This window comes from Glycine soja, chromosome 1 (genome assembly GCF_004193775.1).
Source record: "Glycine soja cultivar W05 chromosome 1, ASM419377v2, whole genome shotgun sequence".
NCBI lineage: Eukaryota > Viridiplantae > Streptophyta > Magnoliopsida > Fabales > Fabaceae > Glycine > Glycine soja.
The window spans coordinates 53,814,525-53,885,472 of NC_041002.1; the positions used below are offsets into that span (position 1 = coordinate 53,814,525).

General features: G+C 32.5%; 7 protein-coding genes, 2 long non-coding RNA genes and 1 pseudogene across 12 annotated transcripts in view; 6 read left to right on the plus strand and 4 right to left on the minus strand.

The window, feature by feature from the left end:
- Positions 1–5,489: 5,489 nt before the first annotated feature.
- On the plus strand, positions 5,490–14,682 carry LOC114422821 (AP-2 complex subunit mu-like). Of its 2 annotated transcripts, none has more exons than XM_028389368.1 (14): positions 5,490–5,828; positions 6,332–6,509; positions 6,768–6,858; positions 7,481–7,575; positions 7,952–8,041; positions 8,122–8,170; positions 8,241–8,379; positions 8,619–8,735; positions 9,229–9,319; positions 9,407–9,549; positions 10,118–10,174; positions 13,363–13,420; positions 14,151–14,195; positions 14,306–14,682. In XM_028389368.1, exons 1-14 carry the CDS (start codon positions 5,746–5,748, stop codon positions 14,384–14,386), a joined length of 1,317 nt encoding a protein of 438 aa, XP_028245169.1. In that variant the 5' UTR covers positions 5,490–5,745; the 3' UTR covers positions 14,387–14,682. The 2 variants fall into 2 exon arrangements, with proteins under 2 accessions (XP_028245169.1, XP_028245163.1); XM_028389362.1 differs by having other exon boundaries at positions 5,493–5,828; positions 10,118–10,164; positions 13,353–13,420.
- A 1,006-nt stretch (positions 14,683–15,688) lies between these two features.
- On the plus strand, positions 15,689–18,293 carry LOC114422836. Its single transcript, XM_028389379.1, has 2 exons — positions 15,689–16,055; positions 17,620–18,293. The coding sequence occupies exons 1-2, from the start codon at positions 15,858–15,860 to the stop codon at positions 17,851–17,853; spliced, it is 432 nt and encodes a 143-aa protein (XP_028245180.1). The 5' UTR covers positions 15,689–15,857; the 3' UTR covers positions 17,854–18,293.
- Positions 18,294–21,133: 2,840 nt separating this feature from the next.
- LOC114422845 (protein LOL1-like) lies at positions 21,134–23,765 on the minus strand. 3 transcript variants are annotated; one of them, XM_028389399.1, is made up of 6 exons: positions 23,449–23,765; positions 23,194–23,343; positions 22,547–22,660; positions 22,312–22,425; positions 22,074–22,183; positions 21,134–21,488 (listed from the first exon to the last, which is right to left on the minus strand). In XM_028389399.1, the coding sequence occupies exons 2-6, from the start codon at positions 23,258–23,260 to the stop codon at positions 21,450–21,452; spliced, it is 444 nt and encodes a 147-aa protein (XP_028245200.1). In that variant the 5' UTR covers positions 23,261–23,343; positions 23,449–23,765; the 3' UTR covers positions 21,134–21,449. The 3 variants fall into 3 exon arrangements, with proteins under 3 accessions (XP_028245200.1, XP_028245207.1, XP_028245193.1); XM_028389406.1 differs by having other exon boundaries at positions 23,194–23,333; positions 23,427–23,765; XM_028389392.1 differs by having other exon boundaries at positions 23,194–23,333; positions 23,449–23,762.
- A 1,216-nt stretch (positions 23,766–24,981) lies between these two features.
- Positions 24,982–27,516, plus strand: LOC114422866. Its single transcript, XR_003668755.1, has 3 exons — positions 24,982–25,266; positions 25,405–26,244; positions 26,426–27,516. It is a non-coding gene; the product is annotated as an uncharacterized LOC114422866 (long non-coding RNA).
- Positions 27,517–35,376: 7,860 nt separating this feature from the next.
- LOC114422872 (aluminum-activated malate transporter 12-like) lies at positions 35,377–39,252 on the plus strand. Its single transcript, XM_028389425.1, has 6 exons — positions 35,377–35,910; positions 36,065–36,205; positions 36,502–36,774; positions 37,252–37,373; positions 37,479–37,622; positions 38,339–39,252. The coding sequence occupies exons 1-6, from the start codon at positions 35,601–35,603 to the stop codon at positions 38,960–38,962; spliced, it is 1,614 nt and encodes a 537-aa protein (XP_028245226.1). The 5' UTR covers positions 35,377–35,600; the 3' UTR covers positions 38,963–39,252.
- A 1,282-nt stretch (positions 39,253–40,534) lies between these two features.
- On the plus strand, positions 40,535–42,372 carry LOC114396742 (annotated as a pseudogene).
- A 1,931-nt stretch (positions 42,373–44,303) lies between these two features.
- LOC114422879 (protein phosphatase 2C 29-like) lies at positions 44,304–49,627 on the minus strand. The gene is made up of 4 exons (XM_028389438.1): positions 47,650–49,627; positions 46,732–46,845; positions 45,917–46,181; positions 44,304–45,020 (listed from the first exon to the last, which is right to left on the minus strand). Exons 1-4 carry the CDS (start codon positions 49,405–49,407, stop codon positions 44,896–44,898), a joined length of 2,262 nt encoding a protein of 753 aa, XP_028245239.1. The 5' UTR covers positions 49,408–49,627; the 3' UTR covers positions 44,304–44,895.
- Positions 49,628–61,414: 11,787 nt separating this feature from the next.
- On the plus strand, positions 61,415–63,177 carry LOC114422888 (glycine cleavage system H protein, mitochondrial-like). Its single transcript, XM_028389450.1, has 4 exons — positions 61,415–61,666; positions 61,838–61,926; positions 62,350–62,520; positions 62,917–63,177. The coding sequence occupies exons 1-4, from the start codon at positions 61,456–61,458 to the stop codon at positions 63,043–63,045; spliced, it is 600 nt and encodes a 199-aa protein (XP_028245251.1). The 5' UTR covers positions 61,415–61,455; the 3' UTR covers positions 63,046–63,177.
- Positions 63,178–64,043: 866 nt separating this feature from the next.
- Positions 64,044–67,490, minus strand: LOC114422894 (beta-amyrin 11-oxidase-like). Its single transcript, XM_028389458.1, has 8 exons — positions 67,195–67,490; positions 66,463–66,946; positions 66,059–66,328; positions 65,846–65,935; positions 65,586–65,664; positions 65,360–65,466; positions 64,941–65,062; positions 64,044–64,342 (listed from the first exon to the last, which is right to left on the minus strand). Exons 1-8 carry the CDS (start codon positions 67,428–67,430, stop codon positions 64,249–64,251), a joined length of 1,482 nt encoding a protein of 493 aa, XP_028245259.1. The 5' UTR covers positions 67,431–67,490; the 3' UTR covers positions 64,044–64,248.
- A 2,549-nt stretch (positions 67,491–70,039) lies between these two features.
- LOC114422904 overlaps positions 70,040–70,948 on the minus strand; it is a 2,762-nt gene continuing 1,853 nt past the window's right edge. Inside the window, exon 2 of the long non-coding RNA XR_003668762.1 lies at positions 70,040–70,523. This is a non-coding gene — a long non-coding RNA (uncharacterized LOC114422904). The remainder of the gene's footprint in view (positions 70,524–70,948) is intronic.

Sequence of the window (70,948 nt, forward strand, 5' to 3'; positions counted from 1 at the left end):
TGGAGCTACATCAAATAGATGTGAAAACCGCCTTTCTGAAAGGAGATTTAGAGGAGAATGTTTGTATGGACCAACTAATGGGGTTCTCAGTTGAAGGAAATGAACATATGGTGTGCATACTAAAGAAATCAATATACAGTCTTAAAGCAAGTTTCCCGCCAATGGTATTTGAGGTTTAATGATACCATTATTTCCTTTAGATTTAAGGAAAATACTGTTTATAAGTGTATGTATCTGAAGGTCAGTGAGAATAAGGTTATTTTCTAATTCTGTATATTGATGATATCTTGCTTGCAGCAAACGATCTTGGTCTTCTTCACGAGACTAAGAAATTTCTCTCTAGAAACTTTGAAGTAAAAGATATGGGTGAGGTAAGTTATGTGATAGGGATAGAAATATTCCATAATAGATCACAAGGATTGTTAGGCTTATCTCGGAAAGTATATATATCGATAAAGTGCTAGAGAGATTCAAGATGGAAAGGTGTTTAACATCGCCTATTCTAATTTAGAAATGAGACAGAGTTAGTCTCACACAATGTCCTAGAAATGATATGGAACGAAAACAAATGAAAGTAATTTTGTATGCATCAGTTGTTGTTGCATCTGAGAGCTGAATTTGTAGTATGTTTTGAGGCTACAATTCAGGCTAATTGGCTGCGGAACTTTATTTCAGGGCTTGGAATTGTCGACAGTATTGCTAGGCCGCTGAAAATATATTGTGATAACTTCGCAGCAATATTTTTTGTAAGAACGACAAGTACTCTAAGGGTGCTAAGCATATGAAATTGAGGTACTTTGTCGTGAAGGAAGAAGTTCAGAAACCAAGAGTGTCAATAGAACATATTAGCACAAACCTTATGATAGTTGACCCTTTGAATAAGGGATTATCGCCCAAGACATTATAGAACATGTTGAAAGTATGGGCATTATTGTTATTGATGATCATTAAGTGTAATTTATCTTATGCATTTTAGTGACACTCTGAGCTCAATTATGATATGTTTCTGATTACCTGCTCTCTATGTTTGCATGCATGTTTGTGTTAGAGTAATGTTAACAGGTTTTGTCTTGAAAGAAGACATTATGTTGGACCAATTATGTACTCCTAACTTATGGTCATATTAAGGAGAAGGCTAATTTGTAGTACATGGGAGGGACTATGTCGATTAGATGATGTACAACCGCCATGACTCGAATTGGTTCCTATTCTTAATCATGAAATTATGATGTACCCAGTGTATAGAACAATTTAGTCAATTTTTAATGCGCATTATGTTAGTTAATCTATTTATTTATTTAGTCCATAATGTTTATTAATGTCACATGAGCCAAGTGGGAGAATGTAAGAATTAATGTCTTATGTGAGAGGCATGTGACTTATGTAGGGACTAATAAGTAAATAATTAACGATTAAGGGCTAAATTGTAATTGGGCTTAATAGGAGAAGTTTCTAGAGCTAACTGCTACTTGATAGGAGTAGTGGTTATAAAAGGGGGTTAATACCCACTAACGTGAAAAAAGGTCCCCTTCCTGACCAGAAAGTGTTTTCTCTCACCCATAGCCATCACGAACGGAGAGAGACAGAAAAGAAAGGCCTAAGGAAGTGAAATCTTATTTCTCTCATCTTTCAAGGAAATCAAAGTGCACCAGAGAGAAGTTCCTATGGAGAAAGACACAAGTCTTCCTATGGAAGAAGGTACACATCATTATCTATTGTTGTTTATTGATTGTTTGTGAGAACCATAGGTTTCAAGATCCTGTTGTTTCCTATCATTGATAGTCTAGGAAACCCCTTAAAAAAATTTTACAATAACCACTTTGTAGAATTGAAAACTTTGATCTTCACAAGTCTAGTTTAGTAAGGAAACATCCCGGATCATATGAAAATGGGATGCTATTCCAAAATAAATGTAAAAGATATGAAGTTCTTTGGAAATGAAGGAAAGAAAAACAAGTAATTTCATAAGGTTAAAGTTTGGAGGAAATATGCTACTGATAGACTCTTTTAAATATATGTTTGTTGGTTGAAAATTGTTAAAGGTTACAAAATTATGTGTCTCACTTTTTATTTAATACATATTTAATTATGTATCTACCATATTATGATATGTGTCTACTTTAAAGATACTTTTAATAATTTGTTGTCTTTCTAAGATTTGACATGGAAAATAAAATATAAGCATATTAAAAATGTTTATTTAAATGCAAGTTTATTAAGTCTTCATTGATAAATTTATGATTTTTGATAAATTTTAACTCATAATAGATAATATATTAAAAAAGGTATATCAAAAAATGTTTATTGTTGACATTTCTCGTTTGAAGATTATAACGCATATATTCTATTTTCTAAGACAATAATTTTACAAATATATCTATAATAATAACTACATCTTATGCTGAACCTATATCTATATATAACTAAAAGTAAACCTTATATAGTCACAATTATAGTCAATATAAAAGTATATACGTATGATTGTTAAAAAAAAAAGTAAATACGTTTCTATAACAAATGTCTAAATCTAAAGATAAGCGAATAACAAATGACTGGTAAAAGTAAACATTTCCACATACTAAATATATAGATATAGATTTGTTTTATCTCTATTAGATCTCAGAAAATAATATATTAATTTAGTATTTAATGTTATAACGTAATATTTACATAAATATTTGAATAAATATTTTTTTTCCATGACACACTTTTTTTGTTTAATTCAGAATGTATAAAAAAGGTTTATAGAACATGTTTAAAAAAATATATTCAAAGGTATATTGATATAATATATAAAAAAATATTTATATATTAAATAAATTAGACTTGAAAAAATATATTAACATAGAAATTTTATACAAATATATAAACAAATTAATTTTCATATATAGTATAACACATTCCTAATAGAAAAAAATGAATATTAAATATCATAAATATGTAGACATTAAAGAAATAAAAAATAATTTAATATTTCATTATAATAATAATAATGATAATAATAATAATAATAATAGTCTAAAAGTAATTCCCCTGATCAATTTTCTTTCATTTTAAACTTTCATGTTTTTTAATTCAAAATCTTCTCAAATTAAATTCATTCATTTATTTTAGATCTTCTTTCCTTAAGATTCGTACATCAAAATGTTAAATTTCAATATATATATATATATATATATATATATATATATTTGGAGTAAGGTTTTTAAAATTAATGGAAGGTTTTATCTTTTTAAGAAATTATGTGTCTATACTATGTTCATATATAATGTGAATTTGAATGAATGTGACTCTTCATCAAGATACATGAGATATAATTATAATTCATCACTAAGAGTTATGAGATGCAGATTCCTAAAAAAGAGTCATGTTAGGAGACTTTTCACCAAGAGTCAAGTGAGATATGTATATTTTAAAGATTAAATCTTTGTATTAAGAGACATACGATTTATCTATAAATATAACCAATTTACATACAAAATAATACATAATTATAAGAACAAGATAATATAAATAGAGAAATTACCATATCCTTTTTATCCAAATATTTTACTTTCCTCCCTTGCATGCAAAGAGTGTTAAGGAATAATAAAATGTTTTTCGTCATTATATTTTCTGCCAAACTTTATTTTAGTCTTTGTAAATTTAAATTGATTAATTTGATTTCTATACTTAAAAAAAAACAGGTAGATTTAGTCCTTTGCCTCTTGGTTATCAAATACGTAGAAACTAAATACACCTATTTTTAAAGTATAGATACTCAAATTGATCAATTTAAAAGTGCATAAATAAAATTAAGTTTGACTAAAAACACAAGGGTCAAAAACATATTTTACCCATTAGGAAAATTATTATTCCGTATTACCTCTTAAGAAAACTATAAGTCATTATATTTTCGATCAAATTTGGTTTTAGTCTCAGCAAATTTAAATTGATAATTTTGGTATCTATATTTTAAAAAATAGGTAAATTTAGTCCCTCATTTGCTGGTCGTCAATATGCAAAAACTAAATACATCCATTTTTTAAAGTATAAATATCAAAATTGATCAATTGAAACAAAGACTAAAATCAAGTTTGACTAAAAATATATAGTGTTCAAACCATGTCAAAGAATTCCATTGTATATTGAAGGGGATTTGTCAGTACATTCTATTGCATTCAATTTTTATATAGATTGGTGGAAACGAATTGAACCTAAAAATTACTATTTTACACATGCCTTGAAAGATTACACTTTCCTTTATTATTTCTTTGTTCTTGTCGGACCACCATCCTTGGTGATTTATTCTTTGGTGTTTTTTATTTGTTGTGAAGCCATCATCACACCTTGAACCAATAGACTCCTTAAGAAAAAATGGGTTTCAGCTTAATGAAAGAAAAAAAAAAGAAGCAAGGATGGTAATAACAATCCCATTAGAGGCTATAAGGTAGGTTTCATGATAAAAATTAGTCATAAAACAAAATTAATAGGTATTTCACACTTATAACATGTTAATCTTTCCTAGTCAAGGAAGACCACGAAGGATAATAAAATTGTTTCTTAGAATATTTAACTTAGTTGTATACCCAAACTTCAAATTTAACCCTCTAATTAAGGTAAAATAATCTTTGCTAATTAATTCATGTGTTGAATGATGCTTAGGTGTTTTTTCCTAACACATTATGAGGGTTATTGGATAATTGGTAAAAGTAAAACAATTTAATTTGATATAGTGTTAGTGTAAAAATCTTAAACCATCAACCAAATAGAAATTACTTTAGATATATAACTTTTAAAATAGAGGCTACTTTTCATGCACGGTAAAAATTCGTATATTGTCAATCTCAACCAAATAATTTTTTAAGTATAAATTTTTAAGTAATTATTATAAAAATTAATAATAATTGAATAATAATAAACTTTTCACTACATTATTTGTTCATTTAAATTAAGTAAATCTTTTAATTGAATTTATTGTTATAAAATTTTAGAAATCTTAACAGACATTTTTTATGCCAACTACATGTATTTCACAAGAAAATAATAGTATTAGAATTGAGTAGGACTTCAATGACTAACAAAATTCTTCTTTAAATATTTAAAACATGATAAATTATAATTAGATAAAAATATATAAATTTTTTTATACTATAGTGTATTTTATTTCTAAATAAGTTCAAAAAGATTTAAAAATGATTTTAGTCTGTTAAATTTAGGTCACTTTTATTTTTAATTTTAAAAATTTAACTTTTATTTTTTTAATCCTTCAATTTCAAAAAATATTATTTTTAGTCTTTCTGTATAAAAAAATCTCAAATTGATTTTGGGTAGTGATATATTTTATTTTTTTAAAATACTATAAAAATTAATTTATAAAATTTAAGGAATAAAAAAATCAAATTTAAATTTGAAAAAAAAACAAAAGTGGAGGGACGAAAATATATATTTAAAGTTTAACCCCCCCAAAAGCCATCAGTTCACTAAAAAAAACTCACGGGAGACGCACGTGTCGTCAAAGTGCATTGCTGAACGGGGTGTTGCCCTGCTGGCTGCTGGTGTGCCAAATACGCTGACTCGTCACGCTCCAACATTTTCTTATTTTCTTGCGCTTCTTCTTCTCTTCACCGTCGGCGACGTTTGTTTGCTCGGTCCTCCTCCTCCTCCCAGCCACTGATCTGCGGCGGAGCCTCCGTATCTGGTTGTCCTTCTTCTTCTGGAAGCCTCTTCGTCGGAGAATTTGGAAGTCGATACACTGGATCGGAGATGCCGGTGGCTGCTTCAGCTATATACTTCTTGAACCTCCGCGGAGACGTTCTCATCAATCGCCTCTACCGGGACGATGTCGGGTAACATCTTTTCCTTTTCACTCTCTTTCTCCTACTAATCTCTACGTTGCCACTTATTGAAGACCTTCAGCGACGAAAATGAAATGAAAACGAACCGTTTCTGTTGTTTTTTACTTTGCACTCTCAAAACGTTCTATGACCTACTTTTTCATCATTTTTATTTTTGTGTTTAGCGAACTCGTACCCGGAAAGTAAACTCTGTACTTGTTCGTGTTTTACGTGCTAGGCTCGTCCTGATTGCTTGTTGGGAAACAATAGCATGTTTGAATCGAAGCCTATGTGTAGTAACATAGCTTTCAATTTCATACATTTTTTTTTGCTATGCGCCGAACATTTCCTTGTAACGCAGCTAGGACTAGTGAATAGTGATAAGGATCAAGGAGCCTTTGCATTTGGAATGCCCTTCTTGAAGCCCTGGAAGTTGTTGATTGAGCTTGTATGAAGTTTATTTATGATATCATGGGGAGCAATATTGTAGTATCTTATAATTCGTAGCTTTACAGGGGAAATATGGTCGATGCTTTTCGGACACATATAATGCAAACAAAAGAACTTGGTACTTGTCCTGTGAGGCAGATTGGTGGCTGCTCTTTCTTTTACATGAGGATCAGCAATGTTTACATTGTGATTGTTGTCAGTAGCAATGCTAATGTTGCTTGTGCTTTCAAGTTTGTTGTTGAGGTATTCAACCTCTTGCTTTCACTGCCACTTATCTGATGATGTCTAGCTTGGTCGGTTAAATTATGTTTCATCATGCAGGCTTTAGTTTTAGTTTTATTTTATTCTATTCCATCCTTGCTCAACTCTGACATGAAGGCTTTTCCGTCTTTGTTGCTTGTGCACTGCTTTCTGGCTTCCAATTCTTGATACTTGATTATAGTTAACATTTAAATTTGGTTATATAAATGATCATGATTGATAACATGTCCTCTTTTTCAGGCTGTTGCTCTATTCAAATCATATTTTGGTGGTGCCTTTGACGAGGATGCAATTCGCAATAATTTTGTACTCATTTATGAACTCCTAGATGGTATGTAATTGTGTCTGTCTGTGATGCATGCTAATGCTGAAAGTCAGTGCAAGGGTTTTGGTTTCCTATAATTTTAAAAACTTTCATTAGTTAGAAGAACATTTTCTGGATAAGTTCATGCTTCTGTCCAAAGTTTAAGTGAGGAGTTACCTGTGAAAGTGGGTACGTAAACTGAAGAGGAAGATGCAAGAGCATTACTATGTAATATATTTTTATGGTGAAAAAACCTTCACACTAGCCAGGGGAAGGATACGGTTTCTTTGTTGCAATTTTTGTCCGTTGCAAACTCTATATTATATGGGTAAAAGTAGCTCGCCAAATAGTTAATTCCATTTGCCCTTCAGAATTTAAGGAACTACCGTAGTTATAATAGGAAGTAAACTAGGGGTTTGCTAGTCAAATGTAACAGAAGTGGCTGGTTTTTTATGCATTCACATGTGAAACTGCAATAGTGCATTTGCTTCATAACTGTTGTGCATCTATCTATTTTGCCAACAGGCTGAAACAAATATGTTTTGCCTATTCAAACTTTGCATAATAATAAAAGACCCAATAGTGTTCTCATGATAGAAAAATATTTATCATTTGAATTTGAATGTGTTTATGATAAATATATTTACAGAAATCATGGACTTTGGTTATCCTCAAAATCTTTCACCGGAAATCTTAAAGCTTTATATCACTCAGGAAGGAGTGCGTTCCCCATTTTCATCCAAGGTTAGTTTGCATATGCTATTGTAAATACATTGAAGTACATGGGTGCGGACTTGATAGAACTCAAACATGGATCACATTCACATGAAAAAAATTAGAAAAATGAATCTTGGAGAATATAATATATAATTCCATATATGAAAATATCAAATATCATTTTTTGGGTGGGAGTAGAGGGTAAACAGCTCATCACAGATTGAGCTGTTCAAAATGTGACTTCACAAGTTTGTGGCTGTGTGTGCATGTGTTATCTGTCTGTCCATTTGTTTCTTGTTTTGAGTTTACATTTTTTAATATGCTGTGTGTTTTTTTTTTTTTAAATATTTCACCAATCCTTCTTTATTCATCTTGTTTTGTGTGCAATGCTTGGGGGGAACAGCCCTCAGATAGACCTGTTCCAAATGCGACTTTACAAGTTACCGGTGCTGTTGGTTGGCGGAGAGAAGGCCTTGTATACAAAAAGAATGAAGTGAGTTGTGTACTATCTTGCTTCCATTATTTATCATTATTTCCTTACTATTGAGGGTTTACAACATTGATCCATTGCAGGTCTTCTTGGATATTGTGGAGAGTGTGAATCTTCTTATGTCTTCAAAAGGTAGGTCATGATTTTTCATTGTCTCCACATTGATGTTTGCTTGATTGCCTGCTAATTGTTATGATTTTAGGTGTTGTTCTACGCTGTGATGTTACGGGGAAGATTCTTATGAAGTGCTTTCTTTCTGGAATGCCGAATTTGAAGTTGGGTTTGAATGACAAGATTGGCCTTGAGAAAGAGTCACAACTTAAATCACGTCCTACAAAAAGGTAGTTTTCATTTGGACATGCCTCCTCACATTTTCCTTCAAATGCCTTTGATATTCATTGTCATTTGAAACTTGTGTTTGTCCTGTTACATTATCATAGAGAATTATGTGTTTACTTTATTTTTCTTCTACAATTTACTCTGTTTGCTTTCTTGTACGAGGATAGTTCATCCTTATGTTTTATTTGCTCTGCTATAATAGTAACATTGTTTTCTATTGTCTACAAAATCTATTTTGCAGTGGTAAAACTATTGAGCTTGATGATGTCACTTTCCATCAATGTGTAAATTTGACTAGGTTTAACTCAGAGAAAACAGTTAGTTTTGTGCCACCTGATGGAGAATTTGAACTGATGAAATAAGCTCTTGCCTTGTCATTGTATCTCTTGCTATAAAAGTTTGTGAACCTACAATCAACGTATTACATTCATGCTTTGGTGGGAAAAAGGGGCAGATGGGTAGATGGGTTTGCAATTCCTTCCCTGTGCCCTTATCGTTCATGATTAACTATTTCAAAACCACTCTTTGTTGGTTTTTCTACCAGGCGTATGATAATCTATTTCTTGGTATATCTTCATCATCAATCTTTGATTGGTACAATGGATTATTGGCATCTCTATGTTATGATTTAAGTTTTATTTCTTCTTTGACACCCCATATAGGCCACCAAAATCTTAGGTTCATATTGCTTACAACTTCCCAATTTTCATAAATCCAGTTCTGTTTATTATCATTTTGCATCACTTGGTATTATAAAATGACTAGTGATATAGGATCAGGTGAATTCTTGATGGTGCAAGAAAGGCCATTGGTGTTGTCTAATATCTGCTAACATTATTTTATATTGGTAGATATCGTATCACTGAGGGTGTTAATCTTCCCTTCAAAGTATTGCCAACCATCAAGGAACTTGGTCGAACACGGATGGAAGTAAATGTTAAGGTTTGAACACTTTCATGTTAAAGGTTAAATCTATTGAAGGTTATCCCCCATTCATTTTGTTTATTTATTTATTAACATGTTTTTCAGGTAAAGAGTGTCTTTGGTGCAAAGATGTTTGCACTAGGGGTTGTTGTTAAAATTCCTGTGCCAAAACACACTGCAAAAACGAGTTTCACAGTTACATCTGGCCGAGCAAAATATAATGCATCTATTGATTGTTTGGTTTGGAAGTAAGAGTCTCACTTGATCATAATGACTATGTGAAATAAAGCTTATTGAAAGTGGTTTTTTCAGACCATAACTCAGCATCTTGAGTTACATATAAAGTGTCCCAAGTGAAAACATAAATCTGCATGTTCTGTTTACTTTGTACTTTTATATTTTAATAAGGCTTAAATATCTTTTTAGTTCTCAAAATTTAGTGTATTTTTGTTTTTAGTTCTTGTAAAATTATTTTTTGGTTTTTAGTTCTTACAAATTATGTTTGTTTTGTTTTTCATCTTTATGACGCTTTAGATAACACTTTTTTCACTGTTCAAAGCGTTATCTAAAGTACTTTAAGGACTAAAAACAAAACAAACATAATTTGCAAGGACTAAAAGCAAAAACATGCTAAATTGTAAGGACCAAAAATGTATTAAACCTTTTAATAATCATGTGTGAAATATGTTGTTTTATGTTGTTATTGCACGATGATACTCATGAAAGGATTCCCAGTTGTTGTTTTTTTAATTAAATTTAGGGTACCATTTAATGTGGTTTTCAGTACTAACATGCAACTCTGGTCTTAATTTGCAGAATAAGAAAATTTCCTGGGCAAACTGAGCCAACCTTGAGTGCAGAAGTTGAACTTATTTCCACAACAACAACAATGCCTTATCCCACTAGGTGGGGTCGGCTACATGGATCAACTTCCGCCATAATGTTCTATCAAGTACCATACTTCTATCCAAACCATTAATTTCGAGATCCTTTTTGATAACCTCTCTTATAGTCTTTTTGGGTCTTCCTCTGCCTCGAATTGTTTGTCTTCTCTCCATCTGGTCTACTCTCCTTACTACAGAGTCTACCGGTCTTCTCTCTACATGCCCAAACCACCTAAGTCTATTTTCCACCATCTTCTCTGCAATAGGCGCTACTCCAACCCTCTCTCTAATAGCTTCGTTTCTAATTTTATCCTGTCGAGTCTTACCACACATCCACCGCAACATCCTCATCTCCGCTACACCTACTTTATTCTCATGTTGGCTCTTGACCGCCCAACATTCTGTTCCGTACAAAATCGCCGGTCTTACCGCAGTCCGATAAAACTTTCCCTTTAGCTTGATCGGTACCTTTGCATCACATAACACCCCCGATGCTTTTCTCCATTTCATCCATCCTGCTTGAATGCGATGATTCACATCCCCTTCAATTTCCCCATCATCCTGTATTACAGACCCAAGATATTTAAACCGTGTGACTTGAGGGATAATATGGTCTCCTATTTTCACCTCTGAGTTAGAAACCCTCATTCTTTTGTTGAACTTACATTCCATATACTCCGATTTGCTTCTGCTTAGGCGAAAGCCATGTGTTTCTAGAGCTCGTCTCCAAGTTTCCAACCTCTCATTCAACTCCTCCCTCGACTCTCCAAGGAGGACTATGTCATCTGCAAAAAGCATGCATCTCGGCGCTATCTCTTGGATTTGTTCTGTGAGGACATCCAGAATTAAGGTAAAAAGGTAGGGGCTAAGGGTTGACCCTTGATGTAAACCAATTGTGATGGGAAAATCGTCTGACTCTCCACCCTGTGTCCTAACACTAGTCGATACCCTATCATACATATCTTGGATAGCTCGAATATATGCAACCCTAACCCCTTTCTTCTCTAGAGCTTTCCACAAAATCTCTCTAGGCACTCTATCATACGCTTTCTCCAAGTCAATAAAAATCAAGTGCAAGTCTTGTTAGGCCATGCGATATTGTTCCATCACCCGCCGTAATAAATAAATCGCTTCCATGGTCGACCTTCCCGGCATGAAACCAAATTGATTCTCAGTAACTTGAGTCTCCTTTCTTAATCTCCGTTCGATCACTCTTTCCCATAATTTCATGGTATGACTCATGAGCTTGATTCCCCTATAATTTGCACAATTTTGTATATTCCCCTTGTTCTTATAGATTGGCACTAACGTGCTTCTCCTTCATTCCTCCGGCATGCGTTTTGACCTCATAATTTCGTTAAAGAGTTCGGTGAGCCACTCAAGACCTCTATCTTCAAGAGTTTTCCACACTTCAATAGGTATGTTGTCTGGCCCCACCGCCTTACCATTACTCATTCTTTTCAACGCTTCCTTTACTTCCTGTTTCTGAATCCGACGATAGTACTTATAGTTCCGGTTCTCTTCTCTTGTGTCTAGACTGCTAGAGTCATATCCATATTCATCATTAAATAAGTTGTGGAAATACGCCTTCCACCTTTCCTTGATATCTTTTTCATGCACTAAGACTTTGTCTTCTTCATCCTTAACACACTTTACTTGATCCAAATCTCTAGTCTTCCTCTCTCTACCCTTAGCAAGCCTATATATAGATCTTTCTCTGTCCCTGGTTCCTAGAGCTTGGTATAGTCCGTCAAAAGCTTGGGCTCTTGCCTCACTCACCGCCTTTTTGGTTTCATTTCTAGCTATCTTATACTTATCCCAATTTTCAAAATTTCTACACCTAGACCACTCCTTGAAACACTCATTTTTTACTCTAACTTTGCTCTGAACATTTTCATTCCATCACCACGATTCTTTATCCCTAGGTCCAAAACCTCTAGATTCACCCAACGTCTCTTTAGCCACTTTAATAATCTCTTGGGACATCTTGTTCCACATATCATTTGCACTTCCTTGTGATTGTCCACACCAACCCTCCCATATCTTTTGTTGGAAGATTCCTTGTTTCTTACCCTTCAAGTGCCACCATTTGATCCTTGGTGCTACCAGAGGACTTCTTCTCTTTGCCCTATCTCTAATTCTTACATCCATAACCAAAACTCTATGTTGGGTAGTCAAGCTCTCTCCCGGGATAACTTTACAGTTCAAGCAATACTTCCTATCAGACTTCCTGATAAGGAAGAAATCTATCTGAGAACATGTCCCTCCACTTTTGTAAGTGATAAGATGTTCCTCTCTTTTCTTAAACCATGTATTGGCTATAGAAAGATCCAAAGCCTCCGAAAACTCCAAGATGGATTTACCCTCCCCATTCATCTCCCCTAGGCCAAAACCCCCATGCACCCCCTCAAAACCTTTAGCCACGCTACCTACATGTCCATTGAGATCCCCTCCTAGGAAAACTTTCTCTCCTTGGGGTATATCCTGAAGTACCCCTTCTAGATCCTCCCAAAATTTTACCTTAAAGTGTTCTGCTAACCCAACCTGAGGTGCGTACCCACTAATAACATTAAAGGTGTCCTGTCCCACTACCAATTTTAAGACTATGATACGATCTCCTACTCTTCTTACATCCACGACATCCTTCTTCCACTCCTTGTCCACAATAATCCCTACCCCATTTCTTGATCTGATTTTTCTCGTATACCACAGCTTAAATCCCGAGTTGTCTAATTCTTTCGCTTTTTCACCTGTCCACTTAGTTTCTTGTAGGCACATAAAATTGATCTTCCTCCTCATCATAACATCCACTATTTCCATAGATTTTCCAGTAAGTGTGCCTATATTCCATGTACCAAAGCGAATCCTCCTGTCATGAACTAGCTTCTTTACCCACACCCGTTCACGAAAATGTGGGAACCCTTGCTTACTTTTCACTACATCCGGGCGGCGATGCAGCGGCCCTTGCTCTTTTGACACTGTACTCGAGCCATACAGCGCGTTGCTTCCGAGCAACGACCTAACATTCACATTATTACGTAATTGATCCATGTCATAGAGATTCGACAAAGTTTAACGTTGGCTGTCGAAAGCCTAACACAACCCTCTCCTTTTATCTGGGCTTGGGACCGGCTAAGAATAGCAAAGCTACCCTAGGCAGGATTAAGTTGAACTTATTTCCACGATGACAGAAAAGAAATCTTGGACTAGACCACCAATTCAGATGGAGTTTCAGGTTTGTTATCAGTTGCTTTAACAAATTCCATGAAAATGGTTGGAACATTCTGATTGCCTTAAAAGTATAAGTGAAAGCTTATTCATGGGCATATAATTATGAGTAAATTACATTGATATTCTTGAAGTTATGTAAGATTGCACAAAATCCGCACAGAACCCTCCTATTATTTCTACTCCTATACTAACTCTCTTAATTGCTTAAAAAATATTACTTTGACATCCCCTTATACTTTACACTAACCTCTCCTCTGATGATGTGAATCAAGGAAATTAGGATTTAGGACCTGTATTTTCATTATTATATTAAATATATTAATATGTAATTCAGTTCAGTTGTGGGTCTAGGGCAATGAAATGGCCTTTTCTTTTTTGTCTCTCTTTATAAAATGTTTTTTTTTTTAACTTCCCTTTTTTCTTTTTGGGTAAGTTTTGTGGATATTGGCCCTCTGCTGCGAGCAAAACTTCTAATGTAATCACATTCTCCTGTCGAGATTCTCTCTCCAAACTGTGGCTTCCTATGTAGTATGTAGTAGCTTGATGTACTAGGTATGGTTTGGTTGACTGGAGTGAAATGAAATGGAATGGAATAGAGAATTTTTTTCTTTTTAATTAAAGTAGTGAAAAAGGTGTTGGACCCAGACCCACACTAAGTAGTGGATTTTTCTCTTCAATTTCTCTCCCCTTCTTAGCAACCAAACTCAACCCCAGTCTTATATTTCTTAACGCAGGTTCCCATGTTTACGGCATCTGGTTTACGTGTCCGTTTTCTAAAGGTATCCATCCTGACTTACTGGGCTTTTGTTTTGTTTGTTTTAAACATTGATACGTGGATACCTTAACGTTGCTTAGAACTCAGTAAATTTATCTAATTTACTCTCTGAAGGTGTGGGAAAAGAGTGGATACAACACTGTTGAGTGGGTTCGTTATATTACAAAAGTGGGATCATACGAGATAAGGTGCTAGGCAACACATGTGGAAACGTCAGGATTAACTGGTGGAGATTGAAACAGTCCCAAATAATTAAAGGCGCTGTTCCATGTAGTTGTCCAGTTATAGCTGAGTTTCTTGCCAAGGTTGAGGCGTCCATCTTCATATAGTGTGCTGTCAAAATGATTGTGGACGTGAAAAATCAGATGAGTATTTCTTTTTTATTTTCTTTCAAGGCCAGCTTGTTAATGGAAACTTTTAATTGATTTCTATCTCCCTTGTACACATTGTATTTTACTTTAATGATATTTTTTTATTTATTGAGTAGTGCATTCTGTAATTTTTTTTTTCATTTCATGTTGGCGTTGATCTATACTGAAGCTCCTCCCTGAAAAGATAAATATGGGAGACTACTGTTTATATAATTATATATGGTTACTCATTAAACACTAGTCTTCGCTGATGGATTCGTTGCATAAGATTAAAACAAAGCCATGATATATATAGATTTTTTCTTACGGAATATTGGTCCTGAATTCTGATAGTTAGGCTAGAGCTTTTTGCTCCCTAAAATAACCTTGCGTAACATATTAACAATATTAAAAATCTTTCGCCTTCAATATTAATGTAACAGAACCAAACATGCTTTCATACGTATGGAAGTTTGAAATATTGTCGTCACACATTTTCCTATGATACTAATGCAACTATACAAGGACGTGAATTGTCACACTACTATTTTCATTCATATCAGGATTAGATTTTTTAAATATTCCCACGTTATCAACCATATTTCTTTGAAATGTTTTCTCCTAAATCCGAAAGTTCCATTCCATTAATCAATAAAAAATCCCCTGTTATATTATTATTATTAGATTTAAGGAATAAGATCATATATTTACTCAAATAATATTCCAATATAATAAATAGTCAAATAATATTATTACAAGTAAAATTAAATATTATATTATTTATATTAATATAAGAATAAAAATAAAAACAAACTATAAAACATCAGTGTAAGAATAACATAATATTTTTTTGTTATAACAACAACATAATGTTTAAACACTAAAATTCTTTTAAGAGGCAGAAATTACCGAAGTAAGTTTATAATAATAATAATTATAATTATAAATAAGTCTTATAAATAGAGAATAAAACTAAAAGGGGAGTATTAGAAACACGTTATTTTGAATGTAACTTTTTTATTGAATAGACTTTATTAAAAATTATAAAACTAAAAACGTTAAATAAGCGAGACTTACAAAATTTAACAGAAAATATATACTAGTACTACACTATAAAAGACTGTTAGAAAAAGTGTTATTCTAATAAAAATAAAAATAGAAAATGGAGGGATGCAGCGGAAGTGGAACGTGGAATGGAGTATGATGTATGAGAGTGGATTAGTTGATTATAGTGTTATATATAGCGTCCCTCCTTTGCTTTCCGAGTTTCCGTGCAGAGGGATCCTTCTCAGTGCTGCGACGAACACGACGTCGTGATGGGATTTTTCAAAAGGATAGCCGGATATCTAGGGTTTGGAAACCACGAACACGATTCCAAGGATGAGGCCCGCGATGGTCAACCTCGTACCACACAACCTCGTAAAGGCTTCAGTGTCCCTGCCCAGGTCGTCGTCGATCGCCCCCACCTCGCTCCCGTTCTCACTCCTTCTACTTCCGGCGACGGTGGAATTCAGGTCCTTCCTTTCTCGTTATTTGCAATTCCCCACATTCACTTTCTAAACTTTTTAATCTAATTTTGGAAACCTAACTATTCTCTACCCTAATTGCTTTGATGTTTTCTAGTCCAATCCTTCGAAATATTCTCTTTCCTTTGCCATATGACATTGACACTCTTTTTTTAATATATCCGTAGTTTAACTTTACAGAAAATGGACTGAATCTAGCATGAATGCACGGATATGATAAAAGAAGGAAAAGGAAAACATATGTCCTTACTTTTGGGACATCAAGGCCCTTTCTAGTTTCTAATTCTATTATTAGGATTGTAATCGTATATAACATGACTCTATAGTTCCTGTCTTAAGATATTTTCTATGCTCGTACACTACACAGTTGTAAACATCTTGGAACTCCAAACATCCTTACAAAAAAGTACTTCATCTTATAATGTTAGTGTTTGTGAATATCATGCAGCTCTTCCATTGTTTTCTCTTGCAGTTCCTACCTCTAGAGCTGAAAACATGCTCTTGAATTCTATGCGTTTATCATATATTTTTCAGTTATCTTTCATCAGAAAAATAGTAGATAGGTATGACATCTAATGTTGCAATGCCATTGTTTATAACATTTAGTCTTTATTTTCCTCATTTTACACAAGTAATTGAACTGGTAAGTCTTTTGTTTCTAGCTTTCTGGGGGTGCTTTGGTGAAATTTTTTGTAAGCACATGAATGAAATATGAAACATTTGGCTTTATTTGTACTGACTTTAACATTGCAAAATCAGGTTGGAGGTCTCATAGCATTGGGGAGGAGGGTGTTCATGCATGTTTATCGTATTCTATTGGAATTAGTTCATCTAGTATAGTGTTAAAATTTAATCTGCTGTCTATTTCCCTCCCTTAGAGTACATGAATGGGTGAACAGAACATTCCTCAACCCAAAATGCAATGAGGAGTATGTTAAGTGGATTATGTAAAACTTGAATTGGCAATGGCAAACTTTTAGATGGCTTGCTCTAAATCTCTAAATCATTTATTGTTTCAAAAATAGTTTTCAAGTCTGCTCTGCTCTTAATCAGTGTCCTTGTTTCATGATCAAGAATTCTCCTTATAGCTTTTTTGGTGCCTAACTCTTTGGTGGATAGCTTTTGTTTGTACATTCTTGACCTTTGGTATTATGTATGTATTGAGTTAGGAAAATTAAACATTTTCAAGTTAAGGCAACAAGGCTCCATGGCTTTTACATTAATCAATGATAGATGAAAGAGGAGAGGGTAGACATTGTTGCTAACTAGGGTATGGGGCATTCATGACCTTACAGTTATGCCTTTTACATTTTTTTTGTCTCAATGGCTAACTTTTTTGTATTGCAGCGGATGACAATAACCCTTTCTTGTTCATACAATTTGCAATAATATTTTTGCACACTGTTACCTCTGAATCTGATGTATACTGTATACATTTATTTAGTTATATTAAGTTTGGGAGTTGCATGGTCAGATAAATTTTCCTTTGTTAAAGTTATTTACTGCCAGCAGGGGTTTCATATTTCTGGGTTTTTATGTTTCTCTTCATCAGGGTCTGGATTGGTATGTAAAGCGTCTTAAGATGGATGAAGATGGTGATTTAGCAGATGAATTCCTTGATGAGGTTTCATCAGAGAAGCCAGAAGGACATGCAGTAGATCATCATAAAACACAGGCAAGGTTTAAACCAAACAATGCGACCAAGTCAGTCAGAGTGAAGAAACAGATCCTATTAGATGGGAAAATTATTCCACAGATTGTGGAATCCCACCAGGGCAGATTGTAGAAAAATTTGATTTGGCTATTGATTCGTTGGGCTTTATCTGTTTAGTTGTGCATACAGTGGAACCTGCAGTTATATTTTAACTGAGCTTTACTTGACGGTTCCTTTTTGCTCTTTGGCTTTGTCTTTCCTTGGCTATGAATATGTTTGGGAATTGCTACATTTGATGAAAGTGTGTGGGAGTTAAACTACCCAACAAGTTAAGCTATATTAGAGGCTGTCAGGTTTTTAGGTCTAGCTGTTGAAGTTTTTTGCTACAGGCGTTGAATAATGTAGATGGGTATCTGGGTAAGAGGCCTACATGTGAGATCTACAAAGAAGCTCTGAACTTTAACAAGTAGACGCATTTGAAGTGTATCCTTGTGAATTATGGTAGTCTCCTATAAGTATTGAAATGTTGGGCGTATGATTCTGCTAATTAATTGTGACTGTTTGTACTTGCTTCTCCTTTCTTGATAGCTAATGCTTAAACTGTTTGCTATGCTTATTAAATTAATAAAGTAAATTTTGGATTTTAAAAAAATGGGTAATCAATAATGATGGCGCGTTGTAGCATCTGAACCATTCGAGATTACTGAATTATCAGTTCCTCAGCTTAAGGCGAGAAACTTATTAAAAGGCAAGGTTCTCGAAGCAGCTTCAATGGGAAGCTAGCTAGATAAATTTCAACATGTACTAACCTTCTAGATTTGTGTATATGCTACGGTGGCTGGCCTAGTTAGAACTTAGAACGATTGACTTGGTTAGTTGAACTTGAACTTGAACATCCTAGATGCGCCAAAAAAAGTATAGGAAATGTTGATTTTTTTGTGTGTATGGATTTTTTTTTTGGATTGTTGAATACTAGAATATATCAATTATTGGCCAAAAAGAACGATAAATTTTATTTTTGTTTATCATAAGGGAGATATCTGAAAACATAGTAAAGGAATGGGAAATGATATGAATGATGTGAACTTAGCCTAATGGGGAAGAAGGAGATATCAATGTTACTTATACGCTACACGAATATAATCTACTTGGTGGAGAATAAGAAAAGGCCGTTTAAGGAGTTATTTCATATGGAGTTGAATTGCAATAAATAGTATAAAATAGGAGATTATACAGAAATTACGTGAAAATGAATTGTGCTTGCTACCAAGAACCAAGGTGAAGTTTTGAATAATAACCTTCAATTCTTGGGAGGTCATACTCTTTAATAGCCATCTCTCAGTTCTCTATTGACATGAAGGCTGAAGCCGGTGAGATAATTAGCATATCCATATTGTAGTGGTATTAACACGGGCTGGACCGATTAGTCTAATATTAATTTTTGGTAAAACCGATGATGAGTCTAATATAAAATATGGGTTTCAGAATTATTCAAAAAACCACGGGCTTATCAATTTCATGTACCCTTTAATCTAGACATTGCTGCCATTTTATTTTAATAATTTTTGGACAAAAAAGACCCTTCATGAAAATTAGTTTATGTAACATAAAACATTAAAACTATACAAACATTAGTATTTTGGCAAACATTAGTTTTTTTTTATTTATATATATAACTTGCACGAAGATTGAAGTATATATGAAAACTAATTTTTGTAATATAATTGTGACGAAATACGTTACAGAAACAACATAAATTTATTTATTATGTGTTTAACTCTTATCCTAATATTTCATTTCTTAGTGCGACTAAAGGATACCTTTTAATAGATGGTAAAAAGATTAATTTCTTCTGAGATATAAATTTAGGTGAATTTTGTCCTCTCCAAGTGTTTGGGTGAAGCAATGATATGTAGGAGCTGATATTAAACAGATTAATGGAGTGGAATTTTTACCGCTGAGTTTGAAAAAAGCTGAGCAAACTCTGAAATCAAATCTTATCTAATTCAGAAGATACTGGTTTGCAGCCACTTGTTATATGGCTTGCTTTTCCCTGCAATATTAGTTTGTACTTTGTATGTAGCAAGACACGAATGGGGAATAGTCAAGAGAAAACGACTGCCAAGTATCTTAAGTCTTAACCTAAAATGATGCACGCCTTATACTTACGAAAGAGTGATTTTCAATAGAACGCGACATTTTAAAATGAGTGGAACACAAATGTTCGGCGGAGTGCTCATAACCATATGTGAGCTGTTGGAGAACACGGGGCAATATCAAAGAAACGATTAACGTAAGAAGAGATGTCCAGATCAGTATTCACATTGATGGGTTTTTGCTACCTCATCATGCTTATGTTGTGCTTAGGTTGAGCACCCAAAAGGACCAGTGGCGGACCTACGTGTGAGGATGTGTACTTGCACCCTCTCATTTTTTAAAATTTATCAAATTTATAAACAAAATCTTATATTTTTATATTTTATTTTATTTATATTTATATAAGTGAACTTACTAATTTTATTTTTTATAATTTATATCCACTGATTTAGGGTCTTCGATCCGTCACTAAAAAGTATGTTTGTTATCAAAAGGTGCTTATGTTGTGATTCAGAGAATATATATATATATATATATATATATATATATATATATTGGCCCAACAAACCTGTCTGCAAGATGTTACATGTTGATGTTGCTGGCAGATATAAGTCCACAGCACATACCAAAATTTTACCATTCTTTTCTTTTCTTTTAAACATTCTCTTTATGTAGAAATTTATAGACATCTTGCTATTCTTTCAACCCAATCTTTTTTTTTTTGCCATGCTGATAAAGGATAATTTTCATCAGAGAAAAAAACAGTTACATAAAAATGTTAATAATTTATTTTTTTTATATTGGCTAAAATTTGTTAGAGATAAAAAATTGTACAAATCCTACTTCTCAAATGTGTTGAAAGAAGTGTGATAAAAATTAGAAAATGTGTTACTAACACTCCTCAAAGCTATAACACATTTGTTTTAAGGTTTGCGCCAAGGTAGTGTGAAGTCAGATTTTTGTAATAGCCACAATTTCTAATTGTTGATTAACAACGGGCAAGTTATGTCTACCCCAGGGGAGCTAGTCTTGCAAGTCAGAATCAGGAATTAGTTACCACAGAATAATGGACAACCTCTTCAGAACCATCCTATCTTGCATCAATTTCATTTCTAAAATATCTATCGGGACTTCATATTCGGATGTTATCTTGTTGAATTTATCAACCCATTTAATGTTCAATTTGAAATCCTAGACTCGGTAGCCGTACTTGGACCTTTGGTTGATTGAACAGGCAGAAACTTATCTGAAAGAAATGAATGTTGTGTTTGGTTCTGATTCAAGCTTCACAAACAAAATTATCTAAAGATGCCAATTTTCAAAAGCACTCAGAATCAATAATCTTATCATAAATAGTTATTCCAAATAGCTTTTTGGCACACTGCAATTGAAATTGGAGAACTATAAACTCCACTACTCATTCCTTTAGAGGCTTACACTGCTTACAAATAAAGCATTACATGGTACACCAATAATACAAAATTTATTTAATTATTTCACTCAAGGGAAAAATAGCTCTATACATGTTAAGAAAATTTCCTCAGCTATCTCATATGCACTCGTTATTCCTCAAGGGCGATATTTGATTAAAACCAAGGTCGTGGTGTCTGTCACCAATTTTACAGTAAGATTTAGGTGCTGAATTTCTGCTCAGTGGTGCTTGTCGAGGCCTGCATCATTCAGTTGCACCAGTGTAAATAATGTGCATCTAAGAATACAGTTCAAAACTTCAAATTATTCTAACCCCCATGTAAGGACCTTTTCCCATTCAGGTATGAGATTTATTTAGTACAAGAAAACTTCGTACTAAGTTAGTTAAGAAAAGGAAGAATGTATAACAATACATAGTTGCTCCAATAAAAATTACTTTTGAAAGTATCACACAACTACTCAATCAATCATACTAGTTTGCACAACTTAAGAATAATGTTTATATTCTTCTACTCTTACTAATCCTCCCAATACTTTATAAAATATTAACTAAAAAATATTTTAATAATATAAAAACATTTAGTACTTTTTCATACTCTCGTTTCATTCCTTCTATTTAGTATCACTAGAAAATATCATATTTGCCAAGGATTAAAAGTTAATTTCTCTTTCACCAAATATATCCTTATCCTTCCAAACGTACGGAAAGAGGAAAAATTATGTGTTCCTTCTGAAATAAACATTTATAAGGATTCTTTCACTATCAAGTTGGGACTCATGTTAACAGAAATCTTCATAGTACGTGAACAAGAGATTGTACTGACCCCAACTGACGTTACAAAACTGCAAACGGCACATTTCACGGATCTTGCTCCATATTGGTACCTGAGTAGCATCTTACAGTTCCCACAGTTGACATGCGCCACCAGATTTGCTGTTACAATGTTCATACATACAAAGTAGTGACTCAAATAATAACGATTTAGCTAACTAAAGAAACTCTGTCCTTATCTCCACGAATATGTATACACAACACACACAACTTCCATAGTGGTTCGATACCTTCCAAAGCTAGATTGACCGTGTGACAGCAAGAGCATTGCACACTTGTGGCTCCACGGATGTACATGAGGAAAGTGTGACAGCCTCCACAAACTAACTGGGCCATTTCTGTGCCTATGCACACAAAATTTTACGATTTCATTTTCCTTATATTTGGTTGATTGAAAAACAATGGGAAAGGTAACAAGTTGAACTTCCTAAATAACAAGAATTAGAGACAGAAATTGCACCGTACCAGGAGGTGGCACTGTTGTGACTGCATTGCAAACAGCACAGCACACAGAGGTGGCTCCAACTGGATAGAGCAGAAGGTTTCTACACCCAGAACAGACTAGTTGACTCTGTGCACCTGGTTACCAAGGAAGGTTTTGACATAAGTTATTTGCAAGTATTAAAAAAATGACCATTTTTGTGTCCCTTTTCTCTTTGATAATATAGCAATTAAGGTTCTAGCATTCATCCTATCATCAATACAGGTCCAATTTTCAAATGGCAAGCCTGGCCAGAAGAGAAATTGGACTAGAATAGAAAACTGTACTAGAAAAAGATATCTAAATTCTAATCTCCAAATCCGCACATTCTAAACAAATCAAGAGTCTTTCAGAAGAATTTTCCTGAACACATCTTCACATTCAATCCACCATTTGGGAAACGAAAATTTTCCATTCTCCACCCCTTTAAATGAATTGGACATTTCCATTTTATATCCGTGATTCATTCTAAGGACTTGGTCTTCAAAACAATAAACTTGTTTCCTCCATTAACTATCAGAAGTGAAAATTGGACATTAAAATTTCCAATCTATGGAATAGAAATAACAATTCAAGTGTGCTATCATTCCATGACCAACATGAATGAGTAAAGAATGAAAGAGTAAGATACCATTTGGTGGAGGCGTATATGGAGCTGGTGGAGGGGGTGGAGGGTACGGGGCAAGTGGAACTAGCATTATCTCAAAATATTATCTTTGTCTACCAAACTCTACGTAGAGAATAAAACTCTTTCTCCCATTTGAACAACTCCTGGAAAAAATTGAAAAGGAAAAAGTGCTGCACATGAGACATCACGATGGCATAAAAAAGCATGGAAATTGAACTAAAATTTGGCATTAATACCAGCAGAAACAGAGAGAGAAACCTGTGAAGCAGATTGTAGAGCAAATAAATTTGCAAACAGGATAACGTAATAAGAGTCAAATGACAAGCTTTCTTCCCTTAGGGAGCCATGCATGAAGCAACAGGAAATTGGAGCACAGAAGTAGAGAAGAGTTGAGGCCCTCTCACCAGAAGTGAAATTAAATTAAATAGAATAGTGTCCCAACTCCCAAGTGGGGCAAAAACACACGCCCTTGACAACTTGTTACAGATGAAAGTGGGGAGAGAGAGAGAGAAAAGAAGAGAGAGAGACTAATAGCATAATATGTACGAATACATTTGAAGAAAAATAATGGACTAAGAAAAGATGTTATGAACGAACTTATGGTAAGAAAAACAAAATAAATAAAAAACTGTTGTTTTCACCTTCATCTGGCTTATCTTTTTCACATGCTAGATAAACTTTCGTGGTTTCATTTTCTACTTTCCCTATATACGTGGGTGATTCTGTTGGCCGCTTATATAAAAGAAAACGAGTAAGATTTGGACAGAAAATTTATTTCAAGAGTATTAAGTAGTTCTTGCTCTTGGTCCTATTGTCAGTTCCACCTAGCTTAACCCTGACAAAGGAACCTAGCTAAGGTTCTACCCCTCTCTAGATTCTTCTTTGAACCTTTCACCATTGTTGGAAACGGCAATTATGGTTTTTTCATTCTTTTATTCTTTATATGTAAGAGACAAATTTTCAACATTGTTCAAAAAAGCATTTTTCATTTTGCTATACCGGATATGATTTTTTTTAAGTGAAGGGGGCTAGAAATCAGAAAAGCTGGTGATTCCAACTAGGTTGCTACTTCCAGCAAAACTGATGAACGAAGCCTATCAGAAAGATTTTTTATTCTGATATGCCCGATTTGATTACAGACACTGTATACAACAAATCGTCAATTATCTATACTGTTGATTGGTGGTGCAGGGTGATTAATCTATATTTTGTAGTACTACCCATATATCAAATTTTAATTGATTAGTAAGTTAGGATTTTATAATTTATGTAAAATTTTAAAAAGTCTACATTATGTCCGAGGACTATCAATACTCAGCCAGCATTGGACCACCTTAAACATTTCCTTTGTGTAAATTAAGTACAGTGCAAACACAAGAGGGATGCAAATGCGTGAAACCCATCATCCACTCTCCTTCAGAGTTACTAATTTCATGGTACCATATGAGAAATAAAGACCATGATGGGTTAATCTAAAATTGTTGTCCTGTACGTCAGTCATTTGCGTTAGAGTAAATATCAATCTCTTTCTTTTTTTCCAAAAATATTTAAATCACATTGTCTTTATTTAAAATAAATAAAAAATCATTTTTCTTCGATATTCAAAATAAAAAAAATAATGTTTTAATTTATTTTGATGTAAATGATTTTATGAGGATAAATTTCTTTTATGTGTAAGTCTTAACATTATTAGTTATCACTACTACAAAAAGAAACGTCAGCAATGTTTGTTCAACAATGGTTCTACTAAAACTATTGTCATAAAAAATATGATGGCTATATTGTAAATATTTGTAATCTTTTAAAGACGACTTTCTCAAAATTGTCTTTGAAATTGTATTACGACGTCAGTTCTTGAAGAAACCAATGTTGAAAGAAGGAGTTCAACATCGGTTTTCAGAAACTGACTTTGAAAGGAACAAGTTTTTCCTTTTCATTCTCATTCGATGGTACCCTATCTCTAAATCTCCCTCCCAACAGCTTCTCCTTCAAATCTTTGTTCTTCTCTCGCCTCCCAACATCACGAATCTCACTTCCATTCTCGCCTACCAACTTCCGTCAAAGCTCTCTGTCAAGGTAAGAACCCCTCTCTCGCGCCCATTTCTCTTTCTTCTGCTTTTGTGCGATATGGGGTTTTCTAGGGTTCTCTCGTGCCCTTTCTCATTCTTTTTCTTCTGATGGGCTAATGTTTTTTGTTTTATTTGTACATTGAAGGTGTGAAATAGGCATTTGAAGCAAGTCAGGAACATTAAAGGTGCGAAACAACCAATTGAAGTTGGTGTTCGTGACATTGGTCAGATGTGCATGTTTCTCATAACATCAACGTGCTTTTGGACCGAGATTTAGGCAATGAGTTGGACATGATGGATTCAATTGTTGGAGTGTAGTATCAGGAACCTCGACTTCACTCTTGGCGGCATTAACACCATTTTCCTAGTCCTGCCAAATGGGAGCTTTGCCTTGCCACTAAACAAGCTCTGCAATTGCTTTAGGACAACTAACTCAAGTTTCTTGCCAAACATGTTTCTTTCTTTTTTTTTTGTTATCTCTTCACTTGTTAAAGGGGAATAGGAAATTAATTAATGTGATTGAATCCTTATCCTGTAGGTTTTTATCAATGTCCCGTGGTGTTGAATTTGAAGAATGAAGAATTTGATGCTAAAAAGAAAACACTCAAAACAAAATAATGATTGTGGGCAGGAATAGAATCCCTCAAAGGATCATATTTATGCCTTTTTTTAACAATGTAGACTATCTTGGTCACTTTATTTTTTCAAAGGTTAAGTATAAAGTTGATGCATGTGTGTGTGTGTGTGGCAGATAATGACATATAGTAAGAAGGATAATTTTATGGAAGTTAAGAAATTCAACCTGATATATTTATATCACAAGATAATTCTATTTCAATACTTCTCCTATCGAATGGTTAAAAGATTTGTTGGTTCATGCAATTTTGGTTTCCACGGGATCTAATGTAGAATTGTGCATTAACTCTTTTTTGTTTGTTTCTTTGTTTCTCGCTTGCTTTTGCAGCCTCTCAAAGTCGAAATCAAGGTACTCTTCTTTTGGTATTTGATTTGAGGTTTAGTTTGGTTTGGTTGCTGAGAATTGTTTGATTAGCTTGTCAACAAGATTTTTATGTGATTTAGATTTCTTTGCCACCAAGCATGGCAGAGTTTTATAACTTTCTGGCTTCTCAAACTGATTTGTTTTTGTAATATTTGAATGGTGAAAGCTTGCGCAAAGATTAGAAAGAGTAAAGTCTATGGATCTACATCCAAAAAAACCATGGTAATGCCTTATCCTTGGTTGTGTTTTGTGATTTTATCACTAGAATTATTTTAAGATATAAAGCTAAATTTATAACCAGCTTTATAATTTATTGCTCATTATAATTTGGTATCTCTTAGTATGGCATCTATAAGGATAGTTTGTGAACATTTGTCACAAATGGTAGTCTATTACATGAGAATACTTCTTACATTATTCTTTTACTGTGGAGTTTAGAAAGATAATTAAATAATAGATACTTGAACTTTTCGCTAAATTGTGTGATGTTACCATCGTTAATGTAAGATTCTAGCAAGTTTGTTCTCTGAAACTGTCTGTATCTGCAACTACCAATCTCAGGTATGTTGATTTTTATGAGTTGTATATTTTAATAAATATATGCCACCAGATTGAGAAATGTAATGTTGAATTCATACATGTGTTGGCACTTGAGTCAGACACAGGTGTTTGTTGAAAAATATGTCTCTATATTACTTGAAAGCAATGTTAAAAAATATTGGTGTTCTACTAAAATATTAGGACTATATATCTTAAGCTACTATAGATATATTAAACTTTAGTAGTTTAGCATTAAAATTTCAACCAGGTTTATTTGCTTCCTCTCCAGCCTATCATTTTTCTCTCTGCACTAGGTCATAAACTATTTTAGATTAAATTCCACCCTTTATGAATATCCTTGATGTCCTTATAGTTTTGTTACTTGTTAGTTGAGATGTCTCTTATCAAGTGAGTGCTTTTGTAGATTTATTATTAGCCTTGCCCTTCTTGTGTACCAAAAAAAAATGATAATCAAATAACTTTGTAGAATTATTTTTTCTTTTGGTGAAATAAAGGGGAAAACCCATAGAAGAAGAATTATACTCTTGTACTTGGTTTTGTACATTTTGTATGTCATATTTTGTTAGTTTTGATAATATTAATTAGTAACTTCCTCCTAGGGGTGGGAATAGGCCAGACCAGCCTACAGGGGCCTACGACCTGACCTACATAAAACCTGACCTGAACTGATCTATTTAATTAAAAGGTTAGGTTCAGACTTTTTTAAAAGCCTATTAAATTAAATAGACCAGACTTAGGCTTATTAAAAAGCCTTTATAAGTCTGATAGACCGACACACACATATATATATATATATATATATATATATTATTTTTTGGGTACCAATATATACTTATATTATTTTTTGGGTACAATTAATTTTATTTTTAAAACTAGCAAACTTTGATTACACATTACTGCTCCATAACTTTTATTCTTATAATCAAGTAAGAATTTGATTACAATTTAGGTGTGAGTCATGTGTCCCTTTATATTTCTCATTATTTTTATTGGTTTTCCTATTCTTGTTAATGTTTCCTTTTTCTTTTCTTTAACATTCATATTATGTTCCTCCTACTCCAGAATATTAAAGATTTAATGCAAAGAAGACTTTTAAAAAGACTATCAGGCTTTTAAAAAGGCTATCAGGCCAGACTAAGCTTTTAAAAAGGTCAGGCCGAGCCAAAATAAAAGCCTTTGATAGACTATAGGTCAGGCTTAGGCCTCAAAAATTCATCGTAGGCTAGACTCAGACCTTTCAAAGCCTGACCTGACCTGACCTATTCTCACCCCTACTCCTCCCCAATCTTTTTATTTACCTTAATACTAATGTCTCCAAATACATGTTTGCAGTTCCTATATTGTCAATCAAGTTTGTTTGATGTGTTTATTGATGCCAAACATTATAGTGCTAGTGTTTTGATTGCCTTTACATTTAGAGTCTTCATTATTGAAATGTTTGTATTTTTTATTCATATTCTTCTTGCAAAATCTTGTCTTAATTATAGACTCATAACTGGGAACGTGAGATCCAACAACAAAGAAAGCAAATGGCACTTTCTAAGACAGTTTTTTTCAAAAAACCGACTTAGAAACGACAATTTTTTAACATTTTCAAAAGAAAAAAAACACATTCTAAAATAGTTTTGAAAAAAATAGATGTAGAAATCGAGATTCTAAAATGGTTTAAAAATCATCGCGAAAATTGTTGACTTTCCACGACGACAAATTTCAAGACGATTGAAAAACGTCATGAAAAACCACAAACAACCATCTTTGAAAGCCATTTTTGTAGTAGTATATTGTTAACTTATTGGCAAGTGTATCAATTTGTTTAAGTAGTAAAAGACTCGAAAGTTTGAGTGTCGAATTCACAAGGACTTTTGTTGTACTTAAAGTGATGCAAACCCAATTATTAAGAAATTAGAAGAAGTAGAAGAAATATGGTATTGTAAGTGTGAAAATTGGAGTAAGAGGGAAAAAAAGAAATAAGAAGAAAAATAAACAATAATTTGAATGTAGAAAGATAAATTCAGAATGTGATAATGTTGGAGCCTAGCATACCAAAACTACTTGTAATGCAATATTAATAATTTTTCTCTATCTAATGAAATTCTTGTTTCCACTCACATCTACTAAGGCACTCTATCTTTGTTTTTTCGCATGAAGAGCCTAATTTATTTATTTTTTTCTCCTAAATTTCTTTACAAAGATAAAAATAATAAATCGCATTAAGATTAGAGATGTATGAATGGGGCAAAACAAATATCAATATATTTTTAGCAATGATTTTATTTAGATATTTTCCCCCAGTTCTTTAAAAAATAATCATTTTTCAATGCATTATCCCCTAAAACACTATATGGATAATCAACCCATAATAATCAGAGAAGCACAGAGGAGAGTAATAAAAACAAAATTGCATTAAATAGATAATAGACAAAGTTACATTACAAGAGTTGGTCTACTAGGCGCCCAACAATGGAGGTTTAGCCTCTTAATGACATGAGAAACTTTACACTTTAGGGGCTGATGTGGATAGAAGAAGAGAATGGTTGGATAAGGGATGGACAAAGGAAGAGAATGAGATAATAGACATAGAAAGAGGGTGTTCCCTATCTGAGATACGATGTATTTGTATTCATTAGAGAGCTCTAAGTTTGGGTGTCTCGGTGTGTCTTTCTTCTTTGTTTCCCACTCCTTTTATAGGTAACTTAATTTTCACGCGACCTCACCCTTAGCGTCGACTTTCGCACTAAGCGTGAGGTGACTGCTAAGCGAGGAGACGCGATGTGCCTGTGTTGTACACTAAGTGAGGTGTCCTAATTTTCAACTTTTCTTCAAGATTTTTTCTTTCAGTTTATATATTAATTTTCCTTTAAAACACTTAAAATCTTCTTCATTAAAAACAACAATAAAGTGAATAAATTATAATCATTCTTAGTCAAAATTGAATATCACATTAACTCAAATTTCACAGTTATCATATATTATCCTAAAAAAAACATTATTAGTAATTAATTTTGAACGTACACTATCGACTTTGGAGTTACATAAAATAAGATAAAAAAATCCAAATAAGGTTTTGAACTCGATAATACAAGAATTCATAGCATTCTTCTATCTTTTAAAAAATAATGATCTTAAAATTAGAAACTAAAAATATTTTTAATAAGGTTGTTTATAATTATTTACCATGACTAAGAGAAGGAAATAAAAAAAAGTACAGTATAATTTAAGTATTTCTTAAAAGAGAAGAATATAATTTACTTTTTTTAACAAGGATTTTTTTTGGCGCAATTTTTTTACATGGATTGCCAGGTTCAAGAGTCATTTTTCCCTTTCAAAATATTTTATTAAAAAATTTACTTAAACTAAAACACTATTAATGTCTATAATGTAAACAAATATAAATTTATTTAATTTTATTATGTTTATTTTACTAATGCTCTCTCATTTTATTTAATAAATTTTAAATTTACCAAAAATAAATTTTAAAAACAGTGACGCATTCTTAAATTTTTAAGAAATAAACTATTATTAACCCATGTTTAGTAATTTATGTTGTAAAAAAATATTTTTATTGACTGAAATATTAAAAAAATGATCAGTGGGAAATAATGAAATATTAAGTTTTAAGTCTTATGATTAAAAAATATAAATAATATTTAAAGGGTCTACTCAAGCTAATCCAAATCAATCAGACTCAAAATAATTTTTTAAATATTAAGTGACTGAGATGAAACGAATCATTAATATATACTCCTCTAATTAATATTTTTTGTTTCCTAAATATTGTTGTTGGGCTAAATTTGATGAGAGATATGGTGGGTAGGTCAAATCCATTTTATCAGAATGGGCATATTTGATTCTGCGTAGTGCTTATCCTATCTTTCTACCCATCATCAGGGTATTTCTATGGACACCCGAATAGCATCCAAGGCTTTTTTACTATGCACACAAATTAAATGGGTGTATAGGATAGCATTAGCAAACTTAAAATAGTTAGGAGCAGTGCTTGATTACTTTGATTCATTTGTCATAATACGGTTCAATCTTTCAAATTAAACGAATTGCACTGGCATTGCGAAGAAATGAAACTCAATAAAGAGAGTCCTATAACTCCTAAGAGCAATGTTGTTCGTGTGTGTTCTTGTTAATCGTTATTCAAAAAAGTATTTGTGGGTTAAAGTGTGAAGAACCTATGTTACTAGATGAAAGATATCCAAGAATATATAATTGATAGAAAGAAAAGGAAATTTATGAGGTTGAGAAAATCGAAGAATAAAATAAAGTATAAATGCATATATACCGAAGGCGGGGAAAAGTATACTATTGGCCTTAAATTGACAAGAAAGTGGAGAAAGCGAGAGAACGAAAAGCTGAGAAGCATCGATAAGGGCTTACCACTGCGTGTTCATGTCTGGTCTGGCTCCAAAGGCCAGCATGCAAGACAGGACCACAAACTATACTTCTTGGTTTTTGCTGAGTTTTCTCTCAAAAATATGTTCAGAATGAATTTTATGGGATACTTTTCCAAAAAAAAAAAGTTATCCTTTAACAATATAAAAATTTTTATACAATCATCTTATCATAACTCATAATATATAATAAATTTGGTAACTTTTAAAATAAAAATTTAATAATCATTTGATGATATAAATCACTTCTATATTATCATTCAATCATAATTCATCATTAGTATAATTTTTAAAATAATTATCATAAAAATTAATAAATTTATTATATATGATAAGTTGTAATTAAATGACAACATAAAATTTTTTATAATGTCACTGCATAATTTTTTTCTTCTTACGGTAATTTTTAATTGAATGATATTATTGGTGTATAGATATTAAACTTTAATTTTTATGATTTCCTTTTATTTATTTATTTCACTCTACAATATCTTTCTTTTTTTGGGATTTTTTTAGAAAAATATATTTTTCAAACTAAGAGGAGATATATTATGTATGGAGGGGCTTATAAAGTTTACAAGACCGGTCGATTTTTTAAAAACTAAAAATGGAATTCATAAAAAGTTCCAAATATATATTTAATTTTCTTAAATTTCATTTTTTACAGCCAAATGATTAAATATAAATAATTAATATACTAAAGTTAAAATTAAAGAATAATACCCAAATGGGAGGATTAAGACCATAAATTTCATTTTTGGCAAAAAGACATGCTACTAAATTAATGAATGAAATCATGAAAGACATAGACAGTGTACGTATGCTCTTTATCTTTCTTTTTTTTTTTCAAAAAAAAGAAGAAGAAGAAAACAGTGTAATATATGCAGCAGGATCATTGGACAGACTTATTAAGTATAACTTGACATCCCAGCTTCCAATTATTTGGCGAACTTCATGAAGACAAGCTCTTTGAGATGATTTTTTTTTTATTGGCTAATTAATGTTAATGTGTTAATGGGGGATTTGAATCACGACCTTTCCCTCCTTATTTCTCCCTTTACTCTCTCCCTTCACCACCAACCTAATAAGTCCGAGATGTTTTTTTTTACTCTCTCCCTTGCTAAGCTTCTGCTAGAGTTAGATAATGTGAAGGATTTTTCTGGAAAAGAAGTCAACGGTGATAGAGAATGCATTATATGTGGAAAGGATGAAGTTTCAGTCATGTTCTTGCCATGCGCACACCAAGTTATGTGTGCTGGTTGCGGTAACGAGTATGGGAAAAAAGGTAAAGCTGTTTCTCCATGCTGCCGGTTTCCAATTGAAGAGAGAAATCCTATATTTGGGGCAAGTTCGTAGTCTTGCATCGGAAAGCTATGAATATTTTGCAAAATAACTATGCTCTGCCGTAGATTTTCTTTTTTATTACCTTGAAAATAAGATAGGTAAATTCTAACATGTGCTTTGAAGGCACTAGTCAAAGAATTAAAAAATATAAATAATTGAAGGATGAGTAAACTGTAAAGACTTTTGAGTTGTTAATGCAACAAAAAACTTAGACTGAATTTGATTTACATTTTCATTCTTTGTTTTTATTTTTTGAAAACTTTTTTCATTTTTAAAATATTAAAATTCTAAAAGATTTCTTGTTTTTGCTTTCAAGAAATAAAAATATTGAAAATACGTTTTCAAAAGGAAATGTATTTTTAGATTTACTTAAAATTACATTTTTTGTCACCACGTTTTCATTTTACCCAAAATGATATTTCTAGTTTCAATTGAAAACGAGATTTTATTGTTTTCAATTTTTGGTTCGTTTGAGAAAATATTTTCACTGAAAATGTTTTTAAAAATCCAACTAAATGTATTTTTATTATCATTTTCTATTTCCAGTAAAAATGAAAACAGAAAACAGTCAAACCAAACATCCTCTCATATTTTCATTTTTGTATAGTGGTTTCTGGGCACGAGTCTAAAGCAGCTATTATTTGCTTTGGTAGCTTACGATTCATTTGGGACCAAATGGGCCGATCTGTTTATAGGTTGATTTATTAGTTGAATTTCTACTCTTGAAGGAAAAATTCTATTTATACCCTCTTTATGTTTTTCTTCATGTCTTTATTTCGAAAATTAATTTATGGAATGAAAAGATACACTAGGAAATTAAATTTTGGAATATTAAAAAATGAGGGGGAAGAAAGAGGGTTGTGGAGTTAAAAGAGGAGTTGAAATAGAATTCCCCTCTTGACACAGCGAGTGAAGGACATATTTTTGTGTGTCTAAGTCTCTAAGATGAGAGAACCCATTGAAGCTGGGAAATGGTTTGAGCATTGGACTTAATTATAGTTTGTGTTTCGACTAGGGGTTTTAGCGATCATGAGTAGTTATTGAAGATACAGCCTCTTCTAAAGCCATACCAAGAAGGAGTAAATAAAAAAAAGATTTTATTCTTACGTGATGGAAATAATAAACCGTTTTTTACTTTTGATCTCTTTATTATTAATTATGTAAACTTTGGTTCTTTATTTTTTTAGTAAATGAAATTTCTTATTTTTTGAAAATTATGCAAATTCGATGACTTTTGACGTGAATGTCACTTTAGGTCTGACAATATATATTAGGTTGGGTTAAATTAGGCTTAAAGCATTAATGCGCAAGGCTGATCTCATGTTGATAATTTTTTCCATACGGAAGTCAGAATCCGATCATAACCCTTTCGACCGATTCCATCGTTGAGTTTGATGCATGACCTGTTTGTAGGGGCACAAATTATCTCAGTTTAATTGAAAATTTGTTTCTAACACAATACAGATGGCAATTGGTTTATGGAGCCACATGTTGAAATCTCAGCTTCAGAGATCGAGTCATGGAGAAGTTGGAAATGCACGAGAGAACCGCTTAGTATTATAACAAAACAAAAAGAAAAAGAAAGAAATCAACCCCAGCTAGCTGTTTAAGGACAACAGCGTACACATTTAGATTCAAAAAAGCTACGTTAATATCAAATAGAACAGTTCACACGGTTCTTCCCCTTTTTTTGATACCATATTATATATGGCCATTATTGGTGGTATTGCCGTTTTCCCGTGAAGCACAATAGGAGTCAACACCACCTTTGGACTATGCTATACAATTATAGTATCATTAGCACATTGCCATATTGCAGCTGGCAGCAGCACTCTTTAATGCCAATAAAACTCTTAACCAAGGCCAATGAGTTTTTTTTTTTTTTTAACAGGCAGGTGTTAGTATGCTAAAATATTAATTTTGGTAGCAGATGAAATTAAATTTATAATTATTTTTTTCTTTTTTTCTTAATTATCTAATTCACCTTATATCTCTGACAATAATGTGTCATAAAGTGATTTGGTGGTTGGGAGAGAAGCAAAAGGAATGGAGTGATAAGGAGATGATAGATTCAAATTTCTCAAGTGACATAAGAGACCAATTGTTAACATTTGACTACAATAATAAAAAAAGTCCAATGAAAAATTACTTGCTAGAGTTAAACAGTTGCAAACTGGAATTTGCAAACAAATATTATTTTGATGTACAATAAAGACAATAAGATTTGAACCTACAATAGTTTTCTATATACTATCAGCAATTAAATAATTTTCTATGTACTATCCAAAACCTTCGTTACCAGACTGATCCTAGTTGATTTGGAAACAAATATTGTACCAACGCTTAAGCAGTAATTGAGCATTTAGGCTAATAGATTAATAGGTATTCAATGAATGCGCTTCGCCTTTGTTGAACCTATATATGTTCTGCATTGTACTTTTATGTACGTAAATTGGTCGGTGCAACTAGTGATCACCTACTCAGCTTCACGATATTCAACAAATAAATTAAGTTAGATATAATTTTAACTGTTGTGGTGAGGAAAAATCGAAGCATTCTTTACTGATTTTTACATGTTTCCTTATAATATTGACCCCGATAATAAAAACAGTATAATCACCAAGGTGACATGGAAGCAATCACCACAAAAAATAGTACTAGTATAATTTTCTTTGTTCAACGTTTTAGGACTTGAGAGAGATACTCAGTTTAAAAGCATTGTCACTTTAATGGAATGCACGTGAACGTAGAAATTAATGACCTCGATCGCCAGCTTCTACCTTTCACCCGCGTTATAAAGTTCACACTTTGCTTCATGGACAAAATTGGGGTTCTCTTTTCATGCATCTAGACTCCCCATTAACCCACAAAATGACAAAAATATCCGTTTTAAAACTATCTCTTGTACTGAAATATGAAACACCACCTGAGAAATAAAGCCTAACATTAACTTGTTTCATTGGTCTTTACTTCCTGCTCCACTATACTCACGTCTAAGTTAGCTGCTATAACTTGCAGCTTGATTAACTAAGAAATATGGTTCCCAAAGTTTATGCTGGTCAAGAAATGGCAATGGTTGAGAATGAGAATTGCATAATGAATGGGAAGTGGAAGAAACGTGTGCATGTTTTTGGTGAGAGGGTGATGAGATTTCCTAACAAGGCTTGGCAGACAACGTGGAAGGTGGGACGTGAAGACCCAAGAAGGTTGATCCATGCATTTAAAGTGGGTTTGTCTCTAACTCTTGCTTCTTTGTTGTATTTGTTGGAGCCACTTTTCAAGGGGATTGGACAGAGTGCTATTTGGGCTGTCATGACCGTGGTTGTTGTGTTGGAATTCACTGCAGGCAAGTTATTGTTATCCTCTTAAATACCAAATACTATAATCAAACTCAATTACTCTTCCACCTGATATTTCTATATTCCTATGTTAAATAATGTGTTTCTGCTGCATGTTATTTGTGCATGATCTTAATATTTTTTAATTTCTTTTTGTTCCAGGGGCAACTTTATGCAAAGGGCTCAACAGAGGATTGGGGACACTGTTAGCAGGATTATTGGCATTTCTTGTTGGGTATATTGCAAATGCATCTGACCGAGTCTCTCAAGCTATTATCATCGGAGCTGCAGTTTTTTTTATAGGTGTATAGATTTGCTTTACTAGTTTATAAGATATCAGACAATAATAATAAAAGAAATATGACTTGAAATTGAGGTTTCCTGATAAAAGGACTGTCTTTTAATGATTCTACCAATGCTAACTCTGTGATTAATTCACTTCTTTTTTAGTTTTGAAATTTACATGACAAAAATTAATCCATTCAATAAAGAGAACAAATTAAATGATTATTAGCATAGAGGGATGTATTGACAAATGACAAGCTTTGTGATTGTGATGACGACTAAATATAACTCATGAACTAAATTTGCTATTGCAGGAGCTCTAGCTACTTATATGAGGTTTATTCCCTATATAAAGAAGAATTATGACTATGGTCTAGTTATATTTCTCTTGACTTTCAACCTGATTACTGTGTCGAGCTACCGGCTTGAAAATGTCTTGAAAATTGCACATGATCGCGTATACACCATTGCCATAGGCTGTGCTGTTTGCCTTCTGATGAGTCTACTGGTATTTCCAAACTGGTCAGGAGAAGATCTGCATAATTCCACGGTTTACAAGCTCGAAGGCCTTGCCAAATCTATAGAAGGTATATATACAAACTCATAATATTAATCAAGGAAGCACAAACTTTATAAAATAGTCGCATGCCATGTTATATCTGTTGGACACATGTCCATACTTGCGTTTGATGATTTTTACAGTTATATATACATACGTGTGTGTTAGTGTGCATGCAACGAAAATTATTATATCATTTGGGATCGTGTGGTTCTAGCTAAACTCCACGTCACATAGTCACTTTTCGTTTACTAAAATGAGTTAAGAATTAATAGCGTGTCATGTGGAGATTGGTGAAAATCACACAATCCAAAATCCTGTCGTGCGTGGATATATATATATATATATATGCATGCATATGTGCTTTTTTGCCATAAATATTAATTGCATTTGCCTTCATCACAGAAGTCTCAATAGTTCATAATACTTATTTTCCTTATCATTTCTAGTGAAATTTACTGTATAAGTTTAAGTTAATAAAGTGAAGGTAATTAAAATGTTGCAGCTTGTGTGAATGAGTACTTTTACGGAGAAATTGAAGGCTCTGGATATATGAAATTATCAGAGGATCCAATATACAAAGGTTATAAGGCTGTTTTGGATTCAAAATCCATTGATGAAACACTGGTAAGGCAGTGAGTGAATCATATATTATTTAGTTCATTTTAATAAATTCATTCTCTTGGAATTGAATGAAACAATCGGTGGGATCTTCTATTTTAAATTGGGCAGGCATTGCATGCAAGTTGGGAGCCAAGGCATTCGAGGTACTGTCATAGGTTTCCATGGCAGCAGTATGTAAAAGTCGGAGCTGTTCTTCGTCAATTTGGTTATACTGTGGTAGCTTTACATGGCTGTTTGAGAACAGAAATTCAGGTAATGCTTAATAAAATTTATCATTATTTGAACATTCAGTAATTCTTCAAGGTTGCAACAGTTAATAAAATATAATAAAAAATTAAAATTAATTAAAATATTTTATCAATAATAAAAATATAGACAAGTTGCTAGTCATTTAAACTCGTTTATTTATTTCTTTTTGCTAAAAAGGAGGGCCAAGCCAAAACTACACTCGTTTAATTTTTTATTATTGATTTATGACTTGTTATTTTATTATAAAACTAATAACTCACTTCACAAAAAAAAATATAAATAGAATAATGAAAAATATATTTAGACACTTTAAATGTTATTCAACACGTTGTTAGAGAGAAATAAAAAAAAAACTAAATATGATAAAAAAAGAAAAATAAAGAAAAAAATAAAAAGTGTTGATGAGGTATTTAAAATAATGAAGTGTCTAAATATTAATATTGTTCTATTTTAATATATATACAATGATATTATCCGTTAGAGAATATAAATATGTTCATAAACCATGCATCAGTTACCTTTATACTAAATTACTAACGGATGCTTATAGGTTATACAAGGAATTTGGAAATCTTTTTATTATGAAAGATGTTTATGTGTGTGCAAACTGCATACTAAATGTTGTGGATCATCTATCATGTTAAGTAGTTAGTGCAATTGGATAGTTTTTTAATCCCACTATTATGATTTGTATACACTTTCATTTGAAAATCTTTTAGACACCTAGATCAGTTAGAGCCATGTTCAAGGACCCCTGCATTCGGCTGGCAGCAGAGGTATCCAAAGTACTGATAGAACTTTCGAACAGCATAAGGAATCGCCGTCATTGCTCTCCAGAAATACTCTCTGATCATCTGCACGAAGCCTTACAGGACCTCAACACTGCCATAAAATCTCAACCTCGCCTCTTCTTAGGCCCCAAGCACAGGCACAACCAAGCCACCAACATGCTCAAAATAGCTGCTGCACAAGTTGGACAAGAAAGACATGGAAAGACCTCCCTATCAAGTGTTAAAACTGATTCTTCAGCATTGCTGGAATGGAAGACCAAAAGGGTTTCTGCCGAACAGACAAAGGAATCAGAACGCAAGTCTTTAAGGCCACAACTGAGTAAAATTGCAATCACTAGCCTTGAGTTCTCTGAAGCTCTTCCTTTCGCCGCCTTTGCGTCTTTGCTCGTGGAAACAGTGGCTAAACTGGACCTTGTCATAGAGGAAGTTGAGGAACTGGGGAGACTAGCATGCTTTAAAGAGTTCATACCCGGGGATGAGTTTGTTGTCACTTGTCAGGAGCCTCGAGTCGACGTGTCACAGAACCATTTACCTTCTCATGGAGTGGACTAATTAAGAGAAAGAAGCCTTAGCCATTAGATGGTGCATTATTTTCATGGATATGGATAATCTGTTATTTGATGAATGGTGCTGATGGATATTATATATAATTACTATATTTGAGTGTGTTTAATTTAGACTTTTGATATGCTATTAGTAGGAATATTTCTCAGGATGACAATCTTTCAGGTTATAAGATGGATGGATGCATTCAGTGTTAAGACTGTTGATGGTATGACTCTCAATTGTGGGAACAAATATATAGATCGAAAACCTTTCTCTTTGAGGATTGTTCTCTAATATATGATGCTAGGGGCTCACAATATTCTTCTACTGTTAACATTCTGATTAATTCACTTCAAATTTAGTTTTTAAATTTATATCACAATAGTTAATCATTCAATAAAGAGAACAAATGATTAGCATTCAAGGACCTAGTGACAGCTGAAACTTGTTACTGCAGGAGCTCTAGCTTCTTATGAGGTTTATTCCTTATATAAAAAAGAATTGAGACTATGGTGTTGATAGGCCCCTAGTGCAAGATGCGGCCCAAGTAAATAATCCCAAAGTGTGGAGAGTGTATGTGAGGAAGAATAGGAGAATAGAGGGACAATGATGATGTGGCAGTGAGAGAAAGAGAGTGAGGATGGATGGTGAGGTATTCTGTTATAGAGGGACGTGGGGGTGAGTGAGGGGGGATTATGATTGTGCGTATCATTCTGTTAGGTAGAGAATACCATCATTCTCTGAGAGGAGCTAGGCTCTGTGGGTAGTAAGTAGGTTTTCCCCTACTGCTATTTCTCTTATTTCATCAATAACATACACTTGATTCCTTTCCTTTTTCTCTATTTATTCCTATTTTTGTTCATCTATAAATCTGGTCTGCATCAGGTGTAGTTATATTTCTCAACTTTTAACCCGACTACTATGTCGAACTACTGGGTCGTCGATAATGTCTTGAGATTGTACATGACTGCTTATACACGTACCATTGTCATAGGATGTGCTAAGTTGTTTGCCTTCAGACGAGTCTAATGGTAATTTTTAAATTAGTCAGTAGAAGACCTCTATAATTCCATGGTTTACAAGCTATTTAATGTAAAAAAAAAAAAACATTCTAATTAGTGTGATTCTTTGATTTAAGAACTCATCAATAAAAAATAGTAAGGAGCTTGACATAAGCTTTGTTGGGTGATTCTCAAAGCTGCATGTTGGAATGTCTTATCAACTCTAAAATGTAATTCACCCTTAGCTTTATCTTAAAGAAGAAAAACACTAATGATAAAGGTAAATGGCGGCTCTTGTAACTAAAAGTATAAACAAGACTATGTTGACATACATAATTTATTTCTTGTTAGTTTTATCTTTAACCTGCAGCTTTTGAAAAATAACCATATTCTTTTCTTTTCTTTTTTCTTGGGGGGCGAGAATAAACTAGCTTACTGACACTGCAATGAGAAATTGGCATAAAGCAACATGACCAATAGATAGGCGTGGTTTGTTGTGCTCATATATATGATATGCAAGGTAATATGCCAAGGAAAGTACTTGTGAAAATAACTTCAAAAGCATTGGAAAGGAAACATGGATATGGAGTGTGAGATGGTACAACATACATAACAAGTCCTCCATTATGTAAAGCCAAACATGCAATGACTGAATCTGAATGTAAACCAACTTGGGGTGACATTGATAAAAGTGATGTCACCGGGGCATCCAGCATTAACCAGCATAAATGATAAAAATACTGAATGAAGCACTTCAAGTAGAGAAAAATTTCTGCTTAGTGTTCAAGAAGTGGATTGTACTCATTATTTATCACAACAAGGACGTACATTAAAAGGCCTTGTCTTGCAGCAGCAGCAGCCAGCAGGCATATACTCTTCTAATCTGCCATCGCCATTTCTTTGCTGGCAAATTGAATTAATTTGGTGACAACATTCGTAAGAAACATGCTCATTCCCATAAAAGTTTTGTAAGTTTCCTTGTCTTCAACGGTGTCTACGTCGGCTCCTTCTCCTCTGCACTTTCCCCAACGGCGACCTCTTCTGGTCCATCAACGGAATCGCCGCTCCCGATTTGACCCTCGTCTATATCCCCGAGGGCTGCCACGTCGACATCCCCATCCACTTGGACTACATGCACCCTCCCAACACCACCACCGACACCATGCAACTCTCCAATCCTAGGTTTCTCGTCGTCGTCGAGAAAGGCACACAGGCGAATATCATCGAGGAGTTTTCCGCTCTCAAGATAATGAAAATGACTCTTATTGGAGTAATGCCCGCATTTGAGGCAGTCATCGGAGAAGGTGCAAAGCTTACGCATTCTTATATTCAAACTCAGTCTTTCCGTTCCGCTCTCATCAAATGGACCTCCATTCTCCAGTTTCAACCTTCTTCTATTCATTAAATTCCCTTTGTATCTATCAAGTTCAGCTTGTGAGATTCTGTGTTAATTGTTTGCATGCAGGAAGATTCTATCACATATGAGCTTACAGAGGTAAGCACTGGAGGAAAACTGGGGAGGTGCAATCTTCATATTCAGCAATTGGGCCCAGACACTGTCACAGAGTTATCAACCTTGCACTTGTCTGTTGTTGATCAAACGCAGGATCTCCACAGTACTCTTGTTTTGGACCATCCACGCGGCTATTCACGACAACTCCACAAATGCATTGTCACACATTCCCAGGGACAAGCAGTTTTTTATGGAAACATTAAGGTTAACAGGTAGGTAATTCTGTTTTTCAGCTTTATGTGAATGACCTATTATGTTTCATATGTACATTGTGGACTGAAATGGCCACAATGTAGTGAGCTAAAACAGGTGCATTTGTTTTCAAATATCTTTATCTTTGTTTTTTTGTTAGATACAAGTCACTCTATATCAGTAATGTATTATTCTTGTGTAGGTATGCTCAGCAGACAGATGCAGGACAGTTAACAAGAAGCCTTCTGCTTGAACCTTGTGCGACTGTAAATGTTAAACTGAATCTTCTAATCGTGGCTGATGATGTTTAGTGCTCCCATGGAGCTGCTATAAGTGACCTAGAAGAAATTTAACTCCTGTATTTCCAAGCACGTGGCATTGACAGAGACTGCTAGAAGAGTTCTGGTTTTTGCTTTTGGCAGGGAGGTGATAGATAAGTTTCCATATTCTTCCATTAGAGACAGAGTTGGAAGTCAGATTAAGAATTTGTTGGATCCATCTTCGAATTGATCATCATTATAGGTGTGTGCTGAATGTAACCATTTTAAGTTGCCTGATACAATGATGAATTGAAAATCACGATGAAAATCATTTCACCAAAAATCATTGCCTTCTGCTTGGTGTATTTCTTTCAATGTGGAAAATGCATTTGTTAATATGGGAGAGACATACATGCAGGAATAAGAATCCTTATATGTTATTTACTAGAAGGAGTACTAGTAATACAATTTTTATAATCAGCTGAAGTTTATTGAGAATCATGAAAATTATTAGTGAGAATTCTTAAATAAGAAATAAGACTTGTATAATTTCAACCTATGTTAGGGAGTATGATACGGATGACACAAGGGGTACGAATGACACAGGGGGTCTGTAGGAAGTAAGCACCACAAGGTCCAAGAGGAAGGATGCACCTCTAGCTTGCTTAAGGAAGTACGTACAACATGGTTGTCTTGGGATTCGAAGACCAAAGCAAGCCTCCTAAGAGAGAAGAAGACAGAGAACTTTTCTGTATTTTTCTTCTATCTCCGAAGAGAAGCACCTTATACATATATATAGCTAGCTGCTAGGGAACAAACTCCTGACAGCAATAACAGAAAGATAAGCACAATCATAGAATATCCTAACAGAATGATATCCATAATATTCTACACTATCTAAATGGCACGATTTGGTGGTTTCCTGCATGATGCCTACTTCGTACCCATGCATGATGCCAATCATGATGTATGTACTTCCTTAAGCAAGCTGGAGGTGCATCCTTCCTCTTGGACCTTGTGGTGCTTACTTCCTGGAGACCCCCTGTGTCATCCTTATCAGAGTATGTTATTAATATTAGAATCCTTATATATTATTGTTTTCCCAAAGTTGAGGAAGCCTCAGCCTGTCAGTGGTTATCAGATTCTAATCAACCAGCATGCTCAGAATTTGGATGTTGAATCTGATTCATCCAATGCTGTTAGTTCTTTCAACAGCAAAGATGGTGTTGCTGCCTGCTACCACGTTAACATGAAGAGAGAAATATTTAATGATGGAATGTTAGTAATAGACTCTCTTGACACTTTTTTTTCCCCACACATTATCCTCTATTGGTTAAAATTCATGCGAATCTCATTAACTTGAAAGTGAGACCAAATGAATGGAACTCAAATATTTAATAGGATTTCACATAAATTTCACTCAGTAGGAGTGTCAAAAGAAGAGTGCTAAGAGTATCTTGTTAACATTTCTCCTTACCTCGCATCCTTAGGTGCAAATAGACTCACATCCATTGCTAAGTCTTGTTTTGATGGCCTCTGGTTTGGCAAGCCACCATCATTGGCAATGCCAATTTGGTTTCAACAAAAAAAAAAATCAGATTGGCAATGCCAATTTGGTTTCAACAATTCGTATCCAAACAACATTACATGAAGTTCAAAGAATTAACGAAATCTAATAGTTTATTAGCACATCCATGAGGAAATGAGGATATAATTGGCTTAGAATTTTTCTGTTCAAAATTAACAGTTGCAAATATATATGCGATGCCCATAAATGAAGCCATATTCATTGTCGCAGCATAGGAATTACATTAGTCCTCACTTTGGAACTGTGCATTTTGTAGAGTTTATTTGTTGAAAGCTCGCAGTATCCTCAATGTAAGTTGTCCTCCCTCTCATTGTTACTCTGGTATTGGTGCAAGAGTTTGCTCGAGACTAATTTTGTGGCAGATTACCCTACCCGCTAAACATGGCTTGGATTTAAAGGGTCCTAGAATCTTGTTTCCAAGAGGCTTGGTGTCTTGGGTGTACCAAAAGTATTTTTAAATGGTTAACTAAGCATGCCCTTAGCCACCTGTATGAGGTGGATTATTTCTGCTAATTTGGTCAACTGATATTATTATAAAAACTTTCTTATATACCTTCATACGTTTTCTTTTTACTGAGGGCATCCTCTCCATACTTTGAATCACTTGCATTGGCAACACGTTTGTAGAAAATTCAAATTCTTCAACCAAAGCAGAATGTTAAGACTTAAGATTTGAACAGAACTTCCGTGTAACTAATTGAAAGACAATTACTAAATCACACAGGAAAATGAGTAGTAATCATATCTTTCGTTCTATCTATTGTGCCTATTTTTTAGCTTTCGCTCAGGAATATTTCATTCTATAACACTTTTAAATGCAATGATCATTAAGATCTCTAATTCAGAATCATGTTCATCCGCAATGGTAGAAATCCACCTTCAATTACATATTTTTATCTGACTAGTGACTGCTCTAAGTTCAGTCAGTACATTTGTATCCCCACCAATATACACCCAAATTCTCTTGGCCTTAGCAAGAGAAAGAAAAAGAGCAAAAAGAAAAAGAAAAGAAAAGAGCCTCAGCTACTCAAAATTTCTCTCATTTTTCATCTCAATAAACCTGGACAATAGTTGGGGAAAGAGATAGACTACGACTGGAACAAAAAAAGAACAGTTTAAAAAGGCTTTACATTGTTCTTTCTCCTAAAGAGACTTCCCAAGACCTGTCCGCAACGCCCATTCCCAAGCTCGTTTAAATTCTGGATAGAGCTCTGCCGGTGGCCTCTTGCCATTTAATATTGAGATTCTTCTATTCACAACTTATTTTGTTAGACAAGAATGAACATCTAAAAAGACCCATGAAAAATGGGTCAAGTTGGAAAGTTTGGCACTGGCTTCAAGGCACCTCAAATATGTATACAGACAACAGGGAGTTGAATAAGATCTCACGGATACTTCCCTGATGATTTCCAGATTCTTCCTTCGAGTGATACCACCATAACGGTAACATCATCATGGTACTTCCTCCGATCTCCTTGAGGGATATCCAGCAACTCATGGAAATCCATTCCTGCAACAATTAAATCTGGTCATACACTAATTATTGCAATGATTTGAGCGCAACAAGTTAATTCAAATATTGCATTGATTATTTTCTTGAGTTACTTTAACACCCATCCCAGGCTGGGGTTGCAAAGTGCAAACAGCCCACCAACATCAAACTGTCATTTCAAAAACAACATGACAACCCTCCAGGATAGTCCATAAGAGGGATAATATAGGTATCATACAAATGTGAATATGTAAAGTCAGTTAATTTCTAAAGAATAGAAAATTATAAAGTAGCTGCTCACAAACTATCAAAGCAGTGGCCCAGAAAGTCAAGATGAAAGCATAGAAATTATACCATCACCCGATAAAGAAAGAATGACACAATACTTCCGGGGGCATCACATTATTGAAACAATTTTATTTTTATTAAAAAAAAGGCCCAGAAATAGGACAAGATGTGGAACAGTTGAAGACGGAAAAAAAATCATACATTTTAAACTATTTACCACATACGCTTCAGATACAAGGGGGAAAAACAATTCTTTCAACTTTCCAAAATTCCTCTGCAAGTTTGTTTAACAACTTATAATGCCCATCACTTGGTTCTTCAAGCAAAATCCCATTAAAATATATCCTCAAAGTCAACAGGAAGAGGTACAAATGTAACGACTGAGTTTGGCCATAAAATATAGGTTTATGTCACCAAATCAACCAATCAAAAAAGTTTGAATGTTATACAAACTTTGTATAAACAAACATTCAGAGAAGACAGATGGTTTTAGTAACACAAATAAAGTATCAACCCAAAATAAATAAATTTCCATTGTGGAGTTAAGGTCATAAAACAAACAGAAGATGTTCAACATGACTGTATGCAAAGCTATAAGAAAGATTCATGTGATAAGACTTGTTTACCAGCTTTTTTAGCTGCACGAAGGAGCAGCTCCTCTATTAAATGCTGGGCAGGATCTCCATCCGGAAACTTTTCCACGAAACTCTCAACTTCAGAAACCACTTCCTGATTGCTAAGATATTGATACAACCCATCAGATGAGAGGATCAAGAACTGATCTCTTGGGCATAATCTATGGTGACGTAATGAAGGGCAGCAGGATATATATGGAGCTGTGCCAATATATTCATTTCGAAACATTTCTAGTACCACATCATTCCACTTCGGCTGCAGAAAGATGCAAATCATACCATCAAGTCAACATACATTTGCATACAATATTTAAGAAGTCTATGCATTGCGGCCTTGAACAAGAGGCATGATAAACAAGCAGGATTCCATTCTCTGAGTGGATGATAATGGAAATGTGCAGCAGTGCCATAGACACAAAAAAGTGAGGTTGCATGAAACATCTCTTCCATAGCCAGAGTAGGAAGTTTGGTATACTTTAAAACCAAGGACAACAATAGGCATAACAGCTATGCACTAATTCTCAAAATCCAAATATAAAATTAAAAAAAAATTGCAGCAGGTTATCAAAATAATTTAAACCCGAAGTAAGCTTTTCTGGTTTACTTCAAGTCCTAACCTGTTCTCTGCAAAGTAACTTTTTATAGAAAACCAATATTTCATAAATAGATTGTGCTATTCCTAAAAAATGACAACCAGTGCTTCTAACAATAATAGTGGATATCAGTCACTCATCTTCACATGTACAACAAAGAGAAGTGAACAGTAATAGTGAAGTATTATTAAGATAGATTATTTTAAAAGGCACCTGTTTCAAAAATCCAGCTCCAAAAGCTCTAGTGACCTTAAGACGGCCTTTTACTCTATCATTTACAATACATCGGTTATCATCAGGATGTTCATTCTTAATCCTAACAACTTCCTGCAAAACAATAAACTTCAATTTCAGACAGGTGATATGAATTGATCTGTACATGAATTAGTAGCAGCAGAACTTATAAAATTAATAATTAAAAAGGAAACAATAAATAAGCATGAAGCCAAAGATATAATTCTTGAATATAACACTCACATGACTCATCAATGCAAGTTCCGAAGTCAAAAACTACTCATCTCTGATATAAAAGCAGAATGCTGAATTTAGTGAAAGTCTAAAAGAGACAGTGCTAGTTTGGACACACACCCAACACTTATAATGCAAAAAATCACATCACTTCAGATTAAATATATTAGCAGAATATAGAAAAAAAATTGATACCTAACACGCTGATAATCTCATTCCTGAATTGAGGATACACAAAGACAAGCAAACACAAATGTGTACACATCACACATGAGGAGAGGAGTAGTAAAACTTAATGGGAAAATGCAGTATCACTAACAGTAGATGAATGCCAGTATGAAATTCCAGAAAGCTACCAAAGGAATTACAGAACAATTGAAGGGCACTGAAGCCTTCACTTAATCATGAAATCTAGCACCCATGTGTAAGAATGTAGAAAATATATTAGCAGAAGAAGGATGAATAAACAAAGACAATAACAAGACAAGTAATGCAATGCGTGAATAAACATAGAAGCCTTACAATTAATCACAAAATTTCGCACCCATGTGTAAGAATGTAAAAAATATATTAGCAGATGAAGGATGAACATAGACAAAAACAAGGCAAGCAATGCAATGTGTCTGTATGATAAGTATCTGAAAGGCCAAATTATAAACTTGCCTCTTCAATGCTGGTGCTGTGGTCAGTGGAGAGCTGCAATGCAACCAACCTCCTTTCTTGAGCGGGACCCTCATTCCCCAACACAACAGCACCTTCTTCCGGAGCTAAGTTCTCCTCCACTATGCACTCCTCACTTGACTCAACGTCTGCACCGCCTCCAGATTCCTTACTAGCATGAACCTCTTCACACTCATAATGTGCCACAATGGCCCGGCTATCCCCGACATTCATCACATAAACATCCTCATCCCTCATCAACACAACCAACAGACACGAACCCATCAAAGCAAGCTCCGGATTGGTATCAATAAGCTTATCCGTCATATCCAAATATGCAAGCTCGGTCATCTCAAGCGCCCGAGACAACGCCCTCAAAACCAACTCATGATCCACAGGCCCCACCTTCCTCTTCCTCCCACCACGACCCTTTTTCTCCTCCTCCTTCTCCGCCACCGGATTTTCCTCCTCAACCTTCTTCTCCTCCGCCCCCACGCCCAAGCTCCACGGGAACAACCTCCTCCCATGACCCTCCCTGTGCCTCGACAACCCATGCTTCAACTTAGACAAAATCAACCACCGCCTACTACCCCCCGAACCCTCCTTGCTAACACTGAGAGCATCATCCACCGTAAACCCAAACCTATCAGACCCTGAAAGATCAAGCCCGTCCTCAGCATCATCATCATCCTCAGCCAAAAACTCCCACAACCTCCTCCTCCTACTCTCAGTTCCCTCCGCTTGAAACGTCACTCTCTTAACCGATCCTTGGAGAGAATTAGAATTAGACTCTTTTTCAACCTCCCCGTCATTGTGGGATTCAGCCTCATTATCCTCAACCGCAGGTGCAGGATTAGTTCCCTGCACCTGCGGCTCTGGCTCCTCAAGCTCCCAAAACAAACCCTGGAGCTCTTTGTGAAGTGCACGGTAGAGATTACCCATGAGAAACTCGGGCGCGTCAGGACCATTGAAACCGTCGTAAATCCCCACGAACAACCAACCCTGTTCTTCCGATACAACCACATGCACACGGTCCTCCCCTGCTTTTCCCAGCGCCCACTGCACATTGCTCTCGGTTTCGCTCTCGTCTTTTGCCTCCGTCTTCCCCTTCCTTTCCATCGGAACCACCCAGGGGCGCTTCTTCTCAGAGAGACTCCTCTGGAAGGCTTTTCTCAACCCCGCAATGCTCTTCTTCCGCTTCTTCTTCACATAGACTGAACCACCTAGCGGAGCAGAGAAGGGCACTCCCTCGGAGCTCGAAACGGCGTCGTCGAGGGGTCCGGAGACCGTGCCGCTCTCAATTGGCCCCGAGAGGAAGAACGCCCGCCTCTCTCTATCTTCAGCTCCTCCACCTCTTGGAACAGGCTGGAGCGGGAGGGCGCTAAACGAAGACGTTCCTTTGAAGCCATTGACGGCGGTGTCATCGCCATCGTCATCGTCGGTCTGGAGGACGGTTTTGGGGACGGAGCTGTTGGCGCTGACGGAGGCGCCGGAAATGGCCTTGAATGCGGTTTCGGGTAAATCGGGGGGGTGAGAAGGGGAGAAGCGGAGGGAGTTGGAGGGAGAGAGGATGCGATCGGAATGGGAGGGAGAGAGAAAGCGAGCGGAAGATCTAACGTAGCAGAAAGAGTGGCCTAGGGTTTCGTCCAATGGCTCCGTCTCCGCAAACACCAGCTGGTTTTGGTTATGGTTGTGGTTAGGAGTGTGGTTGGAGGAGGCTTTGAAGCAAGAAAAAAGGTTGCAGAATCCATTGCTTCCCATCACATTTGAGTTGCGCCGAACGACTCAACCCAACCCAACTCAGAAACTCACCCTCTCTCTCTCTCTCTCTCTCTCGAAATTGAAAAGGAAGAAAGAAAGAACGAGAGAGAGAGACAAGGTAAGAAAGGTCAGAAGGGTGAGCGAAGCAAAAATAAAACAAAACAAAACAAAGAGAAAAGAAAAAGAAACGACTGAGAGAAACTGAATAGTGAGTAAGTGAAGAGAGAGAGAGTGAGTAGTGAGTAAGTGAAGAGAGAGAAAATAATGTACCCGACAATTATTATATATTTTTGCCGGGTTTTTTTTTTTTTTCAAATCAAAATATTTGTTGTGTTGTGTGCACTTTGTTGGCACTGTCCGAGTTTGACGGTTACGTGAGCTGGCGTCTCCGCAATTACCCTGCCTCCATTTTTTCTTATTTTTCAAACACTTCTCTTCTCACTTATCATTAATCACTTTTAATCAACTCTTTTCTTAGGTATTTATTGTCATTTCTAATATTTTAATATAAAGATAAAGTCATTTAAGAAACGTATTGTATTTTTAAGTTAAAGTAATCCTCCCCTAAAAAAATGTTAAAGTCATCCAATACTTTATACTTATATAAAATCCTATAATAACTTCCTATTTATACCGTCAAACTAAAAACCAATATAATTCAAGAAGAAAACATGGTGGAAAGAAAAGCCTCCACATAAATCAAATTTTCAAATATTAATAATCAGTAAAACCACTAAATATTTCGTTTCAATATCATATTAACAAAAAAATAGAATTTAATTCTTGATAAAAAAATAATTCTTAATCAAATTTTATTTATTATTCAATTGAATTTTAAATTAATCAGATTCTTTTTTCTTGATTAATCAAATCGTTAAGATAAAAAAATCGAGAAGAAAAAATAAAAGACACAATAAGGCAACATTTTTTAAATTACTTGATTTGTGTTTGTGAAAATACTTTTTACCTTGTATATTTTCTTTTTCCTTTTACTTTTAATTATAAAATCATCAATTGTTGTTTTTAAATATAAAAATAATGAACCTTACTATTTTCATTATTTAATAATAAAAAATAAATAAATTCATCAAATACTTACTTAATTATAAATAATTTAATTTTCTAAAATAAAAAATTTACTATACACAATAAGATAAGGATTTATAAATATCAATTGAATAGTTATTGATGGGAAATATAATTAAATATGTGAATTTTACCTACATATATAAATTAATGGGTGTAATTCTTCAATTTACATATTTTGTAGGAAAAACGTATATTTACTTTGAAAATAATACAATTTAAATCCTGAATTATTATTTCAAAGAATATTTAATATTCAATATCTAAAAAATAATGATCTCAGTACTCTTGGCTGCTTAATAGACGATAACCTTGGGTAATTAGAATGTCAGGTACTAAAAAGACAAACTTGAAATTATGATCTTTGAATACAACAGAGACCTGAAATGGTTTTTTAATCCAAAAAGTTTCTTAACGAAATACTCTATGTAGCATACTCTCTTACCAGTATAACCATGGCAGAGGTGATAGATATTATCCTATTACAATTATAAGATGAGTTTAGATACAAAATTTTAATTGAGAAAAGTAATTTATGAGAGAATTTAAATTTTTTTTAATTTAAATTTTATTATTTGGATGTTTTTTAATGAATAATTTTTGAAATTTTAAAATATAAATTTAAATAACTAAAAATGTGGAATTTTAATTTCCTTCCAAAAAGTAAGAAATTGAAATTTTTTTATTGATAGAATTTTTTTTTAAAATGTTCACATATTTCCTTTATAACCTTCATCATCTCTTCCACTTGAAAGTTTTCGAAATCATGTTCTTGAACTTGCAACACTTCCGTCGATGATCCTCTTCTTCAAAAAAAAAAAAACACCGTATGAACTTGCGAGTGTCGATCGGGTGTGGACGTAGGGGGACATGTAGAATTACACCCACTAGTCAGGAGAATAGTCGTCGCTACCCATCATGGCAAAGGGTCTCAGTCATGCTTTGCATCGTTGACTGAATGATCTGGTCAGGTGCGGTGATGTGTATGACGTCGTGTCCCGGTTCCCCTACAACTCTCCATGTCGCATGAGTATTCTTCTTTTTGAAAGGACATCAACCATATCTTTTATTTTCTTTGCATTCATTTTCTTTTGCCCTAATAATTTTAATTCTTTTATCTAAACACAAAATTTTAAAAATAAAATAATTTCAATTAAAATATTTAAAATTCTTAAAATTTTAAATTTTGTCATCTAAACACACTCTAAAGGAATTTTTGTAAATTCAGAGAGGACTATTGTCCTTGTTAGGTCATATATAACCTAGTTCCATCCTTAAACATGTAATAAAATTATTTTATATTATGAATATATAACTTTTTTTAAAATAAGATCGTGGACTTTTTTCTATACCAATTCATATCTCTATCACGTTTTATCAATAAAAAATTTTTATTGATTTTTTAATCAGCATTCTAAAGCAAAAACTCGTATAAGGTATCATTATGGCTCCTTTTGGTTGTGAGGAAAAAATAAAGTAAATAGAAATAAAAGAAAAATATTTTTTTAAAAAAAAGGATTAAAGTAAAACATTGTGTAGTTTGGTTAAAGATAAATAGGTGAAAAATATAATGAAAATAAGATATTAAATTTGTTTGATTTGAATAAAATGGAAAGAAATTTTTCTTAAAAACTTATAAAAGTACAATTGTACCCTTATTATACCTGTGTCATCAACCAATAACCTTGATGAATGAATAAAGATAGGGTTAAAGGGGACTTTTAACACTTCATACATCGCCCCTATTTACTCCCGTCAATTCATTGAAAAGAGAAAGAATTTGGATGAACTTGACTGAACTTAAACTTAACTGTCATACTGAACAACTAGACATTTCTATAACTCTTAAAAAATATATTTTATTTCATACGAATCATAAACAAATATTAGATATTTATAATAATTTAATACCATGCTGAACTAAACGAATTAAACTCTCTTGATAAATGACTTTGTCTTTAAAACCAACCACTCAACGAGGGAGTCTAGAAATTATAAAATATCAAGGTAATTGATAACCAATTTGAAAATGTGTTATGGAACTCGAAACATTATTTCAGAAGTTTAAGGTCTTGTTTGAGATAGTTTTGAGGTTTTGAAAATTAACAACCAGGTATTAGTTTTAGTTTAAAAAAAAAATTGAAACCAGTTTTTAAAATATAAATGGTTTTAAAATAAATTAATTTGAAAGTTTTATTCATATTAAAATTAATTTAAGAATGTTATCATATAATGGTGACAACAATAGTTATGGTAATAATGTTAACCGTAACAATGATGATAAACATACACATGATCATTAGGGTAAAAGTGACAATTAGTGGTAGTGACAATAATATTATTAATAGTAATGATAATGACATGAAAATAGTGACAATGTTAATAGTAACAGTGGTGATAATGATAATAATGAGAATGACCATAATAATGTTAGTGATAACAATAATGCAGATGATGGTAATAAAGACAATGATATAGTAATAGTCGTGGTAATAATAAAATATGACATGGTGAAATATATATTTTTTTAATCAAAAATTAAATTCACAAAATCTTTTTTATTGATTTTGAGAATAAATGTAAAAATGTTTCAAAAATAATTTAAAAATCATTTCAACTTCATTTTTTTCCCAAAAACATCTTATTTTAAAATTTAAATTTGAAAATAAAAAATAAAAAAAAAACTCATAATCATCCCCGAACGGGCCCTAAATTAAATAAGGGTTTAAAACTATGGATTATCTCTTTTACAATTTTCTTCTTAAATCAGGCTTCCAGTACAAGTAAGAATCTAATTTTTTATGGTTATCTCTTTTCTTATTAATAATTAAAATTTCGCATATTAACAAGTTTCTTATATAATAATATTAAATTTACATTGTAACCGAAAAAATATAAAATTTACGCCCTTTTAAATAATTACTCATTTAAAAGTGTTTTTTTTACAAGGGATTTAAAAGTGTTTTTAAAGCCCTGATGCTGAACTTTAAGGGAAAAAAAAAGCCTTGACCCTCTGTTAATGTTTTTTATAAGCTTTTGATTCAAAGATCATTAATTAGGCAAAACCCTTTCACAGTTTCACTTCAAATTTATTTTCCAAACATCATTAATAAGTTGAAAATCTTAATAATAAGCTAAAATAAATTCGCAAAGTCAAAACTACTACTCCATATGTTTCTTTCTATAAAATCTAAATTAAAAGTGATGTTTATTTTTTTTAGAAGATTTAATCTATAATGTCTTTTGTATTATTAATTTTAAATTAAAATACTCCTAATTAAATTAAAGAGAAATTGTATTAATAAACATTGAGAAGAGAGAGATACATTAATGATGATATTTTAAAAAATATATAAATTTAAGATAAATTTATTATTATTAATTAAATTAATTATTTTTCTTAATTATGATGAATGCAGTATTTGAGTCATATAAATAGAACAAATGTATCTTTTGAATCAACATTTTAAGAATAAACTGACTGACTCAAATTCACTTTTAACTAAAATTCATTACTCCCTTTGTTTTAAACGTCGTTCTAGCCAAAGAAAAATTGTTTCAGAAAATTGTTGTTTTACAAAACTAACGAGGTATTAATTATTTAAATATTCCAATTAGTTATTGTTTCACAAAACTAATGAAGTATTAATTATTTTTTTATGGAATAGTTTTTGGGGATAATTAATTAGAGAAATAAAATATATTAAAAAGTTACATAGGATTACTTCCGTTTTAAAATAAGTTCTGCGCTTAAAAAAATTATCTTGATATAAGTGTTGCATTTTTAACATTAATTAATTATTCTTTTTTTTTATAAAATATCGCTAATAAATGTTATTTTAATTTTTGAATCTAATATTAATATGAGAAAAAAATTATATATTAATAACTGATAGATCATTATCTAATCATAATTTATTATTTACCGTGAGTTTGTTGATTTTATGATAATGATCTTAAAAATTAAATTAATGGTGAATTGTGACCATTAAATTCTGTTAACATTATTTATAAGATTAATTTTTAATCTAATATTAAGAGTAATATTTTGACAAGTGACAAGCAGGGTCCTAAAGGTTCTACTTAAGAAACTAATAGAATTTTTTTTTATTGAAATACATAAATTTATACTGTTTATTATTTTCATTCTTCCATGATTTTGATAATGAAAACTTTTTTTAACTCCTTAACCAGTATTTTTATAATACTAATTAACAAAACTAATATTTTTTTTATGAAATTTAAGTTATTAATTATATTTTTTAATACATATATCAAAACCTTAAATCTCATATAAAAACAATTATAGTAATTATTTTTCAAGTTCGTGAAGTCTAATCAAATCACACCCATATCCATTTCAAGCAAAAGCTGACTTTCATGAGACAAGAACAATGTTTTTGTTGAACATTTAATATACGCTATATGAGCAGCAATTAGTAGTAATTATGCATGATAGAATCGGTACTTTGGAGTTTGAATGGGAGAATCCAATTCAATTGGTCTCCTCAAATTTTGAAGTATAATCAAATTCTTAGCCGTCTTATTTTTGTTGTTGATGTTACTATTTTTCTACTTTAGCTCGTGCTTTTATATAGAAGATTCAGTAAGAGGAAAAAATGTGAATATTAAAGACCAAGATATAGTGAATAAAAATCACTTATCGCAGTATAACTCTACTAGGTAACCTCTTCCTATTATAAAGACATATTCCAATTATATATTAACTGAGATTATTCACTTATTGACTTAAGCAATTTTTTTTTTAATGTATCCCACCATCATATCATATGGAGAAACTCTACATATCAAATAAGAGAGGTAGAGATCGGTCTAAAAAATACTTCAAAATTTGATAAAAACAACTCATAAATAATAATAATCAAGTAACATCTCATTTACTATGTCACAAGACCATTAGGATTACTGGATTAGGAAGATAGTTTACATAATTAATTATTTTATTTACGATATTTCACTTAGTTAAACTATATGATATTACATTTTATATTGTATAATTTATAAAATATAAAGTATAAAAAATATATTCTTAAATAAGTAGAGATCTTCTCATATAATATAAATAATTTTGTTATTCGGTTAAAAAATAATAATGGGAAATGCTAGACTCTGAAATCTCCAATAATATGAAGTAAAATTCAAAACCGTGTCTGCAAGTCAAAGAGTTTGTTGGTTGGACAGACGCATGGAGCCAAACGACGACGAGCTTCAAAGTCACGCGACTGTAGTGAACTTTACCTTCTTTTCCTATTCTACCATAAACAAATGCATATATACAGAGTTAATTTGTTTAAAAAAGTATTTTTTTAAGAAATAGATATGATTTACTTTAAAAAAACTGCTTATTTTAAATAATAACAATTTACACAAACACATAAAAAAATTCACCCATTGGATAATACAAAAAATAATCACTGGTTCATATCATCTCCCTCCATCTAAGATTGTTGTTTTCATGAGCAATATTTGAAACTGTTTGATAGAGAGGTTAAAACATAGGGACAAATTTAAAACAATTTTGTTGAGCGGCGGAGGCCAAATTTCTAACTCCGAGTTTAGTGGGAAAGTAGAAAGACACCATATGTCAACGTGATACCAGATATGAATATATGATATGCCATGTTCCGTTGAAAAATCGTGTTGCTTCCCACCTACAGTATATAGTTTTATTATTTAGTCATAATTAGTCGTATTCTATTATTTGTTTATTTATATTTTAATAATGTTATCACTTTTATCATACGCGTGTGGTTTCTAATCGAGCAGCTTCCTTTTCCACTTGGGTCTTCACAATGGACACGTTAGAAAAATTCGTATCATTTTTCATCGTTTCCTTTCTTATTCGAGCCTTTTTTTCTTTAAAAAAAAAAACTTCAATGGATTTATGAACTCGTGGACAATGATTGCAAGTGGCAACGCAAGTTTAGATAAGTTACTATAACAACATTAAATTAGGATAAACACATAAGAAATCATTTTTAATAAATTATTAATGAAGTATTTTATATTTTTAATTAATTAAAAATTATACATAATTTTTAAAGTAATATTTGACAAAATAATAAAACTCAATTATATAAAAATAATTTTATCTATAAAAATTAAAAACAAATAACAAAAAATTTATAACAACTCACTTTCCTTTACTCAAACAAGTAATTAAACAAGATTCTGTTTGTCAATCAAAATCTTTACCTTAACAATATATTTTAATTAAATTTAATATAAAATAATTTTGTAACATCAGTCTTTCAAATTCATTTAATAGATTTTTCTTAAATATAATATTTTTCGGCTGACTTTTTCAAGAATTTAAAATTAGATTTTTTTACAGAAAAATTAGACTTAAAATGAGGAAATAAAAATTATGAACAGTGAATTTTATTTGGCGGGCATGGGGTCCACGACATGTATGAGTTGGTCAACGACCTTTGACAGAGTTGCTGAAACTTAGGTCCACCATTTCCGACTTCGACGTCATCCTTGTCGGGGCCTTTTGTCATTTGAGTAATTTTTTATTTTACTCTTTGAGAAATTTAAACGCCATTTTGTAATTTTTTTCACATTTATCAATTATAAAAAATCATATTTAATATAATTTTCAAGTTATTGTTATAAAAAGCAAATTTATTATATATAAAAATTTGTAGGATTTAAAATAAAATTTAAGGACAGATTCAAAACTTTATAAGATTATTTTGTGATAAAATTTACAACAAAAGTCTCGATAAATAACATTGAAAACTAATTTACTGGCCAAACATTTATAAATACCAATACATAACAAGTGTAATTTTAAAAGAATGAATCAAGGATTTATGAAATCTTAAATTTTGATTTTTTTTAACTTTTAAATATTATTTTATAATATTTTTAAAATTTTAATTTTAGAGAATAAAAGTAGTAGAAAATGTTCAGTCAATACAAGAAAAAACATAGTAATAAAAAAATTTAAAATAAATTAGAAGTGCTATTCATTATTTTAAAAAAATGATACAAAAATATATCATTTAAAAATATTTTTCAAAACTACTCTTATTATTTTATTTTATTTTTAACAAAAATTTATTCAGATCTCCCTTATTTTCATTTTGATTTTATATTAAAAGTCAGATCTACATTTTTATTTAATTATCCTCTCAAAATTTGATTAATTATATTCTTAATTTTTTATTTTTTATTTATTATCTTACCTTTAAATTTAAAATACTTATGTTTTATTAATTATGATTTTTTATTTTATATTTTTACTTTAAAATTATATTGAAATCAAAGATGCTTATACGATAAACTTATAATATAGTCATTTCAAATATTATTTTTGCTCTCTTTTAATAAATAAATAAAAAAATTAATATTTAATCACCAATTATTATGTAAAATTCTAGTCCCGACTATTCATTATAAAACCTTTATTAAAAAATAAAAGCTATAGAATTAATAAATATTTAATGTGGCTTAATAATTTCGAGTAATTTTTAACTAACACGTATAATATATCACGTTATCTATTGTCAATACGCTCCTTTTTGTCTTCTATAGGCGAAAAAGAAATATCATTTCCATGCCTGGAAAATCTGAAAGATATAGTGGAGAACTGGAGGTTACATAAGACAACTAGGAACTTTCGCAGATGAAAGAACAAAATCAAAACAAAGAGCATATAAATTAAATTGAGGATTTAAATTCCGGTATGCTATATAGCCTGACTTGGAATTGGAAAGTTTTTTTTAGTAAATTATTACTCCTGCTTCACATTTTTTTTATTTGTTATTTTGATTCCTTTTGAGGATAAAGATTAAAGAGAGCCATTAAAAAAAGACACCTGTCTATTAGTTTAGTAAAGAAAGACATATAAAGACAATGTTGGTTAGTCATAAAAACCCTCCAAATCACAATTTAAAGAAGAGTAATAATAAGAGATAGGATAAATAATCATATTTCTGTTCTTGAAATATGAAAATATAAAATTTAATCATCAAAAATATAAAAAGTGTGATAAATATATTTAATCGTTAACTTCTGTCTATTACCATTAATAAAATAGTCTACATGACACATAGAGATGAATTTGTCACTGAAATGATTGTCAATATGACCCTATCTAATTGCAACCATAGGAGCGTATTTGTCATATAATATTTTCTTGGCTTTTCCTCTTCCTGTTTTGCTGACAAATGCGTCCCTGAAAGATGAAAAATACAAAATTTAGTTCTCAAAAGTGTAAAAAGTGCGATAAATATATCTAAACGTTAACTTTCGTCCGTCACCGTTCATAAAATAGTAAAGATTCAAAGAAGGAAAATATGAGATATATTTATCTTTTATTTTATTTATAGTAGATTGTGACTAATTATTATAATTTAAATTTTTTTGTAATAATTGGTATACTATAACAATGTTTGTTTTGGTAGACTGATACAATGTTTATTTTAGATCATTTTTATTGTGATAGACAAATTATGATTGATAATTAATATTATCATTATTGTCATGTTTGTTTTAAATTATATTTGTCAGTATATTTTTTAAAGTGATTATTGTATTGTTATGCTTATAACAATAACAAATGAAAAAAAAATTATCCAAAAATTATATTTTACCCTTAAGTGAAACGAAATTCATTTTGTAATAAGAGTAATAATAAGAGATAGGATAAATAATCACTTTTATCTTTAAATATATAATTTCCTGTTAAATGTGTTATGTTCTTGAAATATGAAAATATAAAATTTAGTCATTAAAAGTATAAAAAGTGCGATAAATATATCTGACCATTAACTTCCGTCTATCACCATTAATAAAATAGTTTACATGACATATAGAGATGAATTTGTCACTGAAATGATTATCAACGTGACCCTATCTAATTGCAACCATAGAAGCGTATTTGTCATATAATATTTTCTTGACTTTTTCTCTTTCTGCTTTGTTGACAAATGCAAAATTTAGTTTCCAAAAGTGTAAAAAGTACAATAAATATATGGGAACGTTAACTTTCGTCCGTCACCGTTCATAAAATAGTAAAGATTCAAAGAAGGAAAATATGAGATATATTTATCTTTTATTTATAGTAGATAATGACTAATTATTATAATTTGAAGAAATTCATAATAATTGGTACACTGTTACAATGTTTGTTTTGGTAGACTGATACACTGTTTATTTTAAATAATTTCTATTGTGATAGACAAATTATGATTGATAATTAATATTATCATTATTATCATGTTTGCTTTAAATTATATTTGCCAGTATATTTTTTTTTAAGTGATTATTGTATTGTTATGTTTATAACAATAACAAATGAAAAAAATTTATCATAAAATTATATTTTATCCTTAAATGAAACGAAATCCCAGGTTTAACAACTTAGTGCAATAGAAACATACTTGTATTTAGGTACAATAAAAAATTACTAACATTTTCATCTAATAATGATAATTTATTTACTTTTTTGTCTATTGAAATATAGTGACATTTATGTCCAAAACAAATTATTGATATTTTTTTCCAATAAAAAAATTATTGACATTTACGTCTAAAAATAGTATCTTACTGACATGTTTATCCAATCTAGTTAACATGACTATGTTGACAATCATTTCAGTGACAAATTTGTTCTTCTATACCACATAAACTATTTTATTAATTGTGACAGACAGAAGTTAACGACTATATATATTTGTCTTACTTTTTTACCCATTTAGGAAATAAATTTTGTATTTTTTATTTTATAGGGATACATTTATCAGCGAATTAGTCATTTAAGAACAAAAATAACTATTTAACTTTTATGTTATTCAAACTAAATGCAACACAAAGACATACATAGTATGCAACAATCAATGTTGGCTTTTTTTTTTTTTTTTTTTAAAGACTAGTGTACCTTACACTTTGACTTAGTACTTCTTTGGTTAGACCAGAAACAGGTCATTCACATTAGTTAGCCTTTTTAGGATTCAAACCGTATTCACATATCTATTTTACGCTTATTTATTTCTAAATTAATTCCTAAGCTGGGACTAAAGTTGGTTAATACTTGATCAACAAAAGTCCGTTGCAACTTGCTAGTATGAAGTATCTACATAAATAGAGGTGACAAATAATAGTCACAAAGGAAATTTTATGTTCGTTTGGGTACACGATCAATTGGGCGGGCCCGAGATTCAGTTGAATACTACTTGTTTTGGTTTTTGAACAGTGAAACACTATTCAAAGCGGTATAAAAAAGCCCAAAAACGTATCAGCCCTACTTCAATTTTTATTTCGTCTTCAATATTTTGGTTTTATCTAGTTCTATATTTATTTTTAATGGTTGAAACATACATGAATTTAGATATAATTTTTAATCCAATAATGTCATATATGCTTCAACGTATTAAAATAAATATGTTTTTTGTTTTAAACATTATGATTTTGGTATGTTTGTAAAATTTTCCTTTATAGCTCACATTCTTGCACTAGTTTTGTTGACACATCAATTCAAGTGCACGCACTTCATTTGTTCCTTAAGGAAACCCCCATTAAAATTGGAACATCGAATTCCATTTAGTCTCATGTGTTACAAAGTAAGTATAATTAACCCATGTTAATCTACATATCAAGTCAACGACAAACATTAAAAATATTTGTGCGGCAGTGTGAGAATCAGGAAAGGAGATGACCACGAAAGAAGAATTAATTATATGTTATTTAATTAGCTTTTACAAAAGAAAGAAAGAAAACAAAGGGAGTGGTGATTTTGATTCATTAGCGGTTTGTTTAATTGTAATAGCAACATGTTTAGCCTTGATTTTTATTTTTTTTGGTAAGGTTAGGCGAAGGACAGTGGTTAAAGGACAATAGAAGACATAAGGCAGAACATAAAGAGTAAAGAGGATGAGGCATTCGCTGCCCACCATTCATCGAAGATAAACTTTGAAATTAAAAAAAACATATATGAAGAGCTCATCATATTATTTCAGTGATATATTATCCCTACAACGTAATAATAACCAAAACAGCAGAGAGAAGAGAAGGTGTAGACAAACACAATCTCTAATGGCACTCAGGATGTGGGCTTCTTCCACTGCCAATGCACTCAAAGTCTCTTCTGCCTCCAGACCTCATCTCTTGCATCCTTTTTCTTTCTCCAGATGCTTGTCTTCCGGTATTTACTCACACACACACACACGCTATCTATTTTACAAACATACCAAAATCATAATATATGAGTATGAATATCATCTTCACATTTCACTTTATTTTTCTTATCTATTTGCATGTGGAAGCAGAGGCCTAATTTACTTGTTTTGCTCACATCTTTTTGCTTGCTTCGCAGTCTTGGATGGACTTAAGTATGCAGATTCACACGAATGGGTCAAGCACGAAGGCTCAGTCGCCACCATTGGTATCACTGACCATGCCCAGGTTGGTTGCTTGCACCTCTTCTTAAGTGAAAATTTGTTCCTTTACGAGTTTATCGTTTATCGGCATCGTGTGATTCATGTAATTGATCTCACCTTGGTGAGACAAGACTGTATATTGTTTTTGTTCAGCTTGCTAACCCAATAAAGCGATACTTTTGTTTTTGGGTTGCTTGAACTTACGATGTGTTAGTGTCAAATTATAGTGTGTATTGTAACATCTTTTTTCACTAACACCAAGGTTAGTAGGAAAGGTTGAATTAAAATTTAACCATGTTAATGGTTAGAACTTTATTCTTACGATTTAATGGAAATTGTGCAAGGGTCTATGTATAGTATTAGTATACATGTATATGTTGAATTAAAATTGAACTAGAACTTAAATAATGTTAGCACACAAGTGAAGGCTGAAGGTGTCCAATTGCAGGACCATCTTGGAGAGGTTGTGTATGTGGAGCTGCCAGAATCAGGTGGCACAGTTACCCAGAAGTCTGGCTTCGGAGCCGTTGAAAGTGTTAAAGCAACAAGTGACATAAACTCTCCAATCTCGGGGGAGATTGTTGAGGTTAACAAAAAGCTCACAGAGACGCCTGGCCTGGTGATCAATTCTAACTTTTAACCCAATATCTCTGTACTATGTATTTGGTCTAAGGAGAACTTTTGTTGCAAAAACTAAAAAAATTGAAAACTTGCGTGAGGTTACTTATTACAATGCACTGTTAGGGTAACAATTTTTAGATTATCAACTTATAAGAAATTATGTTAGGTATAACATTTAAAGTCAACAAAATTATTGTACATATAATTTCTTGATCGACTTGACAGTGTAAAAGTGTTACACTATCGGCCTATATACTATTTACTCTTATACATGCATGGCTGTTTATTTTGATATTGATGATTTGAATTACACTGTTGAATTGCATTGTCTTCTAATCAGCAGCTTATATACATGCTCATAATTATTTTATTTTTCTACTTTTCCCACTTTAAGGTCAACTCAAGCCCATACGAAGATGGATGGATGATCAAAGTAAAGCCAAGTGATCCATCTGAATTAGATTCCTTGATGGGTCCAAAAGAGTACACAAAATTTTGTGAAGAAGAAGATGCTAGTCATTAAAGTTTGAATTGAATTGGTTCCTGCAGTTATATGTGGGACTGACTGTTCTTTATATGTTTATGATTTTATTATCTTCTGAACAGTTTTTTAATATGCAATATAACTGGTTCTTTCCGTTTTCTCTTCCCCTTCTATTGTCTTTTGTCACCGACACTTCAGTGTGTCTACATTCTAATTTCTTAAAAGAACAGAGCTCATTAATATTATGTTTGAAGCAAGCTTTAGAAGTTTGAACCTTGTTGAAGTTCAAACAAGCGGTAGCCGCATGCTTATGTTTTCTCATAGACGAAAATTTTAAAGTGCTTTGAGAGTATTCCACTAAAAAGGAAATATGCGATATGCATAACAATTTAGGCTGTTGAATTAAATTTAAAATATTGTATAATAAATTAGTCAAATTTTAGAGCAGTACTCTAGAGAGTACTTCATGATTGGCTCATTAATTGACACAGTGAGGAGTACATATACGACGTTGTAGTTTTGGGTTTTAATGGATACACAGATTGTAGCAATCCTTGAGAACCAATAAATTGTGATTTTTTTGGACCTTTAACAAGATTTACACCCTGAGAACAATACCAAACTAAAATAAGAAACAAGCTCCTTTATCAAATAAAAGAGATTAAGGTCTACTTTATTAAATTAAATTTAACTTGTACATCTAAACTTTTAGAAAAAAAATTTAAAAAATTATATGAGAAATTAAAAAAAAAAATTGAACTATATAAGTTGATTTTAACTTATAAAAAATCATTTATTTTAGGGCTTCATTGTCTTTTACTATAAGTAATTACTACTATTAAAAAATAATTATCAACAATTAAGGTACCACTTGTTAGGTTGACTTTTTTTATTTTATATTTTTGTTTAAAAGTCAGGTGACTTTAAGCCTGGTATAAAACAATTATAGAGAAAAGTAGATTGATAGTTGAACTTAAGAGAAATAGGCGCGTGATTTGATGTTGATAGGAATTTACAATATAGATTGGACAAGAGGCGAAGTTTCATATTTAGATATCTTGATAAGAATTTTTTCAAATCATAAATCAAAAGTGAACAAACTCTAAACTAATCAAAATTCAATAATAATAAAAAATTACAGTGCCATGCTAATGCAAAATTTCTTCGTCCCCCAACCCCAATGACTTTAAATTTATTCAAATACTATCATAGTATACTGGGTTGCCGCCCTAGCTTGATTAATTATGTGGCTTTTATAATTCTTGCAGAGCAATTGTCTGAAGGCCTTGGCACCGGTAGGTAAGTGGCTGGACAATCTGGATTAATTCTCTCCATCCTGCACCGTTTAATTGTTTAAGACCCATCAGATATCACACACCTTGTTTCCTTTTTCGTCATTTGGTTTCTTCACACGTAAAACAAAGGTTCTTTGATGAACAAACAATTTCAAAAATACATAAAAAGTAATTTATTTTTTAGGGATTCTATGAAAAATAAAAGTTATGTTTATTTGATATAATTATAAAATCTTTTTTTTTTATTTTAAAAACTAGTTATAATCATAATTAAGTTTCTAAAAATTACATAATTCTCAGAACACTATTCTTGAGTTTTATATCTTTTCAAAAACTTAAATAAACATTGAAATTTTCTTTTCAAAATAAAAGTATTATTATTGGCTAAAACTCAAGTATAACTTATTAAATTAATAAGGTGAGTCTCATTCTGTATTTAGTAGGTCCTATTCTCAATTTATTAGAATTTATGAAAATTTTATAATAATAAAAGAATATGACGAAAAAATAGTATCTTACTAATATTCTTATTTATTTTTCAGCAAATGGGTCTAGAGCTTGACGTGGCAAATTGAAACAGCATTCTACTCCTTCAGTTCAATAAGTCAATGGTTGCAATGTGAAAGCAAATTTATTAACCTGTAGTTAAGAAGAAAATGATGGAGGAAAATGGTGATCTCAAGTTTGGCCAGGTCGCTCCCAGGACAAAACCTGCTTCCCAATCCAAACGGAAGGAAAGAACCTGCTCTTGCCGTGTGATTCTGCACCATATATAATTTTAACACAAACATATTACATCTTTTGCTCATTAAAGTATTAAACTCACGTTGTTAAAGAATGAGTGACAAAACAAAATTTCACAATTAGAAAAATATGATACACATACAACAATAATTTATATATCATTATCATATTTTATGGGTATCTCTCTTTTTAATCCTATCATTTATTATAATTTAATTTCAATTTTTTTTTCTTTTATCTCTTCCTCTCTTAATTGTATATTTTATTGGACAAATTGTTGTACAAGTATCATTTTTCTGTTAGACTATACATACTTCCCATCTTGAAGGATCGTATTCTTTTGGATTGCGATAAGTTTCAGGATCCATGTGAACCCCTCGGTTCCAAACTAGAACTTTCCATCCTTTTGGTATAGTATAACCTGCAATTTTTCATTTTCATTTGTTTTAAATGTTAAGGTGATGTAATGATCGTACAAAAAAAATATCAAGCGTAATTAAGGAAGCATTGAAAATATATATATAGGATTGAATAACTAACCATTGATGTTGAGATCAACCTTTGCCTGTCTAAAGTTCGCAAAAGAGATACTTGTTCTGCGCAGCATCTCGTCGATAACCTAACGTAGAATATATTTAATTATGTCAAAGCATTATTATTAATAATGATTCAGACTCATAAATATAGATTACATATGCCATCAAAAACTTATTATTATCAGAATATCAGTATTCAGTCATATAGTTAGACATTTAGACCTTCCAACCATAACATTAATTGAAAGTAGAAACTGTATATACCTTTGAAAGATATTCCATTTGCTTAATTTCCTTAAGGTTGAGCCCTTTCTGTGATAAAGGTCTTGTTTCCATGATCTCTTCTTGTTCTTTCTGAAAGGTTGCATATAGGTTTTGTTTTTTTAAAAAAATAGGAATATTAATTATATATCATAAATTCAAACAATATATATAAACCTTTTACCAATGAATACATAGATTGATGAAAAAATAAACCTTAGCCCTTTGGAAGACAAGTGGGTGTTCTGTGAGGTAGATGATGGTCCACAATATTCCATGAGCAGAGCTTTCGTAACCAGCTAACAAGAAAACCAGAAGTAAGTCTATAATGTCTTCATCTTCCAGCTGCCTACCGTCTTCATCTTTGACTTCCATCAATAAATCCATCATATCTAATTTCCTCCTCTTTGTTTTTGTAATTGTATTATTGGTCCTTCTCTTTTGGTCCACCAAGCCTTGCAGCAACTTCATCAACTTCTTTCGTGCCTGAATATACTTACATTAAATATTATAATCCACACCATCAATAACATAAATTAAAGAATTGTTTTTTCTTATGTTAATTATCTGGTAACTTCAACATCATAGAATTACAACTTGTTTAAGTTGAATTAATTAACCTTGAGTGCTTTGTAGAATGGAAAGCCTGGGAGATTGATAGCCAGTGACTTCATTCCCCGATTCAAATCTTTGTACAAGTTTTCGAACAAGGCCAGGTCCACATGATCAACATCAGAGCCCATGAAGATGGTGGTGAAGACCTTAAAAGCGAACTTCCTTAACTCTGTGAGGAACTCACAAGGCGTGTTCATGCTAGACAACTCTTCCAACCGTTTCACAGAAGCATGTTCTATGAGACCTATGTACGTGGACAATGCCTCGTGGCCGGTTATGGGAGAGGTGATTAGGCGGCGAAGACGCTTGTGTTCAGCATTTGAGATGCCATGGAGTGATCTCTTTCCGGTGAGGGCCGTGGTGGAAGGAGGGTATCCAAGCTTGAGATTTTCATCATCTGTGAGAACCTTACGGCACGTCTCTGGGGTGCAAACTATGATGCTGGGGCTCCCAAACAAGTACGTTCTGTACATACCCGTCCTGCCATATCTACATACATACATATTGTTATGTAAATTATCGACCGTCAAATCCACGGTAATTTGTCTGTATTACAGACAAACTCGTGCTCCACGACAAATTTACTCGAATAACAAACATTCTTGTAGTAAAACGAAAGTATAATAAACAGAAGGTGATCTTGAAATATACAATAATAATAATAATAATAATAATAATAATAATAATAATAATTTCTAGCAACTTGTAAATGCATGTGTGTAGAAGAGAAAAGTGACCTGGAAACAAGGTCATAGATGAAGGAATCAGGGTTAGACTTAAAAGCTCTGAGGAAGGTGGGCATGTTCCCCAATAAAGGCCAACCCAGATGACCTGGTGGGAGAGGGTGTTGCAACTTTCCCTGAAGCCTAGAAACATAGTACCATTCATTCACTCTCCTAAGAAGCCCTAATAGAAATGCATAACCCAACAAGGCTGCAACTAGGATGAGCCACAAAGAACCTAGTAACGTCATTTTTAATTTGAATATATATGCTGTTTATTTACAATCTCTCTCTTTAATTAGGAATCCCACCACTACGTTTCTCTTGCCGCCCAAGATTATTCACGGTATTTATAGTGTGGCATTCCCCCCCCCCCCCCCCCAAAAGTATATACCAAACTTACGAAAATAGTGTAAGTCCATGAAAAAGTCAAATTAAGAGAAAATTAACTCTCTTACATATTGTCAACTTTTCCATAATTACTTTTCAAGCTACATCAATTAGGTAAATTTGTAAAAAAAAAAAAAAACAATTTTTTGGTTTGAATGGTCACCATTCCGTACTCCCTCTTGCTTGCATGTTGAAAAACTAATAATACGCTGTTGATGATATAGTCTGATCATGTTGTGAATTTTGATCTGTGATTAATATTTGATTATTCACGGCTAGTTATTGTCATGGTGGTTTGTCAAGTGGACTTAATTAGTTTTAAACAATGGATGCATTGAGTGAAAATTTAAGCAAAGATCTTGGGGACCAACTCTAAAATTAATTGTGTTATATAACGAAATCACACTTTAAATTCCTGCTTTATGCATCAGGGGAAATCTTAAACAAAGTAACAGTTAAACGATATATAGTTTTGACTTCAAACGTACGAACATATCAAAAGCAGCCTATAAATTGAACTACTGTAATTTATAATTGACGGCCTTTAATTTGACGAATTCTTATTCTACCTTGATGATGATCCTCATACTTTTCATCTATTTCTTTTTTTATGTTTCACTGAGTAACGCACTGCTAAAATGTGTCTGCAAGGTGGCAACAGGTTGGATGATATGACGTTGTAAATTCACCAACCTCGTCGATATGCTCATGGCCGGTAACCAATTCGAAGTGCACAACAAGTTTTGTTTACTTAAATAGATAGATAAAATCTCGACTTTGAGTTCAGATTTTAGGTGACAATTAAATTATTAATTTCTAAATTATTATGCTCGCTTGAAAGTTCCTTATATTTAAAATGGGAACAAAATTATCACATTTTGTAATAATGAGAGTAAGAATGTAAAAAATATATTGGTGAAGTTGACCCTACCTATAATTATTAATAGAATTATATATTTAACACTTATTTATAGTTTGGGGTTTCTTCTTTAGATAATTTTAGAATTTATCCTTTTTTACATGAATGTATTTTTTCTAATACACCTCCTCACATCATACCATCTTAAATTCTTAAAATGTTTTAGATCTAATTCAACCCCAAAAGCTAATTCAAGGGGTGAGAGTTACCCCTCACTTATATATTCTAACCCAAGTCTCACACCAACTAAAAATAAAATCAAGTTAGAATATATAAGTGAGGGACAACCCTCACCTCTTAAATTAGATTTTGGGATTGAGTTAGGTCTAAAACATTTTAGGAATTTAAGATTTGTTAAAAAAAAAACATTTTATTTCTTCATTAAAAAAATTGTTTATACAGGAGGCTACATTTTAAGAATCTAAGATTTGTTAAAAAAAAACATTTTATTTCTTCATTAAAAAAATTGTTTATACATTCGTATACGTATCCGTGGTTCCTTAAGATAGTAACACTTAGTGTTGAAAATAAAATTCAAATAAGAAAACGAGAACGTGCAGGAGGCGTGTTCTGAACTTAATTCGTTAATTTAATATGCATGATTCTGAAGTACCTGTTTCAAATAGTCAATACTCAATAGTATTACAGATTTGAATATTGTTCGAAATCAAATGTGCTGTATAACTTGTATAACTCTTCCAGGAAGTCCGATGTTGTAAGTTCAATGTTCCTCCTTACACCTTAATTGGTTGATTAATTCTTACAAGAAACCGAGTTAGACTACTAGTTCAGAATAATAATAGTATATAATTGAAAAGAATTAAAAGTTCAATATATAACTGTTTTTGTAATAACAAATGATAAGGAATAATACTTAAGAGTAAGAGTTAAGAGCCAGACGTTTAGCATATTATAATTTTGGCAATATTTTGTTTGTTATCCACGGTGCCGTATCGAAAAGCTAGCAGTACAACAAATAATATATCAGTTTTTCTAACGTGTGCAATATTACACACAATATTTTTAGTAAATTCACTTTGCATACCTTAGAAAAAAACGCATATAAATTACATAGACACACACGAAAAATCATAATAAGTTCATTTTATTTAAACGAATTTTGTTTTCAAATTTATAGTGTTTTAAAATCACGTCAAAAATCAATTTAACCTCATTTTATTTGAACAAATTTTGTTTTCAAATTTGTATTTTAAATTTGCAGTAGAGATGCCTCCCAATTTTACCACATTTTTTCGGAAAAAAAACTTTAGTTTCTTGAAATACCACATTTTTAAGAACATTTGTTTTAAAAATAAATTAGGTATCCTAATATGTGTCTGTATGCTCGCATGCTTCAGAATCTCATTGCCTCGTTCCCGACTGAATACATGCCACCAGTCTTCAATATATCTAGAGATCGTTCCAGGAAAACATGAACCCAAAGCCTTTTTACTGAATCTGTTACATCCTTCTGGTTAAGCCAATCCTCATTAGCACTTGAAACCTCTCAACCGTACAATGAACCCAAGATTTTAGTGTTACTTTAACACATACGAGTAAGATTCTCCAGATTGAATTTTCTATGAACAAAAATATAACAGAGTACTAATTAAGTATTTATCAGTCATTTTTAGAATACAAAACCAAGCATGTGACTGGTGAGAGTATCTACATGTGGGTTGCAAGATAGCCCACATAGTATAATCAATTCACAACAATTGGCACAGCGGAAATTCATCCACATAACAAACCAGAAGGGTAGCATAAGTTACTAACAGTCTAGACTCGTAATATATCAGATTTTGACATCGGGAGATTCAACATAGGAGATTGAAATCAATTCAGACCTAAACTTGTCATCCCAATCACCGTTTGGTCTTGCAAAGCTGTCTGCGTCCTTGCTTTCGGGCACAAAATCGGAATCCAGAGTTTTATCTGGTAAAGAATCAGAGATAGCAATAAGCAACTCACGTGCCAGCTCCTCAGATGCCTTATTGCTCGGTGATTTGTTATCCATATAACTTTCTGCTATTTCCTACAAGTCAAAATTTGTTTTCAGAGATCATCCACAGAATCAGATGTTTCCAACATAATTGTGTGTTTCATTTCTTCCCACTCAATTACTATCACTATCATCATTCATCACTATTCCTTTTTTTGGTGTCACTGATAAGGGGATTGAAATTATTGTGTGCATTTCATGTCTGTGTGCATTGCTGCAGCACGCCAGTTTTGGATATCTCTCAATCTCACTCTCTCACACACCAATCATATTGTAAATAACTACTAAAATGCATTCATATAGTAAAGGAAAATCATTAAAATTAGCAAACTTTCAATCAGCATTTAACTGAAACATGATGTAGAATGAAATTAAGGCAACACTAAAAAAAAGGACTGGCAATATTGAATGGCATATGGTCACTTTCATATCACCCCTTTTTAAAAAATATTTCAAGA

Coding starts and splice junctions, on each gene's coding strand:
- LOC114422821 (XM_028389368.1), top strand. CDS start 5,746: ATGCCGGTGGCTGCTTCAGCTATATACTTCTTGAACCTCCGCGGAGAC. Junction 8,171..8,240: donor TCTTCTTATGTCTTCAAAAG/GTAGGTCATGAT, acceptor TTATGATTTTAG/GTGTTGTTCTACGCTGTGAT. Junction 8,380..8,618: donor AAATCACGTCCTACAAAAAG/GTAGTTTTCATT, acceptor TCTATTTTGCAG/TGGTAAAACTATTGAGCTTG.
- LOC114422836 (XM_028389379.1), top strand. CDS start 15,858: ATGGGATTTTTCAAAAGGATAGCCGGATATCTAGGGTTTGGAAACCAC. Junction 16,056..17,619: donor CCGGCGACGGTGGAATTCAG/GTCCTTCCTTTC, acceptor TCTCTTCATCAG/GGTCTGGATTGGTATGTAAA.
- LOC114422845 (XM_028389399.1), bottom strand. CDS start 23,260: ATGCTAGTTCCACTTGCCCCGTACCCTCCACCCCCTCCACCAGCTCCA. Junction 22,661..23,193: donor ATATACGCCTCCACCAAATG/GTATCTTACTCT, acceptor CTTGGTAACCAG/GTGCACAGAGTCAACTAGTC. Junction 22,184..22,311: donor GGTCAATCTAGCTTTGGAAG/GTATCGAACCAC, acceptor ACATTGTAACAG/CAAATCTGGTGGCGCATGTC.
- LOC114422872 (XM_028389425.1), top strand. CDS start 35,601: ATGGTTCCCAAAGTTTATGCTGGTCAAGAAATGGCAATGGTTGAGAAT. Junction 36,206..36,501: donor AGCTGCAGTTTTTTTTATAG/GTGTATAGATTT, acceptor TTGCTATTGCAG/GAGCTCTAGCTACTTATATG. Junction 36,775..37,251: donor CCTTGCCAAATCTATAGAAG/GTATATATACAA, acceptor AAAATGTTGCAG/CTTGTGTGAATGAGTACTTT.
- LOC114422879 (XM_028389438.1), bottom strand. CDS start 49,407: ATGGGAAGCAATGGATTCTGCAACCTTTTTTCTTGCTTCAAAGCCTCC. Junction 46,846..47,649: donor ACAGCACCAGCATTGAAGAG/GCAAGTTTATAA, acceptor ATTGTTTTGCAG/GAAGTTGTTAGGATTAAGAA. Junction 45,021..45,916: donor TCGTGCAGCTAAAAAAGCTG/GTAAACAAGTCT, acceptor TAATTGTTGCAG/GAATGGATTTCCATGAGTTG.
- LOC114422888 (XM_028389450.1), top strand. CDS start 61,456: ATGAAGAGCTCATCATATTATTTCAGTGATATATTATCCCTACAACGT. Junction 61,667..61,837: donor CTCCAGATGCTTGTCTTCCG/GTATTTACTCAC, acceptor CTTGCTTCGCAG/TCTTGGATGGACTTAAGTAT. Junction 62,521..62,916: donor TCACAGAGACGCCTGGCCTG/GTGATCAATTCT, acceptor TCCCACTTTAAG/GTCAACTCAAGCCCATACGA.
- LOC114422894 (XM_028389458.1), bottom strand. CDS start 67,430: ATGACGTTACTAGGTTCTTTGTGGCTCATCCTAGTTGCAGCCTTGTTG. Junction 65,936..66,058: donor TTGTCTTCCAAAGGGCTAAG/GTTTATTTTTTC, acceptor GCAACCTTTCAG/AAAGAACAAGAAGAGATCAT. Junction 64,343..64,940: donor CATTTTCTTCTTAACTACAG/GTTAATAAATTT, acceptor TAAACGGTGCAG/GATGGAGAGAATTAATCCAG.